The sequence below is a fragment of the Lactuca saligna genome, chromosome 1, assembly GCF_052625555.1.
Source record: "Lactuca saligna cultivar CGN05327 chromosome 1, ASM5262555v1, whole genome shotgun sequence".
NCBI lineage: Eukaryota > Viridiplantae > Streptophyta > Magnoliopsida > Asterales > Asteraceae > Lactuca > Lactuca saligna.
In genome coordinates this window covers 99,010,033-99,082,121 of record NC_136417.1, presented here as the reverse complement: position 1 = coordinate 99,082,121, position 72,089 = coordinate 99,010,033, and the positions used below count along the sequence as shown (strand labels likewise).

The 72,089-nt window shown below is 38.6% G+C and overlaps 1 protein-coding gene across 1 annotated transcript; it reads left to right on the top strand.

Moving 5' to 3' along the window:
* Positions 1-39,512: 39,512 nt before the first annotated feature.
* On the top strand, positions 39,513-43,863 carry IQD21 (IQ-domain 21). The gene is made up of 5 exons (XM_078990635.1): positions 39,513-39,729; positions 39,812-39,927; positions 40,638-40,949; positions 41,916-42,239; positions 43,132-43,863. The coding sequence occupies exons 2-5, from the start codon at positions 39,850-39,852 to the stop codon at positions 43,744-43,746; spliced, it is 1,329 nt and encodes a 442-aa protein (XP_078846761.1). The 5' UTR covers positions 39,513-39,729; positions 39,812-39,849; the 3' UTR covers positions 43,747-43,863.
* The last annotated feature ends 28,226 nt before the right edge of the window (positions 43,864-72,089 follow it).

The following is a 72,089-nucleotide window of genomic DNA, read 5'->3' as shown; positions in this document are numbered from 1 at the left end:
AACGAATTGAAGGGTAAACTCGATGAGTTGATTCAACTAAGAGCGATGAGTTTGACTTGACCTTGACTTTGGCTTGACAAGAGTTGACCCTTAAGGCTTATGAGTATGGAATAGCATCTAAGGGGTTGTTTTGATTCAGGGAGTAAGTAGAGCTTATTCCGAGTAGAGACATTTCAACTATCATTCGACAGTGAGGTGAGTTAACTCTTGGTTTGAACGGGTCGAAGGCACCAAGGCCGGCCCATATATGTTATTTGTATTGATTAGTAGCTGAGTATGGGTGAGGCGCATATCTCATAGATAGCGGAGTGTGGGTGATGCTCGTATGTCATAGCATTATTTTAGTATGGATATAGGACTGGTTGATAGATTTGATTATAGGTGTTGTATGTGTCATAGTTGTATGTATGTGTAGTAGCTAAGTGTGGGCGGGGCCCATATCTTATAATTAGTTGAGTGTGGGTGGGACCCATGTCTCATAGTTAGCTGAGTGTGGGTGGGGCCCGTATCACATAGTTACCCAAGTGTGGGCGGGGATCGTATCTCGTAATCAGAGGAGTGTGGGCGAGGCCCATATCTCATAGTTAGTTGAGTGTAGATAGGGATCGTACCTCCTTGAGTATGGGTGGGGCCCATATCTCCTAGTAGCATGATTATGTATATGATATGTTGTAGTTTAGGGAGACTCAGTAAGATTTGTGCTTATAGTTTTCAGTTTTGATTTCAGGTACGTCTGGTAGCAAAGGGAAGAGCTCAGGATGACTGCAATGCACACACCATTATGCTAGCCTAGGATGTTTTACTCTGAGATATTGACATGTGTTTTGTTTATTTGATATGATGACTTACGTTTTTGGATGAAATGATTTGATAAATATGGTTTATTTAATAATTAAAAATGAAATTTTTGGTCATGATTTTTGGGATTTTACATCCGATTTTCCTCTTTGATAGCCTCCGTCTGCACTTCCTTGATGATCTCTAAAACTAGAGGCATCATGGTCATTATCATGCATACATCCTGCACCAAGGTAATCGCTTCCCTCTAGCTCAATGCATTGGGTCAATGCATTGGTCATTATCATGCATACATTGGCTGGATGACATAAGATCTCACAATCGTAGTCATTCACTATGTTCAACCATCTCCTTTGCCTCATATTCAAATTAGATAGATACATAATGTATCTCAGGCTCTTATGGTTCCTATAGATGGTAGAATGATAACCATAGAGATGGTGGCGCCAAATATTGAGGGTGAAAACCACCACCCCTAACTACAAATCATGAGTGGGGTACCTCACCACGTCAGGCTTCAGCTGCCTCAAAGTGTAGGCTATCACATGCCATCTTTGCGTCAACATAACACCCAATGCCGTAATGGATGTATCATAATAGATTTCGAAATCCTCAACTCCCTCTAGAAGGGCAAGTGATGGGGCTTCGCATAACCTCATCTGATGATAGTCGGTCCTCAAATCAATCTTAAAAAACCAAGATGCACCCTAAAGTTGGTCAAAAAGATCATCTATCCTCGGCAAAGGGTAACGGGTTTTCACCGTCAGCTTGTTCATCTCCCAAAAATCAATGCACATGCAGTGCGAACGATCCTTCTTCATGGAGAAAAGGATGGGGGCTCCCCAAGGAGAACTACTCGGTTTAATAAACCATTTACCCAACAGCTTCTGCAGCTGAGAGGATAATCCCTGCATCTCAGGAGGTGCAAGACGCTACGGCGCCTTGGCGATCGGCACTGCACACGGAATGAGATCGATCCTGAACTCCACTTGCTTCTCAGGAGCCACACTCGGTAACTCCTTAGGAAAAACATCAGGAAAATCACATACCACCAGAACATTAGAAACAAAAGTCGGTCCCTTCTAATCAACCTAAGTATCTACTACATATGCCAAAAAACCCAAACACCCATGCTGTAAACTTTTTCTTGTACTGGCGGAAGAACAGAAGGCTGATATCGATCTAGTACCCTTGCCATATATAGTCAACACTCCCCCACTAGGATCCCAGAATATCACTAACCGACGCTTGCAGTCAACTAGAGCCTCAAACTGGCTCATCCAATCCATACCCACTATCACACAACCACCCCCAAAGAGATAAGGATAAGGTATATAGGATACCCAAAACCAAAGATCTGTAGCATACAAGCCTGATATATGTCAGTAACTGAGACAGGATGCTCATTAGGTATTGAGACTCTAAAGGGCCTGCTCAAGGTCTCTTGTGGAATACTAAATTTTTAACTAAAAGATGAGGACACAAAAGATCAAATCGCACCCAAGTCAAACAGCACAAGTGCATGCATTGAATTCACAAGGATCGTACCTATATAATCAAAAATGTAAGCAGCAAAAGAAATAAATCAACATAAATATATATAAAAAACATACAAGCAACGAAATCAACAGCTGCACGGGCCTCCTTTGTTGTCAATTGAAATGTTCTTCCCCGGGCCCTTGGTGCCTCAACCTTTCCCTACCCGCCATCAGTGATACATAGTGTCGTTGGGGCGTGAGTCTGAACCGCCCTGGATGCAAGTTGTGGACAAATGCCCTTCACGTGGCCCATCTGATTGCAACTGAAACAAACCCGAAATCTCTTGGGGTATTTGATGCGTTTTATGCATAAGAACAATCCTATGTGCTCATACAAACCCTAATGCTAGGATATAGGTTTCTCTATTGTACATGCTTTGAATCCAAGACTTGAAACCCTAGACCTATCAAATGTAATTCGAAATCAACACCATAAGAATAGATCTAAATGTTTAACTCTTTCAAATAGCTTGAAATCTGTGTAGTCTTCTTGATCTTGAGCTTAGAGTCACAACTGTAACTCCTCTAATGGTTCACAAACCCCACAAGCAAGAAAGCAATATGAGAGAGGGTGAGAGGTTCTAAAATCAGCCTTAGGGTTCTCTTGGAATCAAGTGTAGCCGATTTTCTTAGCCTAGGGGTCATATTTATACTGTAGGCTGCTAGGGTTTCAGTCTAGACCGTTATGGACAACTTAGCCACCAAGCAGCCCAAGGAACCTTCTGGAATAAGGCCTTGGACGAAAATATGATGGATCCCCATCATAATTTCTTTCCCCCTTTAGTCCATTAGGTTTCCCAGCCCAAAACTCAAGTATCATACATTTGACAGTTTATGCCCATTTATTTAATTAATCTCTTTTAGTCACCAAATTAATTCCTAATTAATTTATGACCAATACTAATTAAATAAATATGATTTCTCCTTTAATATATTATTCTTATAATATATTAATAAACCATAATATTCTTTCTCTCTCTCTCTTTAAGTTACCTTGTCAAGTTGCTTTGGTGAAGGCAACCCAAAAGGACCATGCACAACCGGGTGAAATACATACCAAATATAGTTACGGGCTTAGACACTAATCCAACAGTCTCCCACTTGGATAAGTGTAGTAACTATATCTCACATATGACTTCAAAATCTAATTAGCAATCATAAATCTTATAATTTGCTGTGAACTCTAATCAGGAACTTGTCCATCAGATAGGGGATCATATAATCCTGTGTTCTAAATATCATGCTGACAATGCTTATTGTCCAGCATTTGTTCCTCAATTTCTGACTTGTTTGTCATAGAATTAAGTTGAACACATCAACTTCATTCTGACCGGGCCTGACACATAACTCAAACCAAATCATCAAGTGGCCAGGATATCACCTTTATTCTCACAGAATAAAAGTAACAGATTAACTTTGACTCATATGCATCTATTATTTGCAAATTATATCATTCACAACAATGTGTTTTATAACATCAAGTTACTAATGCATTTACACATCATCAATGCATAACCAACCAACAAACAACAACCATATCTCTAAGTTTTAAGACTATATGATATTATCGATTTGCGATCACTTAAGGTAAAACACCACGAAGTGATACTAGCAAACGCGGTTTATTCCAATGCTCAAATCATATTCATAAGCACTCATGAACTTTGCAGGAAACCTTTGCTATGCCCAAAACCTTTATGACAATCTACCAACAATTCATGACAATCTTCATTGACATCTACTTCCAAAATATGAACGATTGTGGAATGCTCGAATAATCCTATCATTCAGGAAGTCAAAACATGCAAAATGTTGGGTCAAAAATAAGGTTTATACTTTACTTTTCTAGAAAAATGTATTTTTGTGTCTTGGACCGTAAACAACTTGGTGATTACGGTCGTATATGTGTTTACAACTGTAAACAGGTTTACGGTCGTAAACCCATTTATGGCCCATGTTCTCTGGCCCATGTTCCCCTTGTATATATATATATATATATATATATATATATATATATATATATATATATATATATAGGTGTTAGGGTGAGGAGTAGAGAGTGTACGGTAGAGAGAAGAACAAGTGTGTGTCGTGTGTGAATCTTGTAAGGGAACTTCATTCTAATCAATTCAAACAAGATTCATATTATTCTTCTTCTCATTCTCTTGTATTTGATCTGACATCATCCGTTTGATTGGGATTCCGCACCATCAAACAGATCTGATTAATACACAGGCAAGATTAGGGACTTACCATTGGTATCAAAACTTGGTTGTATCAGTAAATTTTGTCAGATTTAGAGCATTGTTTGATCATATTTTCGAAATATTCTTGCATTTCTTGGATACATCTCTGAAAAATAATGGGGGTTTGTTCTTCGCGTTTTTCATAAAAAAGGGTTTTTGATCAAGTTTTGGAGCTTCAAAGTCGAAAAATCGGTGTTTTCGGTCGAAACCTGCGAGGGTGTGGCGGAGTTTGCGGCCGGCGGCTAGGGTTTCGGAGTTCACGGCCCGAGGTTCACGGTCTGGAGTTTGCTGCCCGAGGTTCACGGTCCGGAGTTTGTTGTCCGAAGTTCACGTTCCGAGCTTGCGGCCTCAAAGTTTACGGCCTGTCCGAGTTTGCGGTCAGCAGCGTGTCCGAAGTTTGCGGCCAGAAGGAGTCCTCGCAAGCAGCAGCATCGGTTCGCATTTAAAAAAATAGGGTGCGATTTTGAAGGTGCCGGGTTTCGAACCTCCGACCTCCAGCTCAATAAATCTCCGCCTTATCCAACTCGGCTAACAGACTCCTTGTGTCATTCCTCCGAATTTTAAAACATAACCCGTCTTTTTCGCTTCAAGTTTCGCATTTTTGACACTTTTAACCCTAAAATTCAATTTCTTTTGAATTTTAAATTCCTTTTTCATCCAAAAATTTTAAAAAAAACAAAATTCAGAAAATTAAATAAAAAAAAAGAAAAATAATAATAATAAATAAATAAATAAATCAAATAAAATAAATTAAAATTAATAAATAAAATTATATTTTAATTTTTGACTTTTATTTTTTAACTTTTGACCTTAAATTTTCACTTTGACTTTCAAGTTTGACCTTTAACTTTAAACTTTTACATTTTCGTTTAACTTTTAAAATATCAAATTTAGCTTTTCGGTTTGACTTTTAAGTTTGACTTTTCAAGTATGACTTTTGAGTTTAACTTTTTAAATCTGACTTTTAAGTTTGATTTTTGAGGTTTATAATCAAAGGGCAATTTAAATTTTAGTTTGACTTTTATGTTTTATTTTAGCTTCAAGTTGTGCTTTTAATGACTTTTAAAGTCAACGAGGGAAATAAAGACATAAAAGAGAGTCGCTAGGAGATGTTAAGACAGAATTTCAACATTTTCGATTATATCCCTGGAGAAACCCTCGAAACTCAGTTGCAGTGATTTACTACACTTACTATTGAGATGAATATAGTTGGGATCTTCTTGACCAAATCTGAGATAAACAAAAAGCTACTGAATGCACTTCCGAAATCGTGGGACATGAATGTGGCAAACATCAAGAAGACAAAAGATCTCAATCGTATTAGTCTTGCTGGTATATTTGAAGAACTTGATGCTTTGAATTGTCGAAAAACAATGACTTTCGCAAACCTTCCGGTCAATGAAGTTTAATGTTCTCAATCATGAGAAGCTACGATTAAACTTATTCGTGAACATAATGATTTATTAAAAAGAGAAGTTGAGGACCTGAGATATGAAGGATATCAACTCATGAAAGGACAGAAACCCCTAAAGGCTGAATTAGAAGCAAAAACCAAAGACTTTAGGAAGCTTCAGGAAGAGTATAGCAACAAGTGTGAAAATTATGACTATATTAAGAGACAACTTGCTACTGTAACTGAAGAACTTGACACATTGAAAATTATGTGTGGAAAAACAGATGTCAGTTTCAAAAATTATACTACGTCAAGTCAGACAGTCGAGTTCTTATTTGAAACTGAGTTAAAATTTAAAGATAATCAAAACAAGGGTCTAGGGTATGATAGTGTTCCTCCACCTTTCAATCATAACTACACATTCATCCCTATGTCAGAGGAAGAAATTGCCAGGGAGGCACATCTTCAATATGGCAAACGAGCTAGATTTGTGTCAGGAGGAGTTATTAATGTTGAAAATACTAATGTTTCTACTTCATGTGCAGGTAAAGTAGCGGAAGATGAGAACAAGGAGAACACTACTGAACAAACCAATGACTCTTTGAACTTAGAATCTGTTGCTTCAAATTCTGTTACTGCTAACAAACCTGCCGTTGAGAAATGTAGGCCACCAATTCCAGTGCAACAGAGTGCTTGTTGCAAGTGTGCATGTGGGAACAACAAGAGACAAGGCAAGGATATGCCACCAGGGGCAGGAAGAAATAACTTCACAGTGAATAAAAAGACTTGTTTTCACTGTGGAACACCTAGACACATTGCCAGAAATTATCCTAATCGCGCATCTGTTCCCTACTATGCACAAGGCTGGCCAGAACGCGCCAAGAGGGATATTTTTCAAAACAAACCACTCAAGGTCACATTCAGACAATGGTGACTTGAATTGCAACAAGGCCAAGAATCCAACTCCCAAGACCAAGAATCAAAATTCCAAGGTTCAGAAGGGAATGCCAGCCAAGATGTCCAATCCAAGAGATGCTCCAACGAAACCAAGATTGGCTAGGTCAAAGTCATCTCGACGATCAACATCAAGATCAAAAGCAAGTACCGAGGCATCCATCGGATCGAACAAGAAATGGGTTAAACCCGCATATAGATGGGTACTAAAGGTGAAAACTCCCAAATCTTCTAATGACTATAATATTTCATCATTTTCTGTTTGTGATAAGCAGTATATGTCATGGGAGAGAGTACCCTGCATTGATGAAAAAGGTCGACCTAGTTTCAAAATGGACTGGGTTACAAAGACCAACTGATCCTGCTCTGCGTCGGAGCAGCTATGGAGGCATATCATCAGACTTCGGTTTGTTAGTAGCGGCTGTTCTAGGCACATGATATGGAGACATCTCTCAACTATACAACACTCAGAACTTTGTTCAAGAGTATGTGTCCTTTGCAGGAAAGGAATGAAGGGAAGAAAAGAGTGGATCACATGGGATTAGTGCTTAATGTCTTAAAGAACTTTTGGATATGTTTTGAGATTATGCGTGCTGTTCTCAGCAGATTCAATCGGTGAATTACGGTTTGCGTTTTCTTCTCTATACTCCTGAGTTTTTCTTAAGCTGATTCGCTTTAAAGACTAATTTTTGTTTTAGGATAGTTTTAATTTTTGCATTTACTTTCGTTTCTCTCCTATGCACAAATTTAAGGGGAGAAATAAAAACAAAACAAAAATTAGAAAATTAAAAAAAAATACAAAAACATTAGAAAACCAGAAAATAAAAAATTGTGGTGTAAATGAAATGTGCTTGAGGGAGATGTTTTGGGAAGTGATATAATCATATGATAACAGGCAATCTGAATATGTATAAGGGACTGAATCTGAATTGTCTAGGCTCTGTGTTTGATGCGCTGGTAGCCACGAAAGATTCTAAATGGACTTGACTAGGCAGAGTTGAACTTTAGGAATTCAAAGACTTGACAAATATTGACCTAATTAGATCCATTTAGATTGACAATACAGTGATCGGATAGGTTGAGCAGGGAGATATACACGGGAATTTACTGGTAACACTAAAGAACCCGTATCTAGAACTATGAATTCACTTTTCCTCGATGTGCGGATTGTATCCTTAATTCCGGTTGGATGGGGGTGACTGGGGAATTCCGATAAATTAGGTCTGTAGAAGGTTATTTTCTTTCTTTCTATATGTTAGAAATATGTTTCTTCCTTTGCGTGATCGAAAGATCCGACATGGACTGTAGCATATGCAATTCTATCTCTCTGCATCTTCTATCTATGAAATTCTTTCCATCTGTTAGCCATATAATGTCTCCTCTCAATCCCTCTGAAACTTCAGTTAGTCATATGTTTCATCCTTTGCGTGATTGGAAGAGATCTGACGTGGATGTACATCATATGCACTCTAAATCTATCTTCTCTCTTAATAATTGTCTGCTCACCTCGTGTAAGGAGTATTCTGGAAGTCATTGATGGCTGGAGCATGCCAGCAAGCGGGAAACACGTTCTAGTACAATTAAAATTGAACACACACACACAGATTGTCTGTAGATATCACTGCTCAATTTAGGTGGACAACATTATCTTTGGCCGTCATCAGCTGAATGGTCCATAAGGAATATTATCTAGGAACTTAGGATCACATTGTCTTCTCACTTATAGTATGTCCTAATTTTGTCACAATCTCTCGTGTTTAAGTGGACCACAATACCGGCTATTGACCAGATCTATTCATGAAGGGAGAGGTACTGATAAACGGATAAATGCCGTCTAAAAACTTTGATCCCAAATCACTCTTAATGTTAGTTGTTATTCTTGTTTTTGTTAAGTTTGTTCATAGTGTTCTTCTAATTTAAATATAAGGGGAGATTTCGAAATAAAATAAAATAAAATAAAAAAATCAGAATATTCAAAATAAAAAATCCAAAAATATTTTTGTTCGGAAAATGTGAAAACCCCAAAAAATATTGTGTTCTAAATTTTCTTTTAGTTTTTTTGTCTTGAAAAGTGAATTCAGGTGAAGATGAAATTCATGGAGTTTGTGTCGAAGATTTCTGAGCCAAGGCTTCGTCTGTAAGCATCGAAGAATTATCATTCGAAGGAGCAAGAAATGAAGATTATTCTTTCAACATTCAATCCTTCAACCCCAGAAGCAAGGTGAAGCACAAATTGAAGATTATGTGACGGATTGCATTGAAGCCTCCTCAATCAGTCAGCTGCTATCTTAAACCTGTTGAAGCGATCCAGAAGATTATTTCTCTCTGATATTCTCTTTGAAGATTCTCAAGCTGAAAGCGCTATCCTTTAAGAATCAGTACATCAAGCATCCTCAGCCAATGTGCGTTCAATGTTAAGTTCTGAAGAAAAGCCCAAGTGCTCAAGATGAAGAACTTGAAGATAAATGCCGAAGCCAATCTCCCAATGAAGATTAACAAGAAAAGCCAGCTACTTTTTAGGGGGAGCTTGTTGGTCATTGAGAAAAGAAAGTTATAAACCAAGGGGGAGATTGTTGGGTCAAAAATATGGTTTATACTTTACTTTTCTAGAAAAATGTATTTTTTTGTCTTGGACCGTAAACAACTTGGTGTTTACAGCCGCATATGTGTTTACGGCTTTGTTAACGGCCGTAAACATGTTTACGGCCGTAAACCCATTTACGACCCATGTTCTCCGGCCCATGTTGCCCTTGTATATATATAGGTGTTAGGGTGAGGAGTAGAGATTGATGAATAGTAGAGAGTGTACGGTAAAGAGAAGAACAAGTGTGTGTTGTGTGTGAATCTTGTAAGGGAACTTCATTCTAATCAATTCAAACAAGATTCATATTAATCTTCTTCTCCTTTTCTTCTATTTGATCTGACATCATCCGTTTGATTGGGATTCTGTACCATCAAACGAATCTGATTGATACAAAGGCAAGATTAAGGACTTACACAAAATTGAAACAATAGATAAATAACCAACACAAGATAGTATATTTTCTCATAAATAACACAACTTTATTTATTCATCAAATGTCAAGTACAAATTATCTATTACACGTTTCCTATCTAATCTAAACTTATATCATCCTTCATCCCAATGCTCCTAGCGTGCTGCAAGTGTTTGACCCAACTCAGTCCCTTCATAAGGGGATCTGCTGGGTTTTCCTCTGATGATACCCCCTTGACAATGAGGAGTCCCTCTTCTACTTGATGTCTGATAAAATGGTATTTTTTGTCGATATGTCGAGATCTACCATGATCTCTTGGTTCCTTGGTTAAGGCAACCGCTCCTTCATTATCACAGATAATTTCCATCAACTCCTTTATGGATTGCATAACTCCAAGGTCTCCAATGAATTTCTTCAACCATATAGCCTCCTTTCACGCTTCGCTCGCCGCAATGTACTCTGATTCGCACGTTGAATCAGCTACGGTCTCCTCCTTGGTACTTTTCCAAGTTACTGCTCCTCTATTTAGGGTAAAGACCCAGCCCGACTGTGATCGGTAACTATCCCGATTCGTCTGAAAACTAGCATCACTATACCCTTGTACCCTCAAGTCATCACTCCCACCGAGGACTAGAAACCATTCCTTGGTTCTTCATGGGTACTTAGCAATATTCTTAACTGTAATCCAATGAGCTCTACTGGGGTTCCCTTGATATCTACTAACCATGCTCAAAGCAAATGCCACATCAGGGCGTGTACAAGTCATAGCGTACATGATAGAGCCTACTGTGGAAGCGTAAGGTACTCGGCTCATATCAGCTATCTCTGCCTCTGTACTCGGGCTCTGATTCTTACTCCGCTTGGTAATGCTTTGGATTGGCAACTCCCTCTCTTGGAATTTTCCATACTAAAACGCTTGAGTACCTTATCAGTCTCTTTTCCCTATTTCTCACTATCCTTATTCCGAGAATATAAGCAGCCTCTCCGAGGTCCTTCATAGCGAAACATTTCCCAAGCCAGGACTTGACCTACTGCAAGGTTGGGATGTCGTTTCCTATGGGCAGTATGTCATAGACATAGAATACGAGGAAGCTCACTATACTCCCACTAGCTTTGACATATACACAATATTTATCTTCGCTTCGCAGAAAGCCAAACTCTTTAACTTTCTCGTTGAAACAAAGATTCCATCTACGAGACGCTTTTTTCAATCCATAAATGGATTTATCAAGCTTGCACAGTCTACTCGGATGCTTCGCATCGACAAAACCATCTGGCTGATTCACGTAAACATCCTCAGCCAACTTTCCATTAAGGAAAGCGGTTTTCATGTCCATCTTCCATATTTCATAATCATGAAACGCAACTATTGCCAGCATTACCCTAATAGACTTTATCTTCACAACTGGTAAGAAGGTCTCATCATAGTCAACTCCTAGAGTTTGAGTAAAGCCCTTCGCAACCAATCATGCTTTATAAGTATGCACTTTCCGTTCCATGTCTGTCTTCTTCTTGAAGATCCACTAGCACCCGACTGTCTTACGACTCGGTACATTATCAACCAAATTCCAAACTTGGTTCTCGTACATAGACTAAATCTCGTTGTCCATCACCTCTTTCCATTTAGCAGACTCCGGGCCTGCCATGGCTTCCTTGTAGCTGCTAGGTTCGTTCAAAGTCATTAGTGTTTCATTACTAATAAATGTATCCCCTTCACTAGTAATATGAAAACCATAAAACTAGGGTTGAACACTAACCCTACTAGTACGTCTAAGAGGTAAGGTCTCATCAACGGGCTCAACAGGAGTTTCCTCCTCGGGTTGAGTGCTAGTGTTAAAGGTCCCTTCATCGCTTTGCTCTTGAATCTCTTAAAGATCAATTTGCCTCCCACTGTCCTCTTGGCTTATCAATTACTTTTCTTGGAAAATTCCTCTTCAGGAAACGAAGACAACATTGTCATTCGGTCTATACAAAAAATAGCCAAAACACTTCTGTGGATAGCCGATGAAATAACACTTCTCACTATGAGGTTCGAGCTTGTTGTGAGTCTCTCGTCTTACGAAAGCCTCACAACCCAAAACCTTAATATGCGCCAACGAGGGAGCTTTCCGTGTCCACATCTCGTGAGGTATCTTGGTAACCTTCTTGGTGGGAACTAAGTTAAGGATATGGGCAGCAGTCTCTAAGGCATATCCCCATAAAGCTATTGGTAATGAAGTCTGACTCATCATAGAACGAACCATGTCAAACAAGTTCCGATTACGTCTCTCATCCACACCATTCAATTGTGGCATTCTTGGAGGCATCAATTGCGAAACAATTCCACTTACTTTTAGATAGTCCTGAAACTCAAGACTTAGGTACTCTCTTCCTTGGTCTGACCAAAGCATCGTGATTTTCCTTCGTAGTTGATTCCCCACTTCATTCTTAAACTCTTTGAACTTTTCAAAGGTTTCCGACTTTTGCTTAATTAAGTAGATATATCCATATCTGCTATAATCATCCGTAAAAGTCAAGTAGAAGCGGCAAGCATCCCTTGTGGTGGATCTAAAGGGCCCACACACATCGGTGTGTATGAGATCCAATAGACCCTCACGCCTTTCACAAGTGCCAGTAAAGGATGACTTGGTCATCTTCCCAAGTAAACAAGATTTGAAGAGATATAAATCTCTAAGATCGTTTAGATCTTTCACAAGTTTGGCAAAACAATTTAAGTAAAGTAATAAACAAGAGATGGAATCAACCGGTATGCTTAATGATTCAAATGATTCAAGCCTCAGCAGAGCTCGACAAAGAACTTCCGTTGTAGAGGCTTTAGGGTTTAGAAGATAACAAAACAATGAAGACTATATGATTATATCTAGAATCTTACGTACTAAGATGCATGCAGGCATCTATAAATACTCAAACCCTTACAAAATAAGTCACGGATGGACAGGCCCAATCCGGATACAAAATAAGGCCAAGAGACGAGCCCAAGACGCAACAACATATACCCAACAATCTCCCCCTTTGCATCAATTGGGGTGAGACCTCACTTCGGCTTGCTTTCACCTGCGACACCGGCTTTCTTCACAGTCTTGAACAAGCATGGAATAATAGCCAGGAGTGTTTGTCGAAAGTGAATATACCAATGGATCATGTCGTTGAAGTATTTCTTATCACTCTCCAAATTCTGCTTAACCGATTAATGATTCCCATAACATGCTCCAAGTAGGAAGTGGTGTAAAGATGTTTTTCAGCCAAAGCAAATAAGCATTTCTGACCTTCTACCCTGGTGAATATGACTGAGTTTCGTTTTGGGTCAATCTTCCCCATCTGCATTCTATTTAAATCACTTGCAGAACCGATTGGAGTGATAGTAGGCTTCTTTATAAGGACATTTGCATCTTCTTGATCCAACTTGGCAACCTCTAAAATATAGCACACCAACATCCTCTTGAAATGATCTATGATCGGACCATATTCCATTTCATTGATGAGAACAATGTTGTGCAGAGTTATCCAGTCATGAGGATTTAAATTGGGAAGATCAACTAGAGAGATGGCATGCTCGGTTTTTTCGGATCCCCTCAAGACCTTGAATATGACATTGGTGAAGTTACCCTCCCGAACGGGTTTGAGGACCCGAACATTGATAATCTTATGTGCCCTCCACGTCTGATACTGAGGTTGAGCTGTCCTCAGATAGAATTCTATAAGTTCCTTATCAACCTTCAGGTGAGGATGAGGGACTCCAGCTATGTGGGCGAATGCATGGAAGATAAAAGCTTTTCTGGTCAAGGGCATGTCAAATTGGGAATCCACCGAATTGACCCGGTCCAAGGAGATCACAAGTTCAAGCTAAAGGGTGTTGGGGGAGTCGATAGCTTCTTTAACAAGCTCTTCAAGAGTCCAAGGAGGAAATAAAGTCTTTCTGCTTTCCAGGAGATCATGAGCCTCCTTTACCATCCTCTCATTGGCTTCAGCCTCTCGGGCAATCCGAGCATTTTCATCGAGCTCCTTCTCCCTGGCCTGTTTCTTCAGAATGTTGGCAATCGGTTCTTTGTCATCACTTTCATCACTATCATTGAGAATATGTTTGTCTTTGTTTTGAGCACTCAAACCTGATGTAGGAAATAGTTGTTGGTTTGGGTGCTCTAGGAGGAACTAGTGAAGAAACTGGAAGTGATTGAGATTGAGCTTTGGGAATCGGAGAAGGTTGAGATTGAGCTGTACGAATCAGAGGAGGTTGAGATTGAGCTGTGGCCTTCTTTTCTCCCCCTTGTTTCGAATGTGCCACCTGCTCAGGAAGCCCTTCAATGCGGCTAAGCAACGCGACGGCAGGAGCAAGCTTCTCTGCAAGAGTTCACCTCACCGAGTAGTTGAGAATTAGGTTATGGGCTTCAATAATGTTGGATAGAGCTCCGTGAACATCTGAAACACAACTTTGAACCACAGCTTTCTCAGAACAAAGAGAATCGATCTCCTTCTCTGCTTGGGAGAGCTGATGACTTGCAAGATGGAGCTCGGAAGTTTTACGAGCTAGTTCATCCTTTGCATTAGAGCTTTTGGGTGTTGCAGTACCTTCGGGTGCAGTAGAGCTTTCGGGTGCAACGGGAATAGAGTGCTCCCCCTCAACTTGTGAGCTTGGCTATTTTGAAGAAGATGGATTCTCCCCCTCAATTGAAGTGCCTTGCTGAGGAGGTTTGTTTGGGACTTGCTCTCCTTTACCCATTCGTTTGGCGGCATCTTCAAAGATTTGCTTCAGATGGTCGATTTTGTTGTCTGCTGCCTTGGCTTCCGAGAGAGTAGCTTTCTCAGTTTCATCGAATAACTCCACAAATTGCTCAAACAAATTAGCAATCGAGGCCGTGACTTGACCTGTTTGATTGAAAATTTATCCAATTGCTTCTTCAGTTGCCTTTATCTTTTTGACGTAACTATCATCGAAAGTCACATAATATGTCTCTTCGATCTTCCTCGAACGCTTATTTAAGACCCGATATGCTTTTCAAGTAAGAGAGTATCCCAGAAAGATTCCTTCATCAGCTTTAACGTCGAACTTGTTACGATGTTCTCCAGAGTTGAAGATGAAGCATCGTGAGCAGAATACATGGAAGAATTTAACGTTTGGCTTCCTGTTGTTGATGATCTCATAAGGAGTAAGAGAGAAATGCTTGTTGAGATAGGACCTATTCTGCGTGAAACATGCTGTAGAAATAGCGTCAGCCCAGAAATATAAAGGTAAAAAAGCGAAACTTAGCATCGTTCGGGCCGCCTCACACAAGGATGGGTTTCGTCTTTTGACAATTCTGTTCTATTGAGGTGTGTAGGGGGCTGAGAAGTTGTGACTGATTCCTTTTTCTGCCAAAAAGTCTTCAAATTCTTTGTTCTTAAACTCCAGTCCATTGTCGCTCCTGATGTTGCGAACGACTTTTCTCAGTTGCACTTCAACCTGCTTAATAAACATCTTTAGCATATGAGTAGCTTCAGATTTGTGCTTTAGAAAGAACACCCATGTAAAACATGAAAAATCATCAACGACGACAAGAATATACTTGCTACCGCCAATACTTTCGATTGATGATGGACCACACAAGTCAATGTGAAGTAACTCAAGTGGTTCAACAACTTTAGTGTTAATAATGGGAGACCCATTTCGCACACAGCACACAAATGTTCTCTATCATACTTGAGCAATGGGAGACCCCTGACATGACTTCCTGTGACAAGCTTGTTGATATCTTTGAAATTGAGATGTGAGAGCCTTCGGTGCCACAACCAGCTTTCGTTAGAATGAGCTTTGGATAGAAGACATATAGCTAGATTTCCTTTGGTTGGTTTGAGATGGAGTGGAAACATTTCGCCTTTCCGTTCTGATTTGAGAATCACTCTTTTTGTTTTCTTCTCGATGATTTCAGAGCCTTCATCATCAAATGACACCTTGAGACCGGTACCTCCCACCGGTTGAGATACACTGATAAGGTTATGCTGTAGCCCTTCAACGTACGCCACCTTTCTTATTGTGAAGTCTCCATTTGTTATCATCCAATAACCCTTTATCGTTCCATAAGAATTGTTTCTGAACTTAACATTTCCACCATTTGGAAGAGATCGAAATTCCCTTAGCTTTTCCTTCCTTCCTGTCATGTGACGTGAGCAGCCACTGTCAATATACCATTCTTCATCGAACTGCTCGTCACTGATAACCTGCAAAAATTAAGCAGATTTAGGAACCCAAAGTTTCTTGGGTCCACGTGAGCCTTTCACAGGAACAGGAATAGTAAGAGAAACATCAAGTGGTACCTGATAAACAAGTGGCAGATAAGTCAAAAGACAAGTCAAGATGCGGAAAACAAAAGCTGAGGAGGCATCAGGTTCGAAGATTGTTCTCTTCTTCTTCATGTATATGCCCTAGATTTCTTTCTCTTACATTCAATCTCTAAAGATTCTTTTATTCCCTAAATCAGGTACGAAGATTTTTCTCTTCTTCTCCATCTGTTTTTGGAATGACGACCATTCCTCTTAACCTAATTTGTATTTTCGACTTTTTTGTTTTTGTGTTTGCTAACGAATATTTGTTGTTCAGGATGACGAACTTGGGGAAAAGGGAGTATCCAAAGATGAAAAAAATCCAAACGAGTCGCTAATCAGTTCGTGGAAAGCATGGATTGGGTTTGAAACACAATCTCATCTGGTAAACAAATGGTAATCTTGATAAAATTTAATCAATGTAGATCTTGATTATAGTTTTGAATCTTAAACATCATTTTTATTATGTGTTGATTTGAAGAGCTCGCAAGTTGAGATATCAATCCATTTTGTTCCTCTTACTTCACGCTCAACAAACCATATCACTTTCATATTTTCCAATTTCAGTTCACATCATATGGTTTGGGTTTTGTCAAACTTTTTCATTCTAGAACTATGTGTTACAAGGTCTAATTTAGAAAATGTTTTTACTGTAGGACATTGATGTTGAAGAAACCCCTAGCTCCTATAGTTGTGCGAAATCTGGAGAACAAAAAATAGATGCAATGAGGGATAATGATGGTTCTCAAATTCACGTGCCACCTCCTAGCATCCCAAAAATCTTGACCCATCTCACCACAATAGTGACCTACTTGATAGCCAGTCTGATCATGGATAACTTATGCTTGTTGTATATGTAAATTCATATCATAGAATCTTCATATTCATGTTTCATAATAGGGGCAGATAAGTCAAAAGACAAAACACTTTCTGGTACCTGATAAACAAGTGGCACCTTTTGAACCAAAAACACAGCCAACATCTTCTTTCCTTGGCTATGCAAATCATTACACATGCTTTTTATAAGGAGGACAACAATGAGGGTCTTCCCTGCCCCTGTCTCTAAGAAGGATATGGTGTTTTTGTTTTTAGCTTGTTCAAGAACATCCAACTGATACTTGTGAGCATGCTCTTTTGGTACTTTTTTCGTGGAATTATCATTATCGTTGTCTTTTTTTTAACTCTCCTTGAAGGTTTTTTAACATCTGTCAAGTGCACCAGGCCAAGAAGAAGAAAGCATTCCATATTCCTAGTGAACAATACATTGCAGGTGAAGATTTAATGGTTTAATACCTTTTTTCCCTTTAGGTTTCTTTTCATTTTATCATATTTACACCATGTTGTACATATCAGTAAAATCCCTAACTCGTGTAGCGAAGGTGAGATATTCCGTTTTTACCCTTTTTATTTTTTAGGTAATTATTCTTTCATGATTCACAGTTTGATATTTTTGTGTTGTATTTTATAGTCTCTTCATTCAAAACTAAGCAAAAATTCAAGTGTTCCATTCCAAAGTAGCTATATTAAATATGTTTTTCTTCTAGATGGTTCCATTACAACTTTTGATTCTCGATTATATGGATGTGATATTGGAACGTGCCTTGAGATAAATGAGATCCTCATGTTACAAAAGTTTTATTTAATTATTGAAATAAATATTTGAGAAAATGATTTTAGTTCATGAGCTCCTTTTCTCTACTCTTAAAAAGGGTATTTTAGACATTCTTGATTTATCTTGTAGGTGATTGACAGTAGTTCAATCAACTTTGTTTGAACAGCAATGGAAGCCTCAAGAACAACAGCACCAACAAAAGAAATAACAACAACAACAACAACAACAAACAAAGAGTCTTTCACACAGTCAAGGTGGTGTTCCACATCAGCAAACACTAAGTCTTTCACACAGTCAAGGAAATCAGAAAACACAAACTCTCACTCAAGGTGTGCCACATCAGCAAACTCAAGTGACAAAGTAACTTCAACAAGACTGTAAATAAATCATATTGACAAAAAATTGAAAACTTCACCAAATCTTTTCACAAGTCATGTAAGATGAAAGAAGAACTAAGCTCCGTTGATACCATCACATTTGTTAATAGTCATTTGAGGAAGCAAGCATGCTGCCAGATCATATGAAAGGATATGTAAGACCTCATTTCGAGTAAGACCTCACTCACTTGGCATGTAAGACCTCATTTCACTTCAAAATTTTGTTATAGCTAATTGTATTTTACATATTATTTATATAAGTGATTGATCTTTGCAAGTGTTTGGCTGATGAAACTGTTGTTTTACTACTGTATGCTTTGGCTCATGGGAATTCAGACTTTTTGGAATATGTGTTGGTGCGGACTGATATCGGTACATTGGTATGAATCTATTATTACAAAAAGCAAAATACATTTATTCTTGTTTGTTGTCTATCTTGTTTGAGACTCTTTCTTCAATTAAAATGGCCAGTTAATGCCTCTGTTGGAGACACTCTATGATGCTTCAAGGAGAACATCAAATCAAATTTACGTGATGCTGATTATTCTACTTATACTTAGCCATGATGCTTCTTTTAATGCTAGCATCAACAAGCTGGTAATTTTGTTTTACTTTTATCAGATATAACATGGTTTTTTATTTACTTTACTCATAATCTTGTTAATTGAACCAATTATCCTAATATTATATCCAAAAATGAACATTTAAAAGTTGAAACGGACCCCACTATTGAAAATGATACACAATGTTTTGAAAACCCGACCGGACACCGAACCGGTCGTCTTACCGGGTTGATTGTTCGATTGGTTCGACCGGTTGAATCGGTCCTAAAAACCGGACGAACCGGATGATGTTATATATATATATATATATATATATATATATATATATATATATATATATATATATATATATATAGTTATATATATATATATAGATATATATATATATATATATATATATATATATATATATATATAACAACACATTGTAAACTACCACTGAGAGCACATGTATATATGTATTAATGGAATTATAAGCAGACATCTTTTCATATGCAGCTAAATATGTAATTTAGGACCAAATACACAAATTCTATTTTCAAATTATTTGTAAACTATTCCCACATAAATAAGCTTCATTATTTCAAAATGGTAAAGAACCATATATCAAAATCACAAGAAAACAAATTTTATTTTAGGCCATCAGAACATTACAGATAGAAAAAGGATAACCTTTTTAGCTCTTTCTTGACCAATAACAAACTTATCAAGTCCTTTACAGATCTTATTTGGAGTTGGGAAACTATTACAAAAATTAGACCCTCCCCAATTCCCATCTCCAGAACTTGACCTGAACCCGTCGGTTGTTGGGTTACCTGCACATAAATATTATTTATGTTGAAAATTCATGAATTTGATGAGTGATGAATTAAGCTAGAAATTTGTTCTAGTTGTCGTGATTGTGTATGGAATCAATCAGGGCATGAGCATTGGTCTGTATCGTGTGAGCATACAATACTAAATGAAAGATGTGCAAAAGTTACAACCATCCGAATCACAGTTTTACTATGGGATTATTCAAATTCCATGGATTATTAAACCTCTTTGGGGTCTTATGACTGATATTGTTCCCATTTTTAGATTAAGAAGATGCCCTTACTTCATATTTGTTGGTATGTTCCACCACATTTCAAGTGCAAAATCAAACGAACATGTGTTGAAATTTTACATTTTTACCAAGTTTTTGTATCATTTTGATGGATGGTTATGTATATTCTCAGGTTTAATCAGTTCCATGGCCAATGGTGGATCCTGGAATTTTTTATGTTGGGAGAGCTTGGAGACATTTATATGATAAGGTCGAGCTAAATGGTACCTAATGAAAAAAATGACTTTCTTGTTTGACAACTGCTTGTAATATAAGTTATAAACGACAATAACTTGTAAATATATAAGATAGTTAATGGAAAATTCTTTGGGGTTTTGACTTTCAAGGTGAGTTAGCAAATGAGAAGCAGCTTGTTGATCATTACAACTCTAAGCATCCAAAGGAGAAGCCTCCAAGCGACTCTGAATGATCTGATCTGTATGCATTTAAATTGATGCAAAGGTTTGTGTTGTCTGTTTTTGTTTTTCATTTGCATGATGATGATATGTCTAGTGTTTCTTTTGCTTTGACATTTTCATTTCTGCCAAAAACGAGTATAAAAAATCTTAATTGATATAGACATGCTTTTGTTTTGTGATGTGTGATTCAAAATAAAGGGATAAATCCAAGAAAAATCTACTCAGTTATTATAGCAATTCCGTTGTTATAATTGGGTTGATCTTTCAAAGTATGATGTGGTAAGAAGAAAAAGATTGGAAGTATAGCGTTGGAATTGGGTAGACTTTTTTTTATCATATGATGCATCAATAATAAGGAAAAAATAAAGTAAAAGTAAAATGTTGTAATATAAAGAAATGGAAGTATTTTTCTATTTCTTGTATTTAGCCCTTACATAAAATTGTTTGTTAATATGGGTAATAAAATAAGTCTACTAAGACGATCAAGAAAACTTATTGCAATGGTTGCTAAGGCTCCAATTTTCGAATTAAGTTAATTCGGTATGTTTATGTGTTTTTTGGGCATTCTGATCATGTAAGTGTTCAAAACAATAGAAAAATTTTAGACATATTTCTTTATTTTAAGACTCATTTCACCATTTTTTTGATTACATACATAATGGCAGGTTGGTGACTCTGCAGGACCTAAATGTAATGTCGTATTACAAGAAGTTACTCAACTTGTTGAAGAGAATTAAGCTTGCATCAAATAGCAAAGCATTCGAGACCACATCTGGTGCTACTCAAGTAATAGATATGGGGACAGTGTTTGGCTTTATCAACTGTCATATTTGACTACTAAAATATCATTTTCCTAAGCTTAGTGGCCTAATTGGCATTGGCAAAGAAAATAGACAAATATATATATATATATATATATATATATATATATATATATATATATATATATATATATATATATAGTGGGATGCCATACCAGCTTCTATCATGTCATCTTGTATTGTATTGCATGTTAAGTTACCGATTTGCCATGTGCAGCTTCTGACAGCTCTAGCAACCTCCTTCCATGCCCTGGAGCCTTTCAAAGTTCCTGCACCAGGTTATTTTTTTTATAAAGGAAATTGTCAAATGATATTGTCAAAGAAGAATTTAGTCATGGGTTTCTTTTAATGTTATACATGATTTGTTTTCTATAATAAATATTATGAAATATTCGCAATGTGTTACATTTACTTACTATTGGAATAATTATTTGTAGTTGACATATTAGTGAAATGAATTATCTTTGTAATTTATGGTATTTTATTTTGTATTATGAGATTTTTAATGTATTATTTAATTTGAAAATTAGTAAATGTATAAATAATATTTTTTTTTAAACATTTAAAATTATGATACGCAAAAATGTGTGTCATCCTCATTTATGACATGACCTTTCTTGACAGGGGATTTCTTGATACGCATTGCGTGTCATTAACACGCGCGTCATAAGGTTACGACACGTGAATGCGTGTCGTCTTCCTTTATGACAGGGCCTTCCTTGATACGCATTGCGTGTCGTAAACGTGCGTCGTAATTGCGCATTGTAAATGAGCGTCGTAAATGCGCGTCGTCTATAGACGACGTGCAAAAGCGCGTCGTCTCTCTTTATGACAGGGTCTTCCTTGACGCGCATTTGCGCGTCGTCTGAGCCTTTTACGACGCGCAATGAGCGTCGTAAAAGGTTGTTTTTCTAGTAGTGTAGGAAAAATAAAAGAGCAGGGGGCATGAGATTTACCTCAAAGACGACTAATAATGCTTGAGAGAATGATAGAAAAGGTAAAGAAGCACTGGTAACACCTATGCCCTATTTAGTCGGATCACATGAGAGAGAGAGAGAGAAGTGACATGACATGACAGGTTAATCCTTCCAAATAAACGGATAAAATTATATCCATTAGACTTTGAATTTCGAAATATTTTTCTCAATTTAATTCTGAAATAAATTATGTTGGGTTTTGAGCAATCTAACACTCCTAAGTGTACATGCAACCCTAAATTGGATCTATGTTTTCTCTATTATACATGCAAATATGAACTTTCCAATGTATTCATCCTAACTAGCATAATAACATTGATTCATATGACTATATCAAGTTAGAATTACATACCTCTTTGATGTAGAATGTCCTCATGAAGCTTGAGTGCCTAGTGCCCCATGCGTGACACCTCAAATGGTTCACACAACACCAAATACACTTGGAATAGATTAGAGAGAAATCCACACTTCATAAAAATTGGCTAGCCCTTTCACATATAATCTAGTGCCGATTTTTGTCAATAATAAGAGGCTTATAGAGTTAGTGATAATTAGGGTAAACCCTAATTGTCATGGCTCTCCATTTCCTTGGATCCTTGGTTTCAAATACACCATGGAGCATCCATGAAGCATCTTATAGGTTTTAGCCCAACTTGACAATCCATGAAGCATTAGCCCAATATACTAGTATGGATGATTTATACAATCAACCCATATATTTAATTAGTCTTCTTTTGATCACTTAATTAATCCTAGATTAATTCTTGATCAATACTAATTAAATAATCTTATTAATATATTAGAACCTATAATATATTAACAAACTTTAAGTGTTATTTCTATCATTATAGTCTATCCAAATGCATTATGCCATGCAATCCAAATGGACTATGTCGGGTCGGGTCAAGTCTTACCAATTATAGTTATGGACTTAGACATTAATCCAACAGTCTCCCACTTGGATAAGTCTAAAACTATTATTGCAAGTATGACTTCATGACCCGACTAGCAATCGTAGCTCTCAAAAGCTTTTGTCGAACTCTGACCTTGCCAATGATCTCTAACCTTTGTCAATGACTTGTCCATTAGATAAGGGATCATATATTCCTCCATTCTAGATATCATATGGACTGAGACATGGATTATAATCATTCTCTCTGTCCATTTGTTGTTTCCCGATTTTCGATTTATGACGACTGAAAAATTTAACAAATCAAATCAATCCTGGCCCGACTGAGCACTTACAATTTTCATCACCAAATCATCGAGGGGCCCACAGATATCGCTTTTATCCTGAAGACAAAAGGAATGGATAAACTTCGACTCATATGGCTTGTTCTACTACTTGTTGAATCATACACAAAGGCACGCTTTATAACATCGAGTTACCAATGCATTTTCGTGTAATCAATGTATAACCAACTCATATCTCTAGGTTTAAATAATATAAGATATTATCATCTCATGATCACTCGTGATAAAATCCATGAAGTGATTCAAATGAGCACGGGTTGAATTCAATACTCAGAACTTATGAGCACTCATGAGTGTTGTAGCACTGCTTTGTCCAACATCTTAGACCTTTATAATACAAACCATGACAGTCTTGATTGAAATATACTTCCAACATATGACCGAATGTGGATGGTTGAATAAATTAGTCATTCAGGAAGAACAACCAAGTTATTTTGGAAGTCAAAACATGCAAAGTGCAACACAGGAATAATCGAATCCAATATGATCTCAGAACTTATGAATATAAATAAAACACCTTTTATTTATCACCATATGATTACACATTATTCATTGCATATTGTTTCAACTATCAACTTTATGCTTGAATTAAAACAATAGTTGTCCCATGCTCCAAGCATGTACACTATGTTTTTCTAAACACTAGTCATGCCACACACCAAGTATGCATACTATGTTTGTCTATGATCTTTAATTTGCAAAATAGACCAATTCAACATAACTCCAATGATTCTCATTTCACAGTCCCAAATCCATAGTGCCAATGCAAGAATTCAAAATTCATGCTATTTATTGAAATCTGTTAGATTCTAAACTTATATTCATTGATCCTCTTGTAATGATTATGCACAAAGTCACAAAGACTTGACAACAAACATTACAGAGCATTCCAAAGGATATCAACTCCTTGGAAACATCCTTCTTGAATTAAGTTTCCTAATATTACACAAATTTATTGAACAAATTCCACCTATGGGATCATTTCCATATTCCCCTTTTGACTATCACTTCTGAATAAGAGTTGCCTTTTTTTAGAATATGTCAATATGGTCCTTCCAACAATTAACACTGTACTTCCAACTGTCCCTGAGCAACCAATCTTTGGTAAATCTTAGATTATCCTCAACAGTTGCTTGATCCTTTTAGTCATATCCAATTCTAGACCTTTTCCCTTCTCAATGCCCCAGGCATTTGGAAAATTTTAGAAAGGATGAATATTATAGCACATGCAATCGATCCTATATCCGAAGCATATGGGATCCGATTCATGATGTCTCACATAAAGACATGATACTGGACCATTACTTTTATTACAATATTTTTTTTTGCCAAGTTCTCATAATTTCAAATTATGAAAAGGGATGTCGTAATCATAATCGAATTTTAGAACGCAAATAATAGACCCATATATAGAATTTCCTTATGTTGAGCCATTCCAACATGAAATTCATATATATATATATATATATATATATATATATATATATATATATATATATATATATATATATATATATATATATATATATCCTTGACTAAATATGATTAAAACCTCAATCTAAGATTTTAGATTTGAGATGAAGTATAATTTCCTCTCTCTTAATTATAGCAAAACAATTTTTTCCCAATTGAAACCTTTTGTTTTCTACAATTAACATTGTTAACTTGCAACCTTTATCATAATTATCATGTTCCCACTAACATGATGATTATTCGCATAACACTTATGCTCCCACTAACTTTGACATGTATTCAGAAATCAGCTGGACTTCTAGAAATCAATACTTTATTGACTTTCTTACCAAAGTTCAGATTTCTGTTACTAGATTGCTTTGATAAAACTTTATCAATATCATCCACCTTATCTCATATAGCTCACAGGCGTGTCTTAACAATTTTAAGAACTAAGAAAAAGGATGTCGTAATCATAGTATCGATTGTTTAGACCTTTGCCACTTCTCACAAGTCCATGTTAGTGTGTCGGTCAACCACACACGCTCCACTAACGACTTTGAGAATGCAAATATCATAACTGCTATCTAGCTAAAATATACTTAGTGAAAGTGTTTCTTCACCATCATTTTTCATGAATTGGATAGAAACCTTATGACACCTAGATTTAATAGTGTATGTGTTCTTATCCATGTGAATTGTCAAAACCATAGTCACAAGACAAGGATAATGACAAATTCAAACTCATATGGACTGAACTCAATCTAAATTTCATGCTATATTGCAGCTCAAGGGCCTGCCAATGCCTCCAAGTTGTTGTGCAACCAATTGATAACTCTAAGAACTCATACGTGAAGCCAACTTTAATTGGAATGGGCACAGAATATGTCAACACGATAGTTTATAGACCTTAAGTCGTGTGCTAGTGAAGAAGTTTAGCTTTTATTCCTGATTAGTTCTTGAGACTTTCAAGACCTTTAAGACTCCCACTGTCCTCTTGACATATAAGACAATCTTGTTAGATATTCAAGAGATAGTGTGGATTCTAATCAAGACAAACACTTCACACAATTGGCCTTAATTGGTCTTTGTTTTATCCAAAACATCACAACTTACCAATTTCAAGAGTAGAAAACTTTTACTGTTGCATTTGACAAGTGTTTTAAGCCTTCTTTAAGACATGTCACTCAAGTTACAATTTTAGAGTATAACTCTAAGAATTGTTTTTGGAACAAAGTATGAATCATCTTCTTGATTTAACCACTTCAACAATTAATAACTCCTCTTTTTAACTATCAGAATGCACTTAGAGGATGAATTGTGATAAGGTCTCAAAATCATTAAGATGTTCTTAAAACATGATACTAAAGTACTCTCCCATCTTTTCATATTTGAGAAACTTTTATCTTTCTACCTAAGTTGATTCTTCTTATTCGCTCTGCCATAAATTGGAAACTTTTCCAATGTCTCAGAATTACACTTAAGCTTGTAAGTATAACTATATTTACTTAGCTATAGTAAATTATGACAAATAGTCTTATCGATCTTTTGTGGTGGACTTAACTAGTGCACAAGAATGTGTACTCGATCGCTTAGTCCTTTACTTGACTCACACATCCATTTGAACAAGTAGTTAGTCTTAATTTTTCCAATGCTTGAAAGTTCTCATCCATCATGCTATACAACTTGCATGATTCCAAGTCTCGGTCTAATTAAAACCTTGGGTGACGAGAATCTTTGCTTATTTGTTAAATTTAGACATTACCACAAATGAAAGAATCAAATTCACTTTCCAATATTGATATCAATGGAATCTTATAAGCAACAATTTTACAAAAATTGCCATAGTAAGGATACATAAAATAACTAAAATCAAAAGTTTTACCTTTTAATTTAAAAACTTTGCAGAAAAACTTATCCTTACGATCCATATGAAAACTTGTTGTTATCTATTCCTAAGCAATATATATCATAACTCTTAAGTAACAGCCCAAAAATCCGATCTTCAAACTATGTGATATAAATCCATCTACGCGATCCGATTCAATATATTCTTTCTTTAAGTTTCTTCACGTTTTCTTTGATTCTTAAAACATCAACATGTGAACCACTCACATCATGTATCAATAATCTCATAATAGAAACTTAGCAGAATTAGATAGTGGACTTTACTTGAAGTAGAGTCAAACTTATTGACTTTAACATCCTTAGGTAAATTTGGCAGCTTCGCAATCAGTGCCCCTTTCTTTGGCAAGAGAAACATATGGACTCTTTGGGAATGGTGTAATGGACTATCACAGACTTGCCTTTCTCTTTACCATTTGGTCAACCGAGTTGACTATGTCCGATCCCTTTCCATTGGGAAGAGAATGCTTTTTCTGCATTTCCAGTGTCATCATTTTCAATGTCCATAAAGTTTTTGGAAGTTGATCTTAGCAAATAGATAAGATCACTAAGGGTATTGTCATAGTCTGTTTCATATGAGTCCCAAAGGAAATCACTATGTGACTTAGAAAGTAGTTGAGACACCAACTTTCTCAAGACTTTGACACCCAACTATCCTGCTTGTCAATATGTGACTACATCTCCAAGATGTGATCACACATAGACCTTTGCTTGCCAATAGGCCTTGAGTGACCATAAACTTTTCAAGAACTTGTGGGTTAGGGAGAATAATTGGAGGAGGTGAAAGAAGTATGATTTCCATGGGACATCATCTTCATTTAGGAAAGCTTGTTTCAAGAGATTTGGGAAGATCATAAATGTCTAAACCAGAGATCTTTTTGGGAGATATTCAAGATAGTTGATTTAAATTCCTAAATATAACACCCAATATGAAATATTAAGGCTAGGACCCAACACCATACTTTTATAACTTGGAAGAGGGATGTCGTATTCCAAGCTATAAAATATCTAAAGGTAGGTGAATGACGATTCACCAATTTCCACCAAGATAAACGAAATGTGTTATTACGTTTTAATTGGTTTTGAAACTCCTAGATTCCTTTGAGATTCATTGAACTTTTCAATGACATGTTTCAATCTCGAGTGTGCCCTTCAGGTTTTGTGACTGGGATGCCGAGGATCACTAAACAAGGTGTGAATAACCATGCAAATATATTTGGTACCCTTAATATTTACCCCATAATCGATGTGTTGGTTAACCACACGCGCTCCACCGATGCTATGATAAACATAATGTTACCCTTTGCCTACCTTGTTAAATCCACGTTACTGTGCCGTTTAACCACACATGCTCCACTAACCGAATTAAACAAAGTGCAAAGTGTAATTTCATGGATTAGCACCTTATTCATATTTTCCTAAGTAACTAAGATTGGGTATTTATAAAAGGTTTAGTTACTTAGTATTTATCATTAATACTTTTAATGAAGGGAGAATGTAATGACACAAATTTCAAGACTAAAAATTTCTTTTATAAAACATTACTTAAAACCTAATTATCAATACATATCATAAGCAGAGTATTAATTTCCAAAACACATGTTCATTATCAGAGTAAAACATTCCCAGGTTGTCTAATCTATGGTGTGTGCCATACGATCACCCCGAGTTCTTCCCTCGGCTACCGGAAGTACCTAAAACTAAAATTGAAAACCGTAAGCACGAATCTTAGTGAGTTCCCCACCCTACCACATACCATGCATAACTACATACTACACATACTGGGCCACGCCCGCTATCCTGGGCCTCACCCCCTGCTTCGTGCCTCGCCCGCTACAACGGCCCCGCCGCTCTAGGCCTCTCCTGGCTTCGAGCCCCGCTCGGATACAGATCTATTTAACTTAGGTCGCGCCTGTCACTGGGCCCCGCCTGCTAACATATAATAGCACATAAGAATATAACAACACATAAGCTAACATATACTCACTAATCTTGTCCTGAGGCCTTGCCTATCTTGGGACTCGCCCTTGTCCTACTACTGATGAGTCATGGAACCCCATCCACGCCCTTACTGATAGTGAGATACGGGCCCAACCCACACTCACTCTTTCACTAACTTGGGCCTCACCCGTGTTCGGCTGCTAATAAGATGTGGAACATCATCCACACTCTGCTATTGGTGAGATACGGGACATCGCCCACACTCACCTCCCTACCAGGCACATACATGTATCACAGATACAACAAGTATAAACTAATATAAAACCCATTCCTTGGGCACCCGCCCGATATCATTGGACCTCGTCCTAAATATCATACTAGCATAATGTTCCCAGGGCTAACCCCCGTGTCTTCCTACTCGTATCTACATGGGCCGGCATTGTAGCCTTAGACCCATTCACACAATGGGAAACTCACCTGTACTTGCTGAACTTGCTGATAACCCCTCTAGCTGCTGCCCGACAACTCTTTGAACTCCTTCTCCACTAGCTCCCCGAGCTACCAATATCAATGCAAAACTTAATCTAATTATCCCCTGAAAGTGAACTAAGTCAACTCTAGTCACAGTTAAGTCCTAGTCAAGGTCAACCTTACTCACCGAGTCTGCTTGCTGACTCGCCGAGTTCACCGTTTTCCAAGTCCTGACCTGTCCAACTCACTGAGTCCCTACTCGACTCACTGATCCTAGTCTTAGCTCGAAAGGGTTTGGGGCTTCGTGACTTGACTTGCCGAGTCCAAGAACAGACTTTCCAAGTCCAAGGCAATCTTCAACAGACTCCCTGAGTTGTTCTTCCAACCTGCCGAGTTTCTGCCCATCTTTATCAAACTCACCGAGTCCCCCCATGTGACTCGCCGAGTCGCTCCACTTCTTAATCCATACAGTGGCTTTTCGAGCCATGTAGGGGTTCCAACTCATAGATCCATACTCCCAAAGCTCAATCCTCACGTAAAGTTGAAAAGTTTACGTATAACCAAAGAGATCTAGGCTCAAAACACTCTAGGGCTAGGTTCAGGCACAAAAGGGCTTCACCAAATACTCATCTTCTGATGCTTAATGACATATTGGACCATCCCAACACTAGATCTGAAGTGGCAACGACATATCTCAGCCCCAAACTCGAATTGGGTCTTAAACAACCATAAAACCCCCAAATCTCATAACAAAAGTAGATCTAGATGCAAAGGAGGGAAGATAGCAGCTTATTACCTCCAAGATGAACACAAACTGAAGTAGATCCCGGATCTTCACCTCCCCTTTGAAACAACCTTCTTGATCTTTAAGTTCCTTTCCAAAGTTTCCTTCCTCCAAAACTATTTCTCTCAAATGATGGAAGCTCACATGAAATCTAGGGTTTACAGGTTCTCTAGGATGATAAAGAGGCTGATGGAGGGACATAACACCCATTATATAGGATACAACTCCCGGGATTAAGGTTTTCCTCGTTCAGACCAGACTCGCTGAGTCCCCTTAGCTGACTCGCCGAGTCGGTCACTAACTCCTGAACCCGGATCCCGCTCGGACTCGGCGAGTTGACCCCTTTGTCTTAGGGTTTTCTTTCCTTCTTGGCATTCCTGAATTTGGGTGTTACAACTCTCCCCCACTTAAACTAAACTTCATCCTCGAAGTTTTCTATGGTCCACCGCTTGCGATCTGCTTCCAATACCTTACTATTAATCCAAAACCTACTGCCTACCTTCGCTGGCTTTTCACCCGGTCCTCCTAAAGACCATTGATACTTGCAGATAATAATAATCTCGGGTTAACCCTGACCCTGAACATTTTGGAAACATAACTTACTCAACTGACAATCCTTCTGGTACTGTCCGAGTACTGCAACTGAACCCAATAGGGGTTCTCCCCCTCTTTCCTTGTGCGTTTTCTTGCCTTCCTAAGGCGATGCTCCATAACCAACTATTTCCTTTGTCACTGTGAAGGTCCTATCCTTCACCAAATCCATTCCTCCTGCAACCTCCATTACGGGTCATTATCGCCAGTATCCACTGGGCATTTCTTTCTACTATACTTTGGTGTCGAGCACCCCACGATCCATTAACTAAATTCCACCTTAGACTGCTTACTAGCACTACTACTGACTGAAAATTTCTGCTATTCCTTATCTGCCTTCCAGATGAACTGAGACCACCCTGGTCCCTACCAATCTATCAATATTTGGATTACCAACTCCTACCGGTCGCTAGTCCTAGCACAACTCCTAGTCCCTCCCAGTGACTTTCAAAGACACTTCGACAACCTATAACTGCTCAATCTATTCTTCCATTCAGGAACTACAATCCTGGGATCCTCGATACCCATCCGACACTACGGTCCCTACCAGGTCTCACCTGTGCTACTAAAACTCACGGGCCTCGCCCACGGGTCTCACCCACCTATATCCTTCTAGTCTCACTTTCCTAACCACTCTCGCACAGGCCTCGCCCACGGGTCTCACCCAACCATACTACTGAGTGACCCTACTCTCAGGTCTCACCTATACTGCTACACTCGTATGGGCCTCTCCCTCGGGTCTCACCTAACTACGCCCTGGAGCGGCCTCTCCCAAGATTTCACCTCACTAGGCGATACAGGCAACTCCCTACTATTCTCATCCACTACCCATTCTTGATCCCTCTCTGATCGCTAGGAGATAAGGGCCTCACCCAACTCCGCTAACGAAGCTACTATGGAATGCTACGGCTTATCCGAAGTCTTACGTCACCCTCCACCACTAACCGCTACTGGAGGAAGTTGCGGCTCTCCCGCCGCTCTACCATGCTTTAACCGGGATTCCTAACCACGTACTAACCATCGAACACTGTACTACTTCTTTTCCTTCTCAGAGATCTCGTACTCATTCTGGACCTACGTGCTATTACCCTTGAACAATCGGAGGATTCTCCCCCACTTCGATCCTACTTACCCCTCGCTGCTCAATGTTCGAAAAGAAAACCCAATGCCTGCTATCAATCCATAATCAATCTGCTGAGGAACCCCAAGCTTACCACAGCTAGGGATCTAACCAGTCCATTTTCGAAACTATACAGCTCCGAACTAGCGAGACATACCAAGTCCCTCCCAGTCATGCTACAGTTACTGCATCCTAAGCATCCTTCTCCAATAGAGCCCATCCCTTAATCACTATTCAATATCCAAGGTATGCAGATGGCATATAACTCGATCACAACAAGTCGCACAAAAATAAAATACTCATACCGATAATGATGCAGAACCATAACAATATAATCATGCACAAATAAAAGAACTGAAAACGGAACTCGCATACCTGCAACATCCGGTGCTGCTCTCGTCTCCAGGGTAGTCATCTGAAAAGCCCTGCCTCCTACCACAGGCGCCTCCGCGCGACCCTGACGGCCGTTTGTGATCCTCAAAGTTGCAGGGGCAGGTGCCATCACCCATCCTTCCGAAAACAAACTAGGGCACTGGGCCTTCTTGTGGCCCCGCTGGTTGCAGTGAAAACATATCAAATCGGATTCCTGTGTGGTGGTAGCAGTACAATCCTTGCTAAAATGACCAGTCCGACCACACTTGAAGCAGCCAAACTCACCACCGCTACCACTCCTGCACGCGCCCCTGTGCACCCTGCCACATTTCCCACATCGGTTGCGGTTCTGATAATCCCTCGATCTCGAATCTGATCCCTTGGTCCTTTTTCCCGAACCCGAAACTGTCTGAATCTCATCCGGCTTCCTCTTCTGGATCTACTCCAAATCAATCTCTCTCTCTCTCTAGCTCACACGATTATATCCTCCAACATTCTGCAGTTGGACCTGCTCACAAACTGCCTGATATCATCCCTCAACATCTCATGGTATCGGGCCTTCTTTATCTCCTCATCTGCAACATACTGCAGAACAAGAAGGGCCCTCTCCCTGAACATGGCGGTGATCTCCGCCATAGTCTCAGTGGTCTACGTCAAATCTTGAAACTCCCGTGCCAACTGCTGCACCTCAATAATTGGCGAAAACTCTGCTCTGAACCTGGCTGAAAAATCACCCCATGCCATCGCGTCCAATGTGGCATCATCACCCAAATCATGACCAATCTCTTCCCACCAATCCCTCGCTCTGTCCTTCAGAAGACAGGAAGCGAGTCTGACCTTGTCCCCCTCGGGACACCGGCTCGTACGGAATGCGTTGGCAACATCAGCCAACTATCTGCTGCTAGCGATGGGGTCCCTAGGCCCATGATAATCTGGTGCCCCGCAAGCTCTGAACTCTCGAAATGTCAAATTACTCGCTACCATCAAAGCTATCATCTTGGTACGGAAGGCTCCCAGCCTCTCATCCAAAATCTCCAATATACCCTCCTTGACCGTGCCAAAGATCACAGGAGTCTGTTCTAGTATGTTGTGCATAACCTCAGCTGATATCAACTCCCTCATTCGCTCCTCGAGCTGCTCGGCTCTTGAACCCGAGCCTGATCCCTCTCCGGCGCCTGATCCACCCACTGGTCTCTCTCGCAACGTCACCATGCTAAAAATATAACGCAACCACTATCAGAATACTTATCACTACTGCGAAACCAAAAACACGCACTACTAGGTTCCCGATCTTGTCTCGGCCTTTCCCGAATCGAGTACGGATCATCTGCTTTCAGTAGTATGGGCCCATACTACCTTCCACATCTATCCGTACTTTCCTCAAGAACTACTTCGACTCCACCAGGTCCCTTTTCTACTACTACTGCTCCAAGCACTACCTCATCCTAGGCTTGCCCTAGGGATACCTCTAACTCAAACCAAACCAATCCTCAGCTGCTGAAGGACTCCTTGTGATGCCAATTAGCCATTAAATGGATACCATCACATGTGACGAGGCTTAGATAATCCTTCGAGTAAAAGACTCGTTGCTACAACGGTTGGACTCAAACAAGAGCTGCGCAATATGGCCAAATCCATCACTCTGAAATTATTCAACCCTGATCACATGTGACGTGACGTATCCACCTAATGACTAACTCCCATAACTCGGAATCCCACAATGCACAAAGCAAGCAGCATTCAGACAAGGGGAAAAATCTAATCGTAACATACTCAAGCAATCATAATATCATACCAAGAATTTGTACTAGCATGCAACACAACTCCTAATCTCAGGCATAACCTAAGCAGGCTATCCTACTACTATCTAATTAGCATTATCATGCAGATCAAAGCACATATAACAAGCACATAAGGCGTCCTCCCTAGATCCTTAGTCCTAATCTAGCATGCTGTTCTATTAACTGATAATCATAACATAAACTTGTATGGGTATTTTGGGGTACTTACTTGAGCTCGGCTGATTGTATGCACCACACCCTTTTCTCTTATCCAAATTCTTTTCCTTCTAAATTCCTTTTGCTTTTCTAAAACTGTTTTCTTTCTCAAAACTTTTCTTTTTACAATCTGTCTTTTCATTTTGAAAATCTCTATACCAATTCCTAAATTTGAGTTCAGACACACTCGAGAGCGCGTCCGAATCCCTCAAACCAAGGCTTTGATACCAACTTGTAACCACCCAAATTTCAAGACTTAAAATTTCTTTTATAAAACATTAATTAAAACATAATTATCAATCCATATCATAACCAGAGTATTAATTTCCAAAACACATGTTCATTATCAGAGTAAAACATTCCCAAGCTGTCTAATCTATGGCGTGCGCCATGAGATCACCCCGAGCTCTTTCCTCCACTACAGGAAGTACCTAAAACCAAAAATGAAAACCGTAAGCACGAAGCTTAGTGAGCTCCCCACCCTACCACATACCATGCATAACCACATATTGCACATATTGGGCTACGCCCGGTATCCTGGACCCGCCGCTCCAGGCCTCACCTGGCTTCGAGCCCTGCTCGGATACATATCTGTTGAACTTAGGCCTCGCCTGTCACTGGGCCCCGCCCGCTAACATATAATAGCACACAAGCATACAACAACACATAAGCTAACATATACTCACAAATCCTGTCCTGAGGGCTCGCCTATCTTGGGCCTCGCCCTTGCCCTGCTACTGATGAGTCATGGAACCCTGTCCACGCCCTTACTGATAGTAAGATACGGGCGCAGCCCACACTCACTCTTTCCCTAACTTGGGCCTCGCCCCTGTTCGGCTTCTAATGAGATGTGGAACACCATCCACACTCTGTTGTTGGTGAGATACGGGACCTCGCCCACACTCACCTCCCTACCAGACACATACATGTGTCACAAAGACAACAAGTATAAACTAACATATAAACCATTCCTTGGGCACCCGCCCGCTATCAATGGACCTCGTCCTAAATATCATACCAGCATACCATGCCCAAGGCTAACCCCCGTGTCTTCCTACTCGTATCTACATGGGCCGGCATTGTGGCCCTAGACCCAATCACACAAAGGGAAACTCACCTACACTTGTTGAACTTGCTGATAACCCCTCTAGCTGCTGCCCGGCAACTCTTTGAACTCCTGCTCCATTAGCTCCCCGAGCTACCAATATCAATGCAACACTTAGTTTAACTATCCCCCAAAAGTTAACTAAGTCAACTCTGGTCACAGTCAAGTCCTGGTCAAGGTCAACCTTCCAGGTTAACCTTACTCACCGAGTTCACCGATTTCCGAGTCCTGACCTGTCCAACTCACTGAGTCCCCACTCGACTCACTGATCTGAGTCTTAACTCGAAAGGGTTTGGGGTTTCGCTACTTGACTCGCCGAGTCGAAGAACAGACTCGTCGAGTCCAAGGCAATCTTCAACAGACTCGCTGAGTTGTTCTTCCAACTTGCTGAGTTCTTGCCTATCATCATCCAACTCGGCGAGTCCACCCATGTGACTCACCGAGTCGCTCCAGTTCTTAATCCATACAGTGGCTTTTCGAGCCATTCAGGGTTCCAACTCATAGATCCATACTCCCAAAGCTCAATCCTCACATAAAGTTGGAAACTTTATGTATAACTAAAGAGATCTAAGCTCAAAACACTCTAGAGGTAGGTTTAGGGACAAAAGGGCTTCACCAAATACTCATCTTCTGCTGCTTTATGACATATTAGACCATCCCAACACTAGATCTGAAGTGGCAACGACATATCTCGGCTCCAAACTCGAATTGGGTCTCAAACAACCATAAAACCCCCAAATCTCCTAACAAAAGTAGATCTAGATGCAAAGGAGGGAAGATAGCAGCTTATTACCTCCAAGATGAACACAAACTGAAGTAGATCTCGGATCTTCACCTCCCCTTTGAAGCAACCTTCTTGATCTTTAAGTTCCTTTCCAAAGTTTCCATCCTCCAAAGCTATTTCTCTCAAATGATGGAAGATCACATGAAATCTAGGGTTTACAGGTTCTCTAGGATGATAAGGAGGCTGATGGAGGGACATAACACCCATTATATAGGATACAACTCCCGGGAATAAGGTTTTCCTCGTTCAGACCAGACTCGCTGAGTCCCCTTAGCCGCCTCGTCGAGTCGGTCACTAACTCCTTAACCCGGATCCCGCTCGGACTCGCCGAGTTTCGCACTGGACTCGGCGAGTTGACCCCTTTGACTTAGAGTTTTCTTTCCTTCTTGGCCTTCCTGACTTTGAGTGTTACAGATAACTCTAGTCCTTGTCCTACCCGTTCGGCTAACGACCCTCCACTAGTCAAGGAAGCGGTGGGTGAGAGTGGACACCCATTAAACTGTCATTTTATAGGCAGTAACCTTATACCCCCCTTACAGACCGGTTTCGTGAATGAGACCTACTAATGGTAAGACTGACTTTACTCTTTCACATATATATAAATATTATTAACTTATAATATTATAAAGTATAAGGGTTGAATTTTAACTTTTAAAATTCTAAGGGCTAACTTGGTATTAAAGTATTCATAAATGAATACTTTTCAAATTCCAAAACTTGAGGGCAAGTTTTGAAACTATTCAAAACTAATTAATTCCATAACTTATGTGTTTAAAGTAGTTTTTAATTAAAAGCTCTTCAAGTTCCATAACTTTTGAGGACAAGTTGTGGAAGACTTTAAACTAATAAAAGAATATACTTTTTCTTTATTTTGTAACTTATGGAATTAATTAAGGTTACACATTTTATTACTTAATAAAGTGACTCTTGAACCTCCATAACTTGAGGACAAGTTATGGAGTCATAAAACCATTGAATGAGAACAAGACTCTTCATTTTGTAACATTTGCCATCTTTTATGAGTTTTAAGAAACTTGAATGTGACCATTCATGTAACTTGAGGACAAGTTACACAAACACATTTTAGAATCATATCTTAGATTAAAATGGATTGAAAACACATAATCACTTAACTTATCTATTAATCTAAGTAACTCATATGAATAAAGATACTTCACCTCAATCTTTTTCATGTAATTAGCATAACTTTTAAATTAACACAAAACATGAATCTATTGAAAATATCATTGAAATTGGATTAGCATGAACATTACCTCATCAAAAACAAGTTTATAAGTCCAAAAACAACTTATGGTAATGTTCCTAGTCCATTTCTAGCAAAAAAAAAAAGCAAAAATATGATGTCTGGGGCTCCTACTCGTTGAGTGTATCAACCTACTCGACGAGTAGGATGATTTTCTTCATGGACTCGGTGAGTTCATCAGTGGACTCGACGAGTCCAGTGCCTAGAAAGCCAGAAAATCGATTTTTTCAGCATTTTTTAGCAATTTGCATCAAGTATACTTGAAAACAATCCTAGGCTCTGATACCACTATTGGGTTTTGAGCATTCTAACACTCCTAAGTGTACATGCAACCCTAAATACCTTGGATCTATATTTTCTCTATTATACATGCAAATATGAACTTTCCAAAGTATTCATCCTAACTAGCATAATAACATTGATTCATATGAATATATCAAGTTATAATTATATACCTCTTTGATGTAGAATGTCCTCATGAAGCTTGAGTGACTAGTGCCCCAAGTGTGACACCTCAAATGGTTCACACAACACCAAATACACTTGGAATAGATTAGAGAGAAATCCACACTTCATAAAAATCAGCTAGCCCTTTCACATATAATATAGTGCCATTTTTGTCAACAATAAGATGCTTATATAGTTAGCGATAATTAGGGTAAACCCTAATTGTCATGGCTTTCCATTTCCTTGGATCCATGGGTTCAAATATACCATGGAGCATCTATGGAGCATCTTATGGGTTTTAGCCCAACTTGATAATCCATGAAGCATTAGCCCACTATACAAGCATGGATGATTTACACAATCAACCTATATATTTAATTAGTCTTCTTTTGATCACTTAATTAATCCTAGATTAATTCTTGATCAATACTAATTAAATAATCTTATTAATATATTAGAACTTATAATATATTAAGAAACCTTAAGTGTTATTTCTCTCATTATAGTCTATCCAAATGCATGATGTCATGCAACCCAAATTGACCATGTCGGGTCGGGTCAAGTCTTACCAATTATAGTTATGGACTTAGACATTAATCCAACAAATTATACTCTTTAAATATTTGAAATTAATTCAAACATGTTATAGGTATAATTTGGGGGCAATTGTTATGTGTCAGGATCCTGAAACATGTCTACGCTCTCGGATCTTAAAGTGTAGTTAGGATCCTGAAACATATGTTTTAACAAGTTAGGATCCTGAATAATATCAATATTATTTCCTAAAAAAAGTTAACGAATATACTTCTTGTTTATTAATCAAATGTGTAGAAATAGTAAACACAAAACACGTTTATACTAAAGAATCACTCCAGTCAAAGCTTAAAATCTTAAATCACCAAGTCAGGGCAACATGCAACAGCTTGTTCAACAGGATCCCGAGAATATCAGACATCTAGTTAGTCAACTTAGGCTATAAATTCACATGTAAAAATTACACAAGACACAGAGAGTAATATAATCACTTGTACTCGTACTCTCAAATACATTTATGTAATTTACATTTCCATTAATAAGATTAAACAAAACAGATAATCATTATCACCACCCAATATTTTATGTCGGAGATCCTAACAAGTATCAAGGGTTTTCATTGAAAGATCACTTGTGTCACTTTCATTTTCACATTCACATTGATTGCAACACCACAACCTTTCATATAATTGGGTTGATATTTCCTTGATCATTTTTCGACCAAAATATTAATTTATTTTTTTGTTTTATTGTAGATATCTTTTTTTCCTTTAGTCACACTATTGATTTATTCAGTGGCTAATATTTTCATATACATATATACACGATATCATAGGTATAAGCTTGTTTTTCTGTATGCTAGATATCATCAATACAAGCAATCTGCGAGTATCTCACGTAGATGTTGCCTATATTATATCTCCTTTTTATCTTTTTTTTTCTTTTTCAGAGTTGGGTATTATTGTTGTTTTCTTATAATAAAAGAAACAAAAATGTTATACTATAATAAAATTTTATATATTAAAACATTATTACCTCTTATACTTATCCCTTTTAATTAATTTACATAAGTATAATTGTCAATGTATGCATGTATAAATATCATTCTGGTTACAAATAACCTAAATGTAGATATTTCAATTTGTTGACAATGACAACATATTAAGAAAAAAAAAATTAAAATATACTAGTTATATATCAAAGTAATATTATAATACATATTTATTATTCTAAATATCGTCCCAACTTAAATAAATAAATAAAAAATCTAATCTCATTTTCTTAATAATGTAATTCTTATTCTTAGTCACCTTGGGGAAACATGTGGGACATAGAAGTGTTGAGGAGTGTATGTGAAGCGTAGACCGTAGTTTCGAGAAAGTGTATGAGTAGCAATTAGCTTCAAAACCTACCCACCCGTGACAACGATTAATAAACCAACGCCATTTCCGCGCCTAGCAGTTACTACTTCCTCCCTCTCTCTCTCTCTCTCTCTCTCTCTCTCTCTCTCTTATCATCATCACCATTTTCTGCTACGGTTTTCATTTTCACATGGAATGGATCAATAACTTCTACAACAACACCAAAAAGCAGATCAATCCATAATACGACTAAAGATTCATCTTCCTTCAAGGTTTCATTACTGGCTTCTGTTTTTTCTGTATGTAACTTGATGGAATTAGCGTTTAATGTCTGTGAAAAGCTTCTTTCTGTAGATTGAAACGATTGCTAAGTGATCTGTTTCCGTGTTGAAATGGGGAAGAAAGGGAGTGGTTGGTTTTCGTCTGTGAAAAAGGTGTTCAAGCCTTCAAACAAAGATCTCAATGAGAAGGTTAGTTTTTGTTAGATTTCTGGAATTCAGTTTGTATACACGTAAACTGTTCAATGATGAACTGAAACGTAAAAAATGTTGACAAAAAAAGCATATGTCAGTCCGTATTTTGGTTCTCCTGAACAGTTTTTGTTCGTTTTGTACCATGAATGTCGTCTTATGTGGTGCAAATTTAGGAACAGTAGTTGTAGATTTTGTTAAAAACATATTTTATTTTGTTTTGGAATGATGATTAGTTTGATCTGTTCATGAATTTCGATCTGATTAAATATGTGCGACAATTGCGAGGAAACATAAATGTAATGCTAGCTTTGATCCAATTTCACTAGGGGTTAAACACATAGTTAGGTGTTGAATTAAATTTATACTTGCTTTTTGTGCAATCCATTTCTATCATTAATCATGTGATCTTTGTCCTTTTGGCTTTTCTTGGAGGTTCCATATTTACTACTATCATGAATGGTCCCCCTACCTTTTACACTGTGCAATTTGGCCCAGCAATTTGTGAAATTTTATGAGATATAACCATCATGCCACCTATAATATTATGCCACCTATAATATCACAATCAACTATGTCCCTAGATCATGTGCTTCTTATGTTTCATCACAATCACATATGATTCTTAAATCTAAATCTCGATTCTTGCATACATTAGTGAAATTTGTTAAATTTATTTTGGAAATTAACCAATTTATGAGCAATTATAGAATGGTTTTCGCAAGGAGAATGTGGTGGATAAACATCAAGAAGACAAGCCCGAGGTTGTGTCTTTTGAGCATTTTCCAGCAGAGAGTTCACCGGATGTCACCAATGAGGAAAGTGATGGTGATCGGTTGTCTCAGGCGGGTGATGATCAGGATCATGCTATTGCGGTGGCGGTGGCCACTGCTGCCGCCGCGGAGGCGGCGGTTGCTGCTGCTCAGGCGGCAGCTAAAGTTGTTCGTCTCGCCGGTTATGGCCGCCGGTCTAAGGAAGAAAGAGCTGCTATCCTCATACAATCATACTATAGAGGATATCTAGTAAGTATACTCCTTCCACAAATTAATTTTCTGCTAGATTTAAAAGGTTAAATGCAATGAAATTTTCACTCCTATAATATGGTAAATTTAAAAAGTATAAAAATTTTAAAAATGCAACACTATAAGTGGGTAAAAACTTCAAAGTCTAATGCCTTAAGCAGAAAGAAAATTGAAAGTAGAATGTTGTTATAAAAAGAAGTGAATGTAAGATACTATAATACACAAATAAATCAAAGTACATTGTTATTTCTTGTGTTTATACTGATTCGAAAACCTTCATTATTTCTTGAATTGGGTATAATATATATATAACCTTCCTTCCCAAATAAAGAAACAAAACATTTTGTTTTGGTTATTATTAGGTTTTCAACAAAATTCCAGAAATTACCTCTTTTCCATTTATTGATTATTGATAGCATTTATTTCAATCAACAAATTCCTATATCTTGACAAGCTTAAGGGTATTTTATATATTTGATTAATAGTCAAAACACTTTGTAAAACAAAAATTCAATTCCATTTCATGCTTCTTTTGTTTTTGGGTGTGGGAACGCTATATATGATTGGGGTACATGAAAGAAATAGTAACATACTTTCATTGATTTGTTTTGTTATAACATACTACTTTCATTTTCTCCTATTCCAGCATTACTTTGAAAATTTTACCAAATTATAGCAATGTTTCATCAAAATATAAAACAATTTTCATAGCTATAATTGGGGAAATTTATCATATTATAATGTCATAACACGAAAAAAAAAAAAAAAAAAAAAAATCAAAAGTACAACGCCAAAATTTGATATGTTTTTCATAGTACTATGACTTGATAGAAAAAAAAATTTGTAATGTGCAATGTTGTAATAAATAGAAATGAAATCATGATGCTATTATTTAGAAAGAAATAAAAATAAGTTGATATTTCTTGCATTCAGCCTTAAATAAAAGTACATTGTTATTTCATGTAGGCTAGACGTGCATTACGAGCATTAAAGGGACTAGTGAGGTTACAAGCCCTAGTAAGGGGCCATAACGTACGAAAACAAGCTCAAATGACAATGCGGTGTATGCAAGCCTTGGTGCGTGTGCAAGCAAGAGTGCGGGCACGTAGACTTGAATTAACACATGAAAAGCTCCAAAAGAAAGTTGGGAAAGATGAAAAGTTGATAGTGTCACCAAAAACACGAGAAAACATAAATGAGAGCATTGAAAAGATTAAAGAAACTGCTTTGAGAAAACATGATGCCGAAATGAAAAGAGAAAGGGCTCTTGCATATGCGTTCGCATACCAGGTTCGTGTAGGTATTAATGTTTTGAGTATTTGATGAAAGGATAAAATTCAAAAAAAAAAATATCATGTGTGTTTACCACTGAATCGATTTGACTACTTTGAGAAAACCATTTCATCAGTTACCCGGTTTTAAAAAAGTTATAGAAAAAATAATAATAAATAAATAAATAAATAACAAACTTTCACCATTTTTATTGATTGAGCTATTTAATTGTGTTTTACGAATTAAAACGTTGTATTCTTTTACTATTAAATAAAAACATTTCCATAGTTACCCAATTTATAAAATATTAAAATATTGAAAAACATTAACGTATTTTTACCATTTTATTAGTTTAGCTAGTTAGTTAAGTTATATATTTCAGTATATATTTTACTTTAATTTTCATGCTTAACTAATTTTAGAAAAGGCTATAATGCAACAAAGCACAATGTTTTTTCATCATTTTATGTTATTGGATTAGCTAGTTAACTAGGTTCTATAGTAAATAAATCATTATATATGTTTTTTCATCATTTTATTTTATTAGATTGGCTAGTTAACTAGGTTCTATGGTAAAATAAATCATTATATATTTTGGATTGATTAAAAAATTCATTTTCCCGGAGACCTACTTTGAAAAGTTTAAAATATAGAAAAACATAACATTTTTTCACCGCTTTATCGCTTTAACTATTGTTAAACTATATTATGTTTTTATAGTATTGTTTCTTAATATCAATCCGCGTAACCACCAAATATGGTTTTTTAAATAGTTAAAAAGATAATTAGGTAACTGCCTAAATTGATGACACAATAAAATACAAGTTTTGTTTCCCCTGTAATTAGCCATTTACTGAAAGAAATAACCATACATATATCTTACTAAGATTATTATATTTTGAAATAACAGCAAGAGAAACAACAACAACAACAACATTTCATACCATCAGAAAGCGATAACACGATATCTTATCCCAATGATCATGAAAAACAACAATGGGGATGGAACTGGCTCGAAAGTTGGATGGCATCACAACCCTACCAAGGCCATCCAATAGGGACCCATGATGGGTCCCACTTAACCCAACCCACAAGCGACAATATATCAGTTAAAACAGTTGAAATGGACCTAGTCACACCAGTGAGTTCCGAATACATCACTACAGGCCGACTCAGTGGTGAAACGGTCGACTCAGCCCAACACTCTCAGTCTCGACGCCAGTCGGGATCAGACATGGTCCCTAGCTATATGGCCCCAACCCAATCAGCTAAAGCCAAGGTTCGAGCCCAAAACTCAGGAAAAAACAAAGGTCAGCCCATTAAAAAAGGGTTGGCCTTTGATACATCAAGTTCTGGGGGCATTTTTCAGGTCCCTAGAAGTCCGAGCCCAAACCTTAAAGGATATGGCAATGGGGCTAATGGTGTTCGAGCTCAGTCTAAATGGTCAACAGGTTATAGCCCGGATTCGAGTGGAGGTGATGATGGGTCAATGGGTCGTTATGGGTGGAGACACCATTTTGGATGATGATGATGTTATAGTGATGGTAATAATAGTGATTGTGTGATATTATTTCCCTTTTAAAAGTTGTTAATATACGTTTACCTGTGGACACTTTTAATTATATAATTATGTTTTTTTTTTTTTTTTGGCTAAAACCGGATCTATTTGTTATTGTTAAATTGTATGAGATTTTGGTTTATGCAGGTCGTTTAATTGTAGGTTATCAACTAATTGTTTTAAAAAGTGCAAGTGGTTTAAAATGTTAATATTAGTAGGTGTGACACTCATATATTATATGGGTTTAATTAAAAAAAACAAATATAAAATTTTAACAATTTGAAAAGTTGAATTTATAAAAAAATGAAAAAAATTTGAATTATTAAAATTAATGACACTTTAATGTATTGAATACATTACGTATATAAACTCTTTCTAATAAATACTTTACATATATGTTATCTTAAATATTAAATGTGGAATTTTAATTTAATAAAATAAACAATACAATAAAATGGCAAATGGAAAATATAAATTTTAAAAATTCAAGAAAATTTCATGTGTCTAAATGAATGAGAAGAAGACATGTGGTAAAAAATCTTCATTTATTTTAGGAGATTTGAAGCGTACTCATTAAATTGCTACTAATTTTGTAATCATTGAAAAAATTAAAGTCGTAATTTCATGTCTATTTATAATAAGGATAATGATTTTAAATGTAACTTATTTTTTGTTTTACTGAGTTTTTTTTTTTTTTTCAATATTTTTCCATTGAACATGTTTACCTATTCAAAAAACATCCTTATGAGTTGGGGAAATTGACACTATAGCACAACAAAGTTTTGGCTTTGTCCCGGATTTGTCAGCCAAGTGTTTTTTTTTTTTTTTTTTTTGCCTACTTTGTCCCTCGACTTTAAAATTACCGGTCAATTACGTCATTTTAAGCAAGGGAGCCAAATGAACCGGTTACTTTGCTTACGTGTTAATTAGAAAAATGAATAAAAAGAAAATCGAAGGTCACGATAGCAATTCCACATAATTATCAAGTAATGGGACGAATCGAGTGTAAATGAGAGGAACTTAAGTTCAACTATTAGTTGTTTTCGTTAGCAGTACTCCAAACCCTCGGGCCATGTGACAACCGTCAAATTCTGATCAAGTCAAAGTCAAATAAAGTAACCAGGTCAAACCAGTCAACTCATCTAACCCTTGTATATTACGGTTTGTATTATGTTACTATTATACAACTCACTATTTTAATAAGAAGTTATCACTTGGAAAGTTCATTTGTTCAGAAATTCTAAACCCTAATCGGGGTAAGTGATGAAACTATTCGATAAAACATTATTCTATACCCCTCGGTGGCATGTAACCATCATAACGAAGCTTAACGGGGTGTACGAACCTTGTGTTGCGAAGCTAAACATCCAAAAAGGTCACAAACAAAGTCTCTCTCAATCTTTCTTTATCAATCTCTCTCCCCCAAATCTCCCTCAACTTTTTATAGTCATATGGGTCATCCCGACCCTTAACTTGGCCAAAATCACTCAAAATGGGAAGAAAACTTGAAAAACAGCCCTTAAGGACCGAAACCCTAATTAGAACCGAAGCCCCCTATAGGAACCGAAACTAGGTTAAGAACCGAGCCATAGGGACCGAACCTGCCAAGGCTGAAACTACCTTCAAGACAGAGCCTCGGTCCATTTAGCTTCCTTCCTACTTTCAGATCCGAGCCTTGCTTCCTTCTCGAGTTTGCATGCGAGCCTCACCTTCGGTTCCTCCTCCCCACTATCGGTCCTCACCTTCTAAAGGACAGAACCTCCGTCCTTCATCCGGATTTTCGTAGATTCGCAACTTTTACCAGGTTTTCGATCACTTTCGCGTTTTAAGCCCATTTTTCATTATTTTCACGCAGGATTTTCACTCAAACTCATATTTTGTCCTATAAGACCCTAAATATTCATAATTTAAACACATTTTCAGGGAAATCTTTATTTAAGAATAAAATCTAGTGGGTAAGATATTGAGGTGAAGTCTTGACTTTACCTTTAAGTTATGACACAAGCAATCCCTCACACCCACTCCATGGCCATGCCCAGTCACTATTCATCAGTATTCAGTCAATGATTTGTCATTTCACCCTCTTTCTCCAACACATGAGGGTGATCAAGGCTAAAATTTTGACCTCATCGTCCATATTCCACACACTTTCATCAAGGATCAAACCCATTTCACCCTCACCCTCTCTCTCTCTCTCTCTCTCACTTTTCTCTCTCTAAAAACTCGAACTTGAAGGCTATTCTTGAGAATTTCCCTCTAAGTTTGGTAAGCAACTTCATCCTACATTTATTTATCCTTCATCCTTTCACTCAAATCATGGATTCCTTACACAAGTATCACCATGTTTGTTATTAGATCTTCGAATCCTCAAGTATCTCTCAAGTGTTCTTGACTTGGTAACTCCTTTTCTTCAACATCCATCTACTAAAATCTCCCACGGTGAGTTCATACCCCACATTTTCATGTTTTCTTCATGTTTTATGGGGAGAATACAAGTTAAAACACCAACAACATAACTAAATTCAAACATCAGTTGTCAACAGAGAGTAAATCGTCATTGATGAACTGTGTTGGACATCTTAAACATTTTAGTTTTCAAAATTGTATTAGTTGCACATAGTTTAGGTTTATACCTTTAAAATGACTACTTGCACATTTCCATACGATTTTTCTTCAATTTATGGTGATTTTTACAAAACTGCCTATCGACGTAGCTACGAATTCGAACTTATCTGTGAATATGAGCATTTTCACACCAGTTAGTGCTTCTAAAAATCAAAATAAAATTTTTGAACAAACTATACACATTTTCTAAACTCTCAGAGCCTAAGGATCTGGTTTTCAATCTCGTATGATTTTTCTGTGATTTTTCTAAATCAGTGCAGAAATGGTAAAAACAAACTTAGAAATTACAATTTTATTAACACTTTGTAACATGTTAAGCAAAGTGTAAATTTTGGATGGCTTCATATTTTGCATGTATTTTCTGTTGGGATATAATTATATTATAGAAAAATGATCACTAAATTGTAAGAACTCCTTTTTATTACAATTAATCCATTATGAGGCATGATAAAGAAAGTATTGTTTTGATATATATTCTACTTACACAGAAAATGAATACTACACATTACAAACATTTGAATAAACTATAATAGGTATAGTTTATGTTGCATATACATTACGAAAGAATACATTTCTACAAAGAGGGGTTTTCATTTTCACATTACGTCAATCTATTAATGAATAAACTTGTGAGGCATTCGCTTCGTGTTACTTCCAAAGTAGTGCAACAAAAGTCCTGTAATTATAACCATAATCTCTTGTAGGTAAAACGTGAAAGTTGTGTATAGATCTATATTAGGTCTGACAAACCCACACCTTAGTTGCATGCAACAGCTAGACCAGTAGGTCCGGGTGACAAATGTCATTAACATTCCGACGCCTGAAGAACACCGTATACAAGGCCGACTAAGTTATAGTATGGTTATAATAACTCACATGGGGTATTAACCAAAACATAAGATTTACGGGAGTTCCATTTAAACTAACAAGTTTATGTCGATTTAAACTTACATGATTTTCAATTTTATATGGAAAAGTACTAGTACATTATTAGTCTTGGCATTTAAGACTACAATACATTTTAAAAAGGAAAAATACTGGATTTTTCTGGAACAAACATTACTTTTACAAGAAAGGATTTCAACATTTCATTCAAAAGCTTATGAACTCACCAACTTAATTGTTGACACTTTTTCAAATCTACTTGTATTCTCAGGGAATTAGTAAAACATGTAATTGGCCGCTTTTGAGGATGGAACGCTAAGGCATCAAACATTGTATTTTTGTCAACATAATGTAACTAATTTAGAAACTTGTAAACTTATACTATGATGTAGTTTTTTCAATTATATTTATGTTGGTTGTTTGTACTTTGAGCACTATGGTACTCGTTGTTGTGATACTATATATGAAGTCCTCCACCCACAGATGTTTCTGCCATATTAGGTTTGGGGGTGTGACATATTGATATTAAAGCATTGTTTATAGTGAAATTAGTATATCAAACCACATAAGATATACAAACTATAAATGCATTGGGACTAAAAGTATCTGATTAAACATTTTTCAAATAACTATACATTTGGAAATGAAATAGTCTTTATAAAAAGTATAAGTACGTACATGCATGCCGCTATACTAGCACATCTAGGATAAATCACGAAAAGTAATATAAAAATGGATGATTTGTACACTAACATTATGCCTCGGGGTATGTAATCAAGTCTTGGAGGAATATAGTCTGATCAGCTACATTCTTCTGAGAAGTAACTAGCATATGTTGGGGGATAGTTGTTGTGGGAAACCAATCCATTAGCCTACCAACCCTCTACAAGAACCGCAATTAGAAACAAACAAATATTTAAAATACTATAGGAGAATTTTATGTTACTAAGAGTACGAAAATACTTTTTTACTACGAGCCTCTTACACCCCTATTCTTGTACAGACGGCATGGCCGTATTCCATCTACCTGGAGACCCGTACTTCCCTAATGAGGGAAACGCGGGGTGGATCGAGGCAAAACTTGAAGAGATGATCAAGGAGGATCCTGAAGAAGACCCTAAAGAGGACCCGGAGGAAGAAGAAGAGGATGAAGAAGTAAAAGAATAAGAAATGGAGGAAGAAGAAAAGGAGGGTCTCGAAGTATATGACCCTCCCCTGCACATGCTCCTGCACGGGACTACCCAGGACCGACTCCCCAATGAGGAACAAGCTTGAAATTGTGGAGCCAAGAACAAGGCCAACCCTACCCGTACGACAACAGAGGTTTCTACAACCTCGACAAGGGAGGCTCGGTCGACAGGTCCATCCCTGTCGTCTTCCACCGTATCGCCTGACACGATCAGCGGATCCGGGCATCCGCCAATCAGATTTTAAGGGTGGTGTGACTGCGGAGGTCACGACAGCCTGTTTTCGGCACCTGAACCAGGATCACAACCACACCAAGAATCGCACCGAGGTCTTGCAATGGGATGCTGCCCTCACTCAGAGTGGAGTTCGAGAGTACCGACAACGCCAGGCCGAGATGGAGAGACGACTGACGGAAATGGAGCGTCAGACAGCCAAGGATATGGAGGAAATTAGGGCAATGCGGGCACTCATAGCCACCTTGCAGGGACCACCAGATGCCATACGCCACGAGTAGTGCTTACACTACTCACATTTTGTTATAAACTAGGTTTACGAGTATGTGTTAGTGCTACTCTTTCTTTCAAGTAGGTCGACCCTGCGTCTAAGTGATTACACTATTCGAAGGGTTGTTATGCTGTTAAAATTTTCTTCTATATTGATGTAATGTAGACCTCCTATGAGGTCAAATTTTCTTAAGCAATATGTACTAAACTTATATCAATGAAATTGACTTTCATTTTATTTTGTTGGATATTTGGCATGGGAACTCATAACTTGATGATACAAACAAATTGAAAATGATGACTCTAAAATTCTCAAGGTGTACCTCGAGGTTACGTGTAATTAAGGGGCGAATGACTTAGAAATGGTGAGTCTGCCTTAGGACCTATCCCTTGTTTGGTTTTGGATTTAGGACAGACTCATTAGGTTCAACGGTTTATCAAAACTTAATTACATGCTACTGGCGTACGTCGAGTGAAAATTTCGGAGTGGATCAAGCACAAGGTAGAACACAAGTATTCGGTTGAGTCACTATTACTAAATGCATAAGTTTATTTGTATAAAGTTTATTTATGAATTGCTTGCAATTACTGTGAAGTTGGGACATAATACTGATAATGTAGCACAAATGGCACTCGACTCACCCCTACTATTAAAGACTTACCAAGGTTTTTGTTAATTTTTGGAAAAATTATGCCATGGAAAAATCCCAGACCTAATCGCAATGATCCACCCTCTCTTCCACCGTCTCCAGCACCACCTCCGTAATTTGACCCTGCCATGTTTCAAGTTGTTGTAACAGCAGCAGTAGCGGCTGCAATGTCGCAAATAGGTACGAACGGTGCTAGTGGTTCTGGATCTAGTGCTACGTATTCTAGTCACGGGTATAGTACGGGGCGCACGAAAGAATGCTCCTACAAAGATTTCACGAATGGCAAACCTAATTCTTTCAGTGGAAATGGGGGCGTCGTCACCCTAATGCAATGGTTCAAGAGGACCGAAGCAGATTTCGAAATCTGTGCTTGCCCCGAAACAAGCAAAGTCAAGTATGCGACATTCACTTTCACCAGTAGAGCTCTCACGTGGTGGAATGGCCAAGTTAAGTCACTTACTCCCACAGTGGCTAACTCCGTAAGCTGGGAAGACCTGAAAGCTTTGATGCTAAAGGAGTATTACCCGAGGGGCGAGGTGCAAAAGCTGGAAGTAGAACTTTGGAATCTCGAGATGTCGGGCACTGACCTTCAAACTTATACTATCTGATTCAATGACCTAGCACTCCTTTGTCTGGCAATGGTCACTCCAGAAAGGAAGAAATTGGAGCTATACCTCTGGGGATTATCATCCCAGACTCAAGATAGGGTGTTGGCCTCAAGACTCGCTACTTTTGATAGTGCTAAGGAATTGGGACAACAACTTATCGATCATAGGGCTGACTATGGTACTGTGATCACCGCCCCTGATCAACCAAGAGGGGGAAGAAATAAAAGGAAATTCTGGAATAACAAAAGGAAACATTCGGGACCAGACTCAGCCAAGAAGCAACATATAGTTGTTGTTCGTGGTGCTACCACTCCTGCCACCCTAACACCATTAAAGCAATATGCTGGAACCCTTCCCAAGTGAAACAACTGCAACAAGAAGGGGCATATTGCTTGATTCTGTAGAGCGCCATCCCAACCCATCACTCAAGTCACCAACACCGGGGCAAGTCGAGCCTGCTATGGCTGAGGAGAAGCGGGGCATTTCAAAATAGATTTCCCAATGGTGAAAAACGCCAATGTTGGGGGTGCAGGAAGAGTCCTAGCTATAGAACACGGAGAAGCAGTCAAGGATCCCACGGTGGTTACCGGTACATTCCTCCTCAATAACTCATATGCATGCATACTTTTCAATATTGGGGCAGAAAGGAGTTTCGTGAGCCACCAATACAAACATTTACTTAAACAAAATCCCAAATCACTAAAAGATTCATACTTCACTGAAATGGCAAACGAGAAAGCAGAGTGTACTAGTGATATATACTCAGGCTGTACTCTCACTCTAGACAACCATTCTTTCATAATCGTCCTAATGATGGTCACAATATAAAGTTTCGACATCGTTATTGGTATGGATTGGTAAGTTCTAATCATGCCGACATTTTATATTACGAAAGGGCCATTCACCTTAATATGCCAAATGGCATAACCCTTCTCATCTACGATGATAAACCCAGTGCTAACTTACAAATCATTTCTTGCGTCAAGGCTCAAAAGTATCTCCGAAAGGCGTACCACGTGTAACATCCGGATTTTACCAGGTATCTTGTAAATTTAATTTTGTTGAATTGTGAGGGGGACTCGGCGAGTTGGAGCTCAGACACGCCGAGTAGGGACGCGGATTTGGGCAATGAAGCGCGCCTGGACTCGGCGAGTCCAGGATATGGACTCGGCGAGTCTGCACTGTGTAATGAAACCCTAAATTTCCAGGTTTGAGGCCTATTTAAGGGGCCTTATGGCCGTTATTTGTGCTCACCCAACCCTCAGTGAGAGACCCTTGTGCCCTTGAGCGAATTGTGAAGAGAAAGGAGCATTTCTTGACCTTGTGTGTGTTATTTAGCAAGAAGAAGGAGACTCTAGGAAAGAGGAAGCAAAGGAGGTTGCTATTTCGTGGATTTGGGGCTTAGATCATCACTCTAGAGGTATGATCTCGGACTATTTTCTATTTGGTGAAGCATTATGCAATTTAGGGCTTATGATGGTCATTTATGGGATGATTTGGTGCCCATTGGTTCCCTCCTTGAGTTGAGGTTATGGATCTGGACCCATAGAGGTCCAGAGAGTCTCACTCATCAAGCTTTATGTATGACAATGGAGTCCATGACCTTGTGTTGTAGTAAATGAGTCAAAAACATCATATATGGTCATATAGAGGTTGTATGTGCATCAAGATTGTAACTTTACGTGCTAAATGAGCTTGGAGGGACTGGATCTATGGATTAATGGACTGGATCTGAACTTTAGAGCAAGATTGAGTCAGTGCATGGCACGGACTCGCTGAGTCCGAAGAACAGACTCGGCGAGTAGCATGAATGTTGCCCGACCACACAGTGAGTGGCCACGCCGAGTTGGGGAGGGTAGACTCAGTGAGTCAAGGGGGAGTCAGAATGGATCGGTGGATTGAGTCAAACTGGACTCGCCGAGTTGTTTTGAGACTCGGCGAGTTGAGTCGTGGTGGCCCCACAACTCATGCCAGGTGGAACTCGTCGAGTTGAGTGAATGCTCGACGTGTCAAGGGAGGATTCCAGGTAAATTGGTGCATACGCCCAGACTCGCCGAGTCGCCTTGGTACTCGCCGAGTCCGGTCAGAGTTGATCGTTGACCGTTGACCAGAGTTGACCAGTGTTGACTCCTTTTTGATAGTCAACCTTAGAGATATAAAGTGTTAATTATAAGCATATAATGTTATAGGAGGATTAGAGCTCGGAGGATCGAGCACGAGGGATTTCCAGGATTCGTGAGATACCGAGATACGCGAGGTGAGTCTTCTCACTATACTTTACCTTGAGTAGGTAACTAGAGTTATGTGATAGAGTATTTGTATGCTATGTATGTTGTGTGTTGTACTGCATGATTTCTATGTGATTTATGTGGTGCATGTTTATCAGAGCTAGAACCTGAGGGTTCACAGAGTTTGGGTGCACAGACCCACAGAGTTATAGCCTAGAGTGGCTAATATGTGTTATATGTGGTATTTTGGGGAACTCACTAAGCCTTGTGCTTACAGTGTTGATGTTATTTGTTTCAGGTACTAGTGATGACCGCGGGAAGGCGCCGGCTTGATCTGTATACACACACGTTCGGAGCTTGATATTATGATCTTGGGATTTTGTGCTGTTTTGTTGGATAATTAAAATGGTTGTTTTTATGAAAATCGATGGAATTATGTTTTATAAAAAATTGAAAAAATTTGTTTGAAATTTTCGGTGTTACAAATTGGTATCAGAGCCTTGGTTTGAGGGATTCGGGTACACCTTCGGCGGTATTTGAACTCAAACTGAGGAATTGAAGAGATATTTCAAAATAAAACCAAAATTTTCTAAGAGTAAAAGATTTTCCAGGAAGAAATGTGTGTACGATCAGCCAGCGCCCGAACGGTGAATTCCCAAAATACCTTTATATTATGTGATAATTATTATTAATGTGATGTGTTTGCATGCTAGAGTAGGTTAGGTATTGCTAATAGGACTAGAGTGGCCTGTTTTGTGATGCCTTAGCCTAGGGAGGAGTGAGCTGCTATGAGATGCTAAGAGTAATTAGGTAGCAGCTAGGGCTTTGTGTGAGATCTATTTCAAAGTGATTTAAGTATTATAGAGTACTTGGGGATTGGGATCCGAAGAGGAAGATTTGGGGTGTGTATTGAGACGGTGCGGACAGTAGTATTGGGCCCGTACTACTGAAAGCACCGGTACAGTACACAGTCCAAATAAGAATCTTGCGATGCCAAGGATCAAGGAGGGGTGGATTGTCGAATGTAAGAGTGTTTGAGTGAAGTCTAATTATCGCATGTTGTATTTCATGGTGAGGACACATCATATGCCAGAGGATGCCGGAGCTAGTGATGAGGAGATTCGACAGATCATTCATGAGGAGGTGGCTGCGGTCATCAGAGCTGAGATACCAGAGATGTTCGGGTCTATTAAGACCGCGTTGATTGAGACATTTGACGAGCGCTATGCCGCTCTTTCTGAGGCTGCGGTTGTAGCGGCTACCGCAGCGATTGCTGCGGCAAGACCCCAGGGAGGTGATGCGACATTGTTTAGGGAGTTCAGCAACACCAAGCCACCAGAGTTTGATGGTACACAGGATCCGGTGGCAGCTATGAGGTGGATATCTGATATGGAGGGATGCTTCTTCACTTGCTCGTCCCCTGAGCATTTGAAGGTTCGGTTCGCGCTGAACCAGCTTCGCTTGGGAGCGAAGGACTGGTGGAAGTTCGTGACGGCACACTTCACACTGACTGAGCTTTCGGCAGTGACCTGGGAGAGGTTCACTACCATGTTCCGAGATGAGTACGTTCCTCAGGTGGAGAGGGAGCGTCTGACACAGGAGTTTCTGATCCTCAAGCAGGGTACCGAGTCAGTTACAGCGATTACGAGGATGTTTCATGAGAGGGCGATGTTCTGCCCTGAGCACGTGTCCACCGAGCAGGCACGTATGAGCCGTTACCTGAGCATTCTGAGACAGGATATTCGGGAATTCGCTGCGAACTCCTCGTATCGGATATTTGCCGAGCTTCAGGCAAATGCTCGGAAGAGGGAGATTGAGCTTGAGACTCAGGCCAGGGAGGAGGCGGAGTCTCTAGGGAGGGATCGGCGGCCGGCACAGTCCCAGCCGGCAGCCAAGCGGGCCAAGCCCGCTGATCCCAGACCCGGGAGCCAGAAGGGCCGCACTTGTGGAAAGTGCGGTAAGGGTCACGATGGAGTCTGTCGAGCAGGATCTTGCTACAAATGTGGCAAGGAGGGGCATATAGCCAAGGACTGCCCTAAGGGATTTGCAGTGTGCTTCCACTGCAACCAGACCGGACACCGGAAGGCAGAGTGTCCGCTGCTGCGCGAAGCATCTCAGGGGTCTGCTCCCGCCGCCATCAGAGCTACTGCTACAGAGAGTCGGCCCGTGAAGGCCGAGGCACCGAGGGCTCGGGGGAGAGCCTTTCAGCTGACTGCGGAAGAGGTCCGCGCTGCACCCGACGTTGTGGCTGGTACGCTTCCTTTTCATTATTTATTTATGGTGTTGAGATATTATGCTTATATTATGCTATGCATAGGTACCTTCCTTGTGAATTCTGTACCTGCTTTAGTGTTATTTGACTCGGGTGCGAGTCGATCTTTTGTATCTTTGACATTTAGTCAGCATATCAGTGTTAGTCGTGGGGCACTGAGTCGGCCCCTGCGGGTTTCCATAGCCGCCGACAGAGTGATTTGTGCTACGGAGGTCCTCCGGGGATGTGTATTGGAGATTTTTGGGGTTGAGTTCCCGATCGACCTGATTCCTATTGCGATGGGTGATGTCTGTGTTATAGTGGGCATGGACTGGTTGAGCCAATTCGGCGCGGTTATCGATTGCGAGCGTCAGCTGGTGACTATACTAGATCCTAGTGGGGGAGTTCTTTCGGTTTACGGCGAGGGTACACGTTCTGGATCAGCCTTTTGCTCGGCTGCTAGGGCGAGGCAGTGTTTATAGCAGGGCTGTAAGGGTTTTGTGGCGTATGTGATGGATACGCGAGTGATCTCCGAGAGACCGAGTTCGGTGGATGAAGTTCCGGTGGTGCGTGAGTTTCCAGATGTTTTTCCCGAAGAGTTACCAGGTGTGCCTCCCGTGAGGCAAGTGGAGTTTGGTATCGATTTGGTTCCGGGAGCCACGCCTATTGCTAAGGTGCCGTATCGCCTTGCGCCTCCAGAGATGCAAGAGTTATCCTCGCAGCTTCAGGAGCTGCTGGGGAAGGGGTTTATTCGGCCGAGTAGCTCGCCGTGGGGAGCACCCATCCTGTTTGTGAAAAAGAAAGATGGCTCGCATCGCATGTGTATTGATTACCGGGAATTGAATAAGCTGACGGTCAAGAACCGTTACCCGTTGTCGAGGATCGACGATTTATTCGATCAGTTACAGGGAGCATCTTGGTTCTCCAAGATTGATTTGAGGTCGGGCTATCATCAGGTGAGAGTGCGGGACGAGGATGTCCAGAAGACAGCATTCAGGACGCGCTATGGGCATTATGAGTTTGTGGTGATGCCTTTTGGGCTCACCAATGCCCCGGCTGTGTTCATGGACCTCATGAACAGGGTATGCGGCCGATGTTGGATCGGTCGGTGATTGTGTTCATTGATGATATTCTGGTATATTCGAGATCTAGAGAGCAGCACGAGGAGCAATTGAGGGAGGTTCTTGGAGTTTTGAGATCGGAGAAACTTTATGCAAAGTTTTCCAAGTGCGATTTCTGGTTGCGGGAGGTCCAGTTTCTGGGACATCTTGTTAACCAGAAGGGGATATTGGTCGATCCGGCCAAGGTTGACGCAGTGATGAGGTGGGAGGTGCCAAGGTCACCTTCTGAGATCCGGAGTTTCCTTGGGTTGGCAGGGTATTATCGGAGGTTTATTAAGGATTTCTCCAAGATTGCGGTTCCACTCACCAGATTGACCCGGAAGGGTGTTACATTTTTATGGGGTCCCGAGCAGCAGGCCTCCTTTGAGACGCTTCGCCAGAGGTTGTGTGAAGCTCCGGTATTAGCTCTTCCGGAAGGGATGGAAGGTTTTGTGGTATTCTGTGATGCATCGATTTTAGGACTGGGAGCGGTGCTGATGCAGAAGGGACATGTGATAGCATATGCATCGAGGCAGTTGAAGCCTCACGAGACGAGGTACCCCACACATGATTTGGAGTTGGGGGCAGTGGTGTTCGCCCTCAAGATTTGGAGGCACTACTTGTATGGGGTTCGTTGTACGATTTACACGGACCATAAGAGCTTGAAGTACTTGATGGATCAGCCTAACCTTAATATGCGGCAAAGGAGGGGTTAGATGTGGTCAAGGATTATGATTGCGAGATCTTGTACCACCCGGGCAAGGCTAATGTGGTAGCCGACGCGTTGAGTCGTAGGGTGGAGAGTACTCCACTGCGAAATGTATGTTTGAGATTGACCGTGATAGCTCCAGTTCTGGATGCCATTCGTGGGGCACAGGCCGAGGCTGTGCGTCCGGAGATGCAGAAGAGAGAGCGGGTCGTTGGGTTGGTTTCTGAGTTTGTATCGGATAGTCGAGGGCTTATGACGTATCAGGGCCGGATCTGGGTACCGTTTGTGGGCGGTACGCGTACTACATTGATGGAGGAGGCTCATAGATCGAAATTCTCGATCCATCCCGGGGCTACGAAGATGTATTTGGACTTAAGAAAGGAGTATTGGTGGCCTTGTATGAAGAGGGATGTCGCATGGTTTGTCGAGAGGTGTTTGACCTGTCGAAGGGTAAAGGCCGAACACTAGAGACCGCATGGCAAGTTGCAGCCATTGGAGGTTCCCGAGTGGAAATGGGAACAGATCACTATGGATTTCATCACCAAATTGCCAAGGACTGCCAGAGGAGTCGATGCAATTTGGGTGATTGTGGATAGGTTGACAAAGAGCGCTCACTTTCTTGCCATCAGTGAGAGTTCTTCGGCGGAGAAGTTGGCGGAGATTTATGTGAGAGAGGTTGTATCTCAGCATGGAGTGCCGATCTCGATTGTTTCAGATTGCGATGTGCGTTTCACTTCCCGTTTCTGGAAGAAATTTCATGAGGAGTTGGGTACTAAGCTGCATTTTAGTACCGCATACCACCCCCAGACCGACGGCCAGAGTGAGCGGACGATTCAGACACTTGAGGACATGCTTCGAGCATGTGTATTGGACTTTGGGGGTAGTTGGGACACGTATTTTCCCTTGGCAGAGTTTTCCTACAATAACAGCCATCATTCGAGCATCGGTATGCCGCCCTTTGAGCTGTTGTATGGTAGGAGGTGTCGGACTCCCATATGTTGGGGAGAGGTTGGGCAAAGGGTAATGGGTAGTACAGAGATCGTGAATCAGACGACAGAGCAGATACAGTTGGTCAGACAGAGGTTATTGACCGCTCAGAGCCGACAAAAGAGTTATGCGGATAGGCGCCGGTCCGAGCTGGAATTTCAGGTCGGCGACTTCGTTCTCCTGAAGGTTTCTCCTTGGAAAGGAGTGATCCAGTTCAGGAAGAGGGGCAAATTGGGACCCCGGTTTATAGGTCCGTTTCGTGTGATTGCAAGGGTAGGCCGGGTAGCCTATCGGCTGGAGTTACCAGCAGAGTTGGGGCAGATTCACAACACTTTTCATGTATCGCAGTTGAGGAAATGTATAGCCGATGAGTCGGCAGTGGTTCCATTAGAGGATATTCAGGTGGATGCAAGCCTGAATTATGCTGAGAGACCAGTGGCTATTAGGGATCGGAAGATCAAGATTTTGAGGAACAAGGAGGTACCTCTGGTATTGGTTCAGTGGCAACATTAGAGGGGATCAGAAATGACCTGGGAGCCGGAGGGTATGATGCGGGAGCAGCATCCAGAGCTGTTTTAGAGCGAGACTTCGAGGGCGAAGTCTAGTTCTAGTGGGGGAGAGTTGTAACATCCGGATTTTACCAGGTATCTTGTAAATTTAATTTTGTTGAATTGTGAGGGGGACTCGGCGAGTTGGAGCTCAGACTCGCCGAGTAGGGACGCGGATTTGGGCAATGAAGCGCGCCTGGACTCGGCGAGTCCAGGATATGGACTCGGCGAGTCTGCGCTGTGTAATGAAACCCTAAATTTCCGGGTTTGAGGCCTATTTAAGGGGCCTTATGGCCGTCATTTGTGCTCACCCAACCCTCAGTGAGAGACCCTTGTGCCCTTGAGCGAATTGTGAAGAGAAAGGAGCATTTCTTGACCTTGTGTGTGTTATTTAGCAAGAAGAAGGAGACTCTAGGCAAGAGGAAGCAAAGGAGGTTGCTATTTCGTGGATTTGGGGCTTAGATCATCACTCTAGAGGTATGATCTCGGACTATTTTCTGTTTGGTGAAGCATTATGCAATTTAGGGCTTATGATGGTCATTTATGGGATGATTTGGTGCCCATTGGTTCCCTCCTTGAGTTGAGGTTATGGATCTGGACCCATAGAGGTCCAGAGAGTCTCACTCATCAAGCTTTATGTATGACAATGGAGTCCATGACCTTGTGTTGTAGTAAATGAGTCAAAAACATCATATATGGTCATATAGAGGTTGTATGTGCATCAAGATTGTAACTTTACGTGCTAAATGAGCTTGGAGGGACTGGATCTATGGATTAATGGACTGGATCTGACCTTTAGAGCAAGATTGAGTCAGTGCATGGCACGGACTCGCAGAGTCCGAAGAACAGACTCGGCGAGTAGCATGAATGTTGCCCGACCACACAGTGAGTGGCCTCGCCGAGTTGGGGAGGGTGGACTCAGTGAGTCAAGGGGGAGTCAGAATGGATCGGTGGATTGAGTCAAACTGGACTCGCCGAGTTGTTTTGAGACTCGGCGAGTTGAGTCGTGGTGGCCCCACAACTCATGCCAGGTGGAACTCGTCGAGTTGAGTGAATGCTCGACGTGTCAAGGGAGGATTCCAGGGAAATTGGTGCATACGCCCAGACTCGCCGAGTCGCCTTGGTACTCGCCGAGTCCGGTCAGAGTTGACCGTTGACCGTTGACCAGAGTTGACCAGTGTTGACTCCTTTTTGATAGTCAACCTTAGAGATATAAAGTGTTAATTAGAAGCATATAATGTTATAGGAGGATTAGAGCTCGGAGGATCGAGCACGAGGGATTTCCAGGATTCGTGAGATACCGAGATACGCGAGGTGAGTCTTCTCACTATACTTTACCTTGAGTAGGTAACTAGAGTTATGTGATAGAGTATTTGTATGCTATGTATGTTGTGTGTTGTACTGCGTGATTTCTATGTGATTTATGTGGTGCATGTTTATCAGAGCTAGAACCTGAGGGTTCACAGAGTTTGGGTGCACGGACCCACAGAGTTATAGCCTAGAGTGGCTAATATGTGTTATATGTGGTATTTTGGGGAACTTACTAAGCCTTGTGCTTACAGTGTTGATGTTATTTGTTTCAGGTACTAGTGATGACCGCGGGAAGGCGCCGACTTGATCCGTATACACACACGTTCGGAGCTTGATATTATGATCTTGGGATTTTGTACTGTTTTGTTGGATAATTAAAATGGTTGTTTTTATGAAAATCGATGGAATTATGCTTTATAAAAAATTGAAAAAATTTGTTTGAAATTTTCGGTGTTACACCACGCCTTTTTAGCCCACGTGGTAGATAAGAGACAAGAAACGAAGGACATTAAAGACATTCCGGAGGTCTACAACTTTCCCGACGTGTTCCCAGAAGACCTTCCTGGTGTACCACTTACACGACAAGTCGAATTCCGAATCGATTTGGTCCTAGGAGCTACCCCTGTAGCAAAAGCTCCATACCATCTAGCACTGGCAGAAATGTAAGAACTCTCTAGTCAACTGAACGAGCTGCTGAGCAAAGTGTTTATCAGATCGAGCTTTTCACCTTGGGGAGCACCAGTCCTCTTTGTGAAGAAGAAGGATGGATCATTTCGCATATGCATCTACTATTGGGAATTAAACAAACTTACCATCAAAAATCGATATCCTCTACCCTGAATCGATGACCTCTTCGACCAACTATAATGAGCAAGTTACTTTTCAAAAATCGACTTGAGGTCGGGTTACCATCAATTGTGAGTACAAGAGGATGATATTCCCAAGACAGCTTTCAAAACGCGCTACGGTCATTACGAATCTGTGGTGATACCCTTCGGGCTAAAAAACGCACCTGCGGTGTTCATGGACCTAATGAACAGAGTGTGCCGACCTTTCTTAGACAAATTCGCAATCGTATTCATCGACGATATCTTGGTCTATTCACAAAGCAAAAAAGAGCACACTCAGCATCTAAGACTAGTATTAGAGACTCTAAGAACTAAGAAGCTTTATGCTAAACTCTCTAAGTGCGAATTTTGGCTCAGAGAAGTAGGATTTCTTGGTGATGTGGTTAACGAGAAAGTGATACATGTAGATCCCTCAAAAATTAAGGCAATCGAAAGCTAGGCTACACCGAGAACACCAACAGAAATCCGACAATTCCTAGGGCTTGCAGGATATTACTGGAGATTCATTCACAACGTCTCCAAGATCGCAAAACCACTCACCACCGTGACTCAGAAGGGTGTGGTGTTTAATTGGGAGACTAAACAAGAAGTTGCCTTCCAAACATCGAAGCAAGCATTGTGCGGCGCACCAATCTTGTCTCTTCTAGAAGGGACCGAAGATTTCATGGTTTATTACGATGCTTCGAATCAAGGCTTTGGATGTTTGATCATGCAAAGAGGAAATGTTATCGCCTATGCCTCAAGACAACTTAAAACGCACAAAGTTAACTACACTACCCACGATATCGAGTTGGGAGCAGTAGTGTTTGCCCTAAAGATCTAGAGACACTACCTCTATGGAACACAATACACTATCTACACTGATCTTAAGAATCTCTAACATATCCTCAATAAAAAAGAACTCAACATGAGATAGAGACGATGGGTAGAACTACTGAACGACTATGAGTGTGAGATTCGCTATCATCCAGGAAAGGCCAATGTAGTAGCAGATGCCTTAAGCATAAAAGAATACTCGGGATGCCGAGTAAAGTCACTAACAATGACAATCAATTCGCAGCTGTTCACACATATCAAAGAGGCCCAACCAGAGGCCTTGAAACCAGAAAATGTGACGAGTGAGGCATTACGAGGAATGGATAAGGACATTGAATTCAAAAATGATGGAGCTCGTTATCTCATGAACCGGGTTTAGACCCCGAAGTACGGTAGGTTCCGACACATTGTCATGAACGAAGCCCACAAAACTCGATACTCCATCCATCCCGATTTAGATAAGATGTATCTGGATCTTAAGAAGTTATACTGGTGGCCGAACATGAAAGCGGAGATTACTACTTACGTGGGCAAGTGTATGACTTGCACCAAGGTAAAAGTAGAATACCAAAAACCATTAGGCTTACTGTATTAACCAGAAGTACCCGAGTGGAAGTGGGAACGGATAACCATGGGTTCATAACCAAGTTACCCAAGACTACGGGCAGACTGGATACCATTTAGGTAATCGTTGACAGACTAACCAAATCCGCGCACTTCCTACCGATCAAGGAGACTGAAAAGATGGAGAAACTGACCAGAACTTATATTAAAGAGATTATACGACTGCATGGAGTTACAATATCCATTATCTCTAACAGAGATAGTAGATTCACTTCACGATTTTGGTAGTCTTTAGAAAAATCTCTAGGGACTAGGCTAGACATGAGTACAGCCTACCACCAACAAACCGACGGACAGAGCGAAAGAACCATTCAGACACTTGAGGATATACTAAGAGCTTATGTGATGGACTTTGGTAAAGCATGGGATACCCACTTACCACTTATCCAATTCTCTTACAATAATAGCTATCATACCAACATCGAAGTCGCTTTGTTCGAAGCTCTATATGGTCGTAAATGTAGATCACCCCTGTTTTGGACTGAAGTGGGGGACACTCAATTAACAAAGGGACAAGTCCCATATAGTACCCTTATTGGTCCTGAAATCATAAGGGAAACCACAGAGAAGATCGTTCAAATATGAGAAAGGCTGAAAGCATCTCGTGACCAACAAAAGAGTTACGCCGATTAAAGATGCAAACCTTTGGAGTTCCAGGTTGGAGATCGTGTGCTATTGAAGGTCTCACTCTGGAAGGGTATGGTACGTTTTGGTAAACATGGGAAACTAAACCCTAGGTACATCGGGCCATTCGAATCCTTACCAGGATTGGCCCAGTAGCATACAAACTCCTACTACCACTGGAACTTAATAACGTACACCCTACCTTCCACTTATCGAACATAAAAAAGTGTCTATCCAACGAGACCCTCTTAATACCACTCGATGAAATTGAAGTTAATGAGAGTCTCCACTTCGTGGAGGAACCGGTTGAAATCATGGATCAAGAGATCAAAAGAACCAAGCAAAGTCATATTCTTATCATGAAGGTTCGTTGGAAAGCTGAACGAGGACCCGAATTCACTTGGGAATGCAGGGATTAAATGAAACAAAATTATCCACATCTTTTCCAAAATTCTTGAAGTCCCAGTCAAAAGGCTAATTTCGAGACGAAATTCCTTCTAACGGGGGGATGATGTGACAACCGTCAAATTCCAATCAAGTCAAAGTCAAATAAAGTCAACAGGTCAAACCGGCTAGCTCATCTAACCCTTGTATATTAGGGTTTACATTATGTTACTATTATATAACTCACTATTTTAATAAGGGAAATCTTCAGAAAAGTCCCAATATTTACGGAAAAGTTACACTTTAGTCCCAAGATTTTTTTTTTGAACGAAAAAGTCCTAAAAACCGGCAAAAATTTGCAGTTTGACCCTTTTTGACCGGTTGAAACCGGTACCAAACTAATTTGGGACTATTTCGTAAACTAATCCAAAATATTGGGATTTTTCAGTAAACAAAAAATATTAGGACTTTTCTGTAAACAAAAATATTAGGACTTTTCTATAAACAAAACCTTAATTATTATTATTGTTATTATTATAATTATTATTATTATTATTATTATTATTATTATTATTATTATCATCATCATCATCATCATCATCATCATCATCATCATCATTATTATTATTATTATTATTATTATTATTATTATTATTATTATTATTATTAAAAATATAAATAAGAATACTTTTTTTTGAACTTGTTATTATTAATATTGTTACTAATACATATAAATGTATTTAAATGAAAAAATAATATTAATGACATTGTTTAAGGGTGGAGGTGGAGGAGATGTTGCTGCCTTTAGCATTGAAATCATGCATGTTTGCTTGTATATTTTTACTTTTTATATGGCCATTTCACATTTGTTGTTATTGTTTTCAATTAAAAATAATAATACTTAACAATTTAAAAGAAGTTGCATATTTGTAAAATTCTTTATAAATAGTTTAAGTTAGAAGGATTTCTCACTTTGTATATAAAAATGTTTACAGTAGAAGGATTATTTTCCAAATCCAACAGATCCACTACAAACATCTACATAGGTAGCCCATATCAAAATTCAAAAATATTAATTACAATATCTTGTTCAATAAAAAGTAATAGGACATGTTTTTTGGATTAATACTTTTGAATTTTGAATAATACTTTTGAATTATTCCTATTACTTTTTGTTAAACAAAATATTGTAATTAATACTTTCGAATTTTAATATAGGTTACTTATGTAAATGTTTGTAGTGGATTTGTTGGATTTGGAAAGTAATTCTTCAACCTTAAACAATTTTATATACAAAATGAGAAACTCTACTACCTTAAACTATTAATATGCAACTTCTTTCAAATTGTTAAATATTAATATTCTGAATTGAAAACAATAATAACAAATATGAAATGACCATATACAAAGTAAAAATATACAAGTAGACATTCACGATTTCAATACTAAAAACATCACCATCTCCTCCACCTCCACCCTTAAACAATGTTATTAATAATATTTTTTTCATTTAATGCATTTATATGTATTAGTAATAATATTAAAAATAACAAGTTCAAAAAATAGTATTCTTATTTATATTTTTAATAATAATAATAATAATAATAATAATAATAATAATAATAATAATAATAATAATAATAATAATAATAACAATAATAATAATTAAGGTTTTGTTTATAGAAAAGTCCTAATATTTTTGTTTACAGAAAAGTCCTAATATTTTTTGTTTACTGAAAAATCCCAATATTTTGGATTAGTTTACGAAATAGTCCCAAATTAGTTTGGTACCGGTTTCAACCGGTCAAAAAGGGTCAAACTGCAAATTTTTGCCGGTTTTCAGGACTTTTTCGTTCAAAAAAAAAATCTTGGGACTAAAGTGTAACTTTTCCGTAAATATTGGGACTTTTCTGAAGATTTCCCTTTTAATAATAAGTTATCACCTGGAAAATTCATTCGCTTAGAAATTCTAAACCCTAATCGGGGTAAGTGATGAAACTATTCGATAAAAGATTATTACATACCCCTCGGGGGCATGGAACCATCATAACGAAGCTTAACGGGGTGTACGCACCTTGCGTTGCGAAGCTAAACATCCAAAAAGGTCACAAACAAAGTCTCTCTCAATCTCTCTTTATCAATCTCTCTCTCTCTCTCTCCCAAATATCTCTCATAAACTCCCTCAACTTTTTATAGTCATCCGGGTCATCCCGACCCTTAACTTGGCCAAAAATCACTCAAACTAGAAAGAAAACTTGAAAAACAACCCTTAAGGACCGAAACCCTAATTAGAACCGAAGCCCCGTATAGGAAACCAAACTAGGTTAAGAACCGAGCCATTGGGACCGAACCTGCCAAGGCCGAAACTACCTTTAGGACCAAGCCTCGATCCACTTAGCTTCCTTCCTACTTTCGGATTCGAGCCTCGCCTCCTTCCCGAGTTCGCATGCGAGCCTCACCTTCGGTTCCTCCTCCCCACTTTCGTTCCTCGCCTTCTAAAGGACCGAACCTCGGTCCTTCATCTAGATTTTCGCAGATTTGCAACTTTAACCTGGTTTTCAACGACTTTCGTGTTTTAAGCCTGTTTTTCATTATTTTGATGCGGGATTTTCACCCAAACTCATATTTTGACAAATAATACACTAAATATTCATAATTTAAACATATTTTTTGGGAAATCTTTATTTGAGAATAAAATCTAGTGGGTAAGATATTGAGATGGAGTGTTGACTTTACCTTTAAGTTATGACACAAGCAATCCCCCAAACCTACTCCATAGCCATGCTCAGTCACTATTCATCACTATTCAGTCAATCATTTTTCCTTTCACCCTCTTTCTCCAGCACATGATGGTGATCAAGGCTAAAAATTTTACTTCATCTTCGATATTCCACACACTTTCATCTAGGATAAAACCCATTTCTCCCTCACCCTCTCTCTCACTTTCTCTCTCTAAAACCTCGAACTTTAAGGCTATTCATGAGAATTTCCCTCGATGTTTGGTAAGTAACTTCATCCTACATTTGATTATCTTTCATCCTTTCACTCAAATCATGGATTTCCTAAATAAGTATCACCATGTTTGTTACTAGATCTTCGAATCCTCAAGTGTCTCCCAAGTGTTATTGACATGGAAACACATTTTCTTCAACATGCGTCTGCTGAAATCTCTCAAGCTGAGTTCATACCCCCACATTTTTCATGTTTTCTTCAAGTTTTAGGGGGATAATACAAGTTAAAACACCAACAACATAACTAAATTCAAACATCGGCTTTCAACCGAAAAGTAAATCTTCATTCACGAATTGTTTTGGACATCTTAAACTTCTTAGTTTTCAAAACTGTATTAGGTGCAAATAGATCATGTTTGTACCTTTAAAATGACTACTTACACATGTCCATATGATTTTTTTTCAATCTATGGTGATTTTTACAAAACTGCCAATTGCTATAGCTACGAATTCGAACTTGTCTGTGAATATGAATATTTTCTCACTAGTTAGGGGCTTCTAAAAATCATAATAAGATTTGTGAACAACCTAGACACATTTTCTAAACTCTCAAAGCCTGCAGATCTAGTTTTTGATCTCGTATGATTTTCCTGTGATTTTTCTAAATCAGTGCAGAAATGATAAAAACAAACTTACATATTGCAATTTTATTAACAGTTTGTAATATGTTGAGCAATGTGTAAATCTTAGATGGCTTCATATTTTGCATGTACTTTCTGTTGGAATATATTTATATTACAGAAAAATGTTTACTAAATGGTAAGAACTCCTTTTTATTACAATTAATGCATTATGAGGCATGATAAACATAATATTGTTTTGATATATATTCTACTTCCACAGAAAATGAATACTACACATTACAAAAATTTGAATAAACTATAATAGGTATAGTTTATGTTGCATATACATTACGAAAGAATACATTTCTACAAAAAGGGGTTTTCATTTTCACATTACGTAAATCTGTTAATGAATAAATTTGTGAGACATTCGCTTCGTGTTACTTCCTAAGTAATGCAAGAAAAATTATAACCAGAATCTCTTGTAGGGAGAACGTGATAGATGTGTATAGATCTATATTGGGTCTGACAAACCCACACCTTAGCTGCATGCAACAGCTAGACCGGCGGGTCTGGGGTGACAAATGTCATTAACATTCTAACGCCTGAAGAACGTCGTATACAAGGCCGACTAAGTCATAGTATGGTTATAATAACTCACATGGGGTATTAACAAAACATAAAATTTACGGGATTTCCATTTAAACTAACAAGTTTATGTCAATATAAACTAGCATGATTTTCAATTTATATGGAAAAGTACTAGTACATTATTAGTCTTGGCATTTAAGACTACAATATATTTTAAAAACAGAAAATACTGGACTTTTCTGGAACAAACATTACTTTTACAAGAAAGGATTTCAAAACTTCATTCAAAACCTTATGAACTCACCGACTTAATTGTTAACACTTTTTCAAAACTACTTGTATTCTCAAGGAATCAGTAAAATAGGTAATCAGCCAGTTTTGAGGATGGAACGCTAAGGCGTCAAACTTTGTATTTTTGTCAATATAATGTAAGTGATTTAAAAACATGTAAACTTATACTATGATGTAACTTTTTCAATTATATTTATGTTGGTTGTTTGTACTTTGAGCACTATGATACTCGATGTTGTGATACTTTACATGAAGTCCTCTACCCCCAGACGTTTCCGCCATTGTTGGTTTGGGGGTGTGACAAGCCAGAGCTAGGGTTTACAAGTCGTTCACCGAACGAACTAAAGTAGGAGGAAGAAGAAGTTATGTCAACCTCGAACCCCATGCGATATTTTCGGTAGTGGAACTAAACTTTAATGTGGTGTTTATTCAACGTCCTTTATCTTACACTAACGATATGAAATTCACCTTCACAAATCATGATATTTCTAGTATAACACAATCAGATTGTATTCTTTTCTCTAATGTTTCATTTAACTAGATTGTAAGTTGCTATAGGACTTTGATGAATGTGATCGTATTTTGAGTGACCTTTTGCCTATCTCGAATGAAATAGAATATGCAGGTTTCATCTTTGAAGCATATATGGAACTAATGCTCAAATATCCCTTTATGTGGACCATATTGGTGATGGATAGATTATATGTTTGAGTCAAAAGGAGAAGATGGTCACCATGATTCTTGTGTGATAGTGGATTTTAATAAGGAAACAGTTACTATTAATAGGACATGTAATGATGAATTATTAACCAAATTGTGTGCCCAATAAGAGGGGGAGTAGAGGGATACTAACTATGATGTAGAAGATGAAGATGAATGTGAACCCACAAGTGAAGTTCATGCCATTGTTAATGAGTCAAAACACTAGAAGAAACAAAATCCCATACTTGGTATGAGATTTAAAGATTCGGCTAAAGTAAAAACTATGTTTTGTAAATATGCCATAGCTAATGGGTACCAATTATTTGTTAAAAATGATATGAAAATGTTGTTGGCACATTATTGCAAGGGTAAGTGTACCTTCAGGTTATAGGCATAATGGATGAGTAATGAAGACAACTTCCAGATCATATCTTTAAACTTAGAACATCATTGTGATAGGAACTTTAATTTAGGTTCATTAGTTTCATATTCATGGATAGGAAGTTATTATACTAAACAAATCTTACACAGACAAAAGATGAGTGTCAAAAAATTCAGATTAGAGGTTACTATGAAGTTTGGTATTCATGTAAGTCTTGGTCAATGTTGTAGCATTAAGAAGTATGCTTTGCAACTAATAGATGGAACTCTTCTGGTATATTATGCAAAGTTATGGTCATATGGAGAAGAGATTAGGAGATCAAATCTTGGTTCAACTTTCAAACTAATATCAACAACATGCCAGATAGGAAGAAGTACTTTAGTAAATTTTATGTTTGCTTTGATGGAGTGAAAAAAGGATGGATGGAGGAATGCAGGAGGATAATAGGACTTTATGGATGTTTTCTGAAAAGCATCTATAAGGGATGATTATTATGTGTTATTGTTAGAGATTCAAACAATCATATTTATCCCATTGCATGGGCAGTAATATGTGTTGAATTGATGATTTGCAATTGTATTTAGGAAATGGATACAACGTAATGTCATATCATCACATGGTATTTACTAATATTTTTATTATAGTATTATTGATTATATATGTTTTGTTTGCTCGTATCTAATGTTATTAATGTTTGTTGTTATAGGGTTTGATAGAAGTTGTGAAAGAGATGCTAACCTTTATAGAGCATAGATAATGTGCTATACACATCAATATAATTTTCAGCAAAGGTATAGTGGTGCCCACTACAATACCTTATTTTGGAGAGTTGAACGATCAACAAGTGAACAACCATTCAAAACTGGAATGAGAGAGCTTGAGATGATAAATTCAAATGCTCATCAGTACCTAATGGACAATGACCGAAAGACTTGGTTATTGACATTTTACCAAACTAGAAAAAGTTATGCTAATGCAGAGAATGGTATGTGTGAAAGCTTCAATTCCCTCATAGTGGATGCTAGAAAAAAGCCTCTTATCACAATTTTAGAGGAATTAAGACTATATGATGGATATATTATACAAGTTAAAGTCTAAGGGACAAGCATGGGGAAATCAAGTATCCTAAAAAATAAGAGAGCTACAGAATAAACTAAGCGTATATAAGAGAAAATAAACTATACTACCAAGTTTCTTGAATCAATCTGAGGTGAGAGGAATTGGATATTCGTATGAGGTTGATCTGGAGAAGAGAACTTGATCATGTAGGTTGTGGAAACTCAATAGATATGGTTGTGTCCATTCTATTTCTAGTGTGGTATATCTCAATAGTAATGTGGTGGATTATGTGGACAAAATGTTCAATAGCAAAAAGCAACATGAAATCATATAGGTATAGAATGGCATAGATGAATGGGTCTAACATGTGGCCAGATACTTAATATACACCACCTTTACCCCGCATGTGAGTAGAAGGATGCCTAAACGACCAACTATTAAAAGGAAGAGGGGTACCATAGAAAATAATAGCAGAACACAGACAAAGAAGAATAAGAAGTTAACTGCAAATAGTAGCAACGAGAAGGTTTCCAAAAGTGGAAAGGGGGTCAAGTGCAATATTTGCATAGCAAGAAGGTCATAATAAATGCACTTGTTCAGTTAGATGACCGCAGAAGCTAAATGTTAAGAAGAAAAAGAAACAAAATGTCAAGGTCAACCAGAAAGTGGATGTAACACACTAAAACCACTTTAATTGTTTAGTAGCTTCTTGTTTCTTACATACCCATATTTTTCCATTATATACAGGTTAAAGGAGAACTCCATGAAGAGATATAAATTGCCCTATTTAAGGTGGAAGAAGCGCAAACACAAGCAACACAAGTTCAGGATGAGGTGGATTACATGAATTCTTTGATGAGGTGCTACTTGAAGAGAAATTAGAGGAGATGGAGGTTAAATAGGTAGTAAAGGATGTGGACGTTCAAGAGACAATAGAGGAGGTGCAAGTTCTAGAGGTCCTAATAGTACCACACATTTATGACTAGTTGAAGAGGATGAGAAAAAGAAAGTTAGAGAGAATCTTGAAGTCAGGTAAAAGAGTTGGTAATGATGATGATCCAGGGAATTCAAAGGAAAAACCTCTTAATATTGAGTAAAATAGTGTTTGGTAATATGGTTATAGTTGGTTGTATTTTATGAAAATTGGTTGTTTGTCATTTAATAAAGTTGGATGTCTAAATTGGAATTTTTGTATGAAAGATGTTTTATTGTAGGATAATGGTCATTATCATGTAACAAAGTATGTTTCCTAAATTTGAATGTTTTAGTTTCATTCTATGAAAGTTGTTTTAATTTACTTCCAATGAATTTATAATGCTAGAAAATTGGTTGCCTAATTTATTGCATGCATCCAAATGAATGGACAATATGGTACATTAACAATATTAGTGCATGATGTAAATGCACCAAAACAATGTGGTCCCAGTTCTTTAATAATTACTCACTTTCTGCACATTAAAAGGGAACATAGTAGTCCACTCCTGCATATTTCATGTACTGATATACGTTTTCACAAACAAAATAAGTTTAAATAGTACAACTCTACTCATTACAATAAGGTCAATACAACTTTCCAAGTACACTTTCCAAGTACAATCTTCATTAACATACATAAAGGAGTATCCTACAAACTAATTTCTAGGACGAAAAGACTACCCAATTATCTACAAGCTTACACTGAACCCACTACCATAATCTAACAAAAGACATGCGTATTGGTTGGAATTATACATCAAGCGTACAAAAGACATGCATCTTGGTTGGAATTTTTACATCAACCATACAAAAAGACTTAAAACTAATTGTCATCACTTCCATAACTTTACGACACACCAAACCAACCCTACAAACAAGAAAATACAAAGAAACACGGTCCACATCAAGCGCCTCTTCAACCTTGAAATCCTTGCTTCATTCTTAGGCACCAAACTTTCAAGTCGAGAAACTCTGTTATCGTCCTTTTCCTTGACAAGCAAACCCTACAACGACTCCAAATGCTACTTCATGCCATACAACTTCTACTTGTAGTATCCTGGTTGTAGCCAATCATTTATCCAATAGAAGAATCTATAACTCCTCCTTTCAATCATCTATCCATGTCAAAAAAGAAAAATAATAATCAAACGTCTAAAATCGAGCATGAAAATTCAAGCATCAAAGAAATTTAACTAATTTAAACTTAAAGCATCACAGATAAAACACCGCAAGTCACCAAACAGATTTGATCAAGATTTCAGCTAACCTAAAAATCTTAAATTAGAATCATACATGGCATTTACTAAAATCGAAGCTAGCTTTTATCACACTCTAAAGAAATAAACAAATATTGATCAGATCGGAGATTACCAATAAGTTGGGACAGCTCAAAAATCGGCGTGAAGGGTTTTTTTTTTCTTTTCACAATGTCCTTTACAATGCTTCCAATTCACAGTAATATTTCTAAACTTCGTCCTCATTACCAAAGTGAGAAACGATTGAGTTGTAGGAAGAAGAGGACGACATTGTGCACAAATGATTTTGAGAGCTGTTACGGTTTTTGGGGTTTCGAATACGGGAATAAAGGTGAAGGAAGTGTGTCGATTAAGGGTTTTAATCAATAACCCTTGATGTCATGTCTTACACACGAAATGAAGCTTCCAAGTCAGCGTTGCCAACGAAGCGTAAGAATCAGTTGAACCTTTTAAATTAAGGATAAAGGTGGAATTAATAGGTAACTTGAAAGTTGAGGGACTAATTGCGTAAAAGAATAAATTGAGTGACCAATCCGGGAAAAAGGTAAAAAAATTTTGTGCTATAGTTTCAATTTCCCTATGACTTGCTAT

Coding starts and splice junctions, on each gene's coding strand:
- IQD21 (XM_078990635.1), top strand. CDS start 39,850: ATGGGGAAGAAAGGGAGTGGTTGGTTTTCGTCTGTGAAAAAGGTGTTC. Junction 39,928..40,637: donor ACAAAGATCTCAATGAGAAG/GTTAGTTTTTGT, acceptor GAGCAATTATAG/AATGGTTTTCGCAAGGAGAA. Junction 40,950..41,915: donor CATACTATAGAGGATATCTA/GTAAGTATACTC, acceptor TATTTCATGTAG/GCTAGACGTGCATTACGAGC.